This window comes from Hibiscus syriacus, unplaced genomic scaffold (genome assembly GCF_006381635.1).
Source record: "Hibiscus syriacus cultivar Baekdansim isolate YM2019G1 unplaced genomic scaffold, ASM638163v2 tig00110387_pilon, whole genome shotgun sequence".
Lineage (NCBI taxonomy): Eukaryota > Viridiplantae > Streptophyta > Magnoliopsida > Malvales > Malvaceae > Hibiscus > Hibiscus syriacus.
The window spans coordinates 4,422,915-4,492,260 of NW_024062717.1; the positions used below are offsets into that span (position 1 = coordinate 4,422,915).

The 69,346-nt window shown below is 33.3% G+C and overlaps 2 protein-coding genes, 1 long non-coding RNA gene and 1 pseudogene across 3 annotated transcripts; 2 read left to right on the forward strand and 2 right to left on the reverse strand.

Annotated features, from left to right (window-relative positions):
• Window positions 1-7,198: 7,198 nt before the first annotated feature.
• Window positions 7,199-19,069, reverse strand: LOC120122648. Its single transcript, XR_005516098.1, has 3 exons — window positions 18,857-19,069; window positions 9,954-9,965; window positions 7,199-7,209 (listed from the first exon to the last, which is right to left on the reverse strand). It is a non-coding gene; the product is annotated as an uncharacterized LOC120122648 (long non-coding RNA).
• Window positions 17,684-18,847, forward strand: LOC120122647 (annotated as a pseudogene).
• An 8,847-nt stretch (window positions 19,070-27,916) lies between the features above and the next one.
• LOC120122448 (homeobox-leucine zipper protein HAT22-like) lies at window positions 27,917-29,096 on the reverse strand. The gene is made up of 3 exons (XM_039141585.1): window positions 28,522-29,096; window positions 28,356-28,435; window positions 27,917-28,257 (listed from the first exon to the last, which is right to left on the reverse strand). The coding sequence occupies exons 1-3, from the start codon at window positions 29,014-29,016 to the stop codon at window positions 27,969-27,971; spliced, it is 864 nt and encodes a 287-aa protein (XP_038997516.1). The 5' UTR covers window positions 29,017-29,096; the 3' UTR covers window positions 27,917-27,968.
• Window positions 29,097-34,991: 5,895 nt separating this feature from the next.
• LOC120122447 (lysosomal Pro-X carboxypeptidase-like) lies at window positions 34,992-38,669 on the forward strand. The gene is made up of 10 exons (XM_039141584.1): window positions 34,992-35,413; window positions 35,507-35,693; window positions 35,838-35,971; window positions 36,094-36,206; window positions 36,318-36,441; window positions 37,227-37,376; window positions 37,489-37,644; window positions 37,778-37,857; window positions 37,939-37,988; window positions 38,378-38,669. The coding sequence occupies exons 1-10, from the start codon at window positions 35,018-35,020 to the stop codon at window positions 38,515-38,517; spliced, it is 1,530 nt and encodes a 509-aa protein (XP_038997515.1). The 5' UTR covers window positions 34,992-35,017; the 3' UTR covers window positions 38,518-38,669.
• Window positions 38,670-69,346: the final 30,677 nt, after the last annotated feature.

The following is a 69,346-nucleotide window of genomic DNA, read 5'->3' on the forward strand; positions in this document are numbered from 1 at the left end:
ACCCACAGACTGATGGTCAATCTGAGTGAGTGATTCAGGTTCTTGAGGATATGTTGTAGGGTTGTGTGGTTGATTTTCATGGTAGTTGGGAGGACTTTTGCACTTACCTAAGTTTGCATACAATAACAACTACTAGGCTAGCATTCTTATGGCACCATACGAAGCACTGTAAGGGCGTATATGTCGCACCCCGATTTGTTAGATGGAATTACGTAATAGAAAGACTTTGAGACCTAAGTCAGTGTGAGAGACAGAGGACACTGTCAAATTGATCTATGACTGCCTGAAAGAGGCATTTGATAGGAAGAAGTCTTATGCTGACCAAAGAATAAAAAACATCGAGTTTGAGGTTAAAGTTCATGTCTTTTTAAAGGTATCTCTATGGAAGAAAGTGTTGAGATTTGGCGTAAAGGTAAATTGAGTCTGAGATTTATTGGGTCATACCATATTCTGAAGAGAGTAGGACTGGTTGCATATCAACTCGAGTTGCCTCCCCAGCTCAGTCGTATTCATGATGTATTTCACGTTTCCATGTTGAGGCTCTATCGTCCAGATCCTAGCCACATCATTCAGTTATAGGATGTTGAGTTGATATGAGGATGAGCTTATCCAGATTTTGGATCGAGATGAGAGAGTGTTAAGGAGCAAGTGTATTCCAATGGTAAAGGCTCAGTGGAGTAACCATGGTCCTGCAGAAGCCACCTGGGAGACACAGGAATCAATGAAGACTCAGTTTCCGCATCTGTTTGCTTCAAGAAAATTTTGAGGACGAAATTTTTTTAGGGGAGAGAATTGTAACAACACTAAATAATAATAAAATAATAAATTAAAAATGTGAAAGAATTAATTTAATGAAATTAAGGACCAAATTATAAGTTTTCAAAACTTGTAGTCCATTTTAGAAAGCTACAGGAAGTTCAGGGACTTAGTCCCAAATTTTCCCATTTTATGTCGATAATGAAAAATAATAATAATAAAATAAAAGGTTGGTGAATATAAGAGTTCGAACCCCTATCCCCCAAGAAATTTTCTCATGCCCTAGCCATTTAGGCTAGCGTATTGTTGGTGATATTTTTATTAAATAAATATATTATACGTTTGAAACCAGGTCATATATACCCAAAAATCCCAAATCAATTCCCCAATTTGCCCCAAAATCCCAAACCTAGCCGCCCGTCGCCTCCCTGAATACGCCATCATCCGACCACCGTTCAGCTTGCTGTCGCCACCATTGTGTTCGCAGTCGACCGACGACCAAAACCCAAGCGTCATCGCACCGTGAATCATCGTCGATCAGCGCGAAAAAAGTTGGAGATGCTTCGCCGAAAAAATCCCAAATCGCGCTTGATTTTGCCTCGTTTATTGTCAATCAAGCCACCCCCACGTCTCACTGCCACCTCCGTTGGCTTCTCCGACATTGTGCATTTAAAACCCAACTAGTTGGTCTATGCCTTATCATCTTTTTTCGTCATTTGCTGCTAGGATAAGTTTCGAACGATTTTCGGTGAGTTTTGGCGAGTGTTGTTGTAAAATTAGGTTAATTGTGGTTAAATTTAAGTGTGTATTTGATCAAGGAGAGTTCGGCCATCCAAATCAACCCTCGTCGTCATCACACGAACTGCTATGCACCGACAGTATGCGTGGGATTTGTTCGCTGGTCCATGAGCCTTCTAGAACCAGTCCAGTCAAATCGAACCGGGTCGCGCTTAGTCAACTCGGACAGAGTCAACCCATTAACTTTAACTTTCCGTTTACCTGACCGATAAATTTGACCAGAGTTGACCATTGACTTTGTCCGTTAACTTTGACCAAAAAGTTAAATTTTCCAAAAAAATCATATTTCATGTTTTTCGACTTCGTGAGTCTAAATCTGAAGTTTGTTTTGCCAAATTTGAACCCGAAAGCCTCCAAATTGATCGTTAAACTTGAGCATGCATATGTACTTAAGTGTTTATTTATGAATAATTAAATTAAGGTTAGAGACTGATCATATATTATTATTTGAAGGTACACGAGACTCTCTCGATCGTTCAACAGCTCGACCCAGCTCCTCTCGATCAGTTCGACCTCGTGAGCCAATGGTTACTTGTATGACCCGTGAACCTTATGAATACCTAGATTAAAATATTGCTTCGATATTAACTCAATTTATGAATTAGGTTCGAGCACTGCTTTGGTGAATCATGTGTTCAGTAGTCTCCCTGACTGACCCCATTTTGCTAGGTGTGTTCCTTATGTGTCATACAATTGTTTTACTTGCTTTAAAATGTAATTTTTTGAAATTACTGATTTACTGGACTACTGTTTATGAACTATGAATGTTTGATATATGTTATATGGTTACTTGTTTACACTAGAAATACGATTATGTCGATTAGAAATTCATAGAAATTTTTGCTTACTATGTGAAATGTTTTATTGAGATATTGTTTTGGGTAGGATACTGAAGTATGGAGGTCCAACTCTGATAAAGCTGATAATACCTTACGGGCCTAAGGCGACCCTTGGGTAGGCTCTGAGGCCCCGAGAACTTTCTTGGGTAGGCTTTCAGGCCCCAAGGTACTCCCTTAGGATGACTCCTATGCCCAATGGGTAAAAGGTAGCCCTTATGGATGCAGTTCTGGGGGAACTGCATTTTGGTGTAGGGAGAAAGGTAACTATGAGTTTTAAATTCAGCTTATTGATAACCTTTACGAAACCTTACCAAAACACTTATTGATTGTTTTATCTATTATGTTTTACTTGTACCATTGGAACACACTAAGCCCCTTGCTCACCCTTCTCAAACTGTTCCCCCCCTTTCATATACTTTTGGATAGGCAACCCGAACCAGACACTTTGAGGATAGACACATTTTTACGTAACTTTTTGTTGTAATGTTTATATCTTTCGAACTATTTTATTTACGGTGACATGTGCCCTTATTTTGAAATACTTATGTTTATGATTTTCACTACGATACGAATTATGATGTGTTTTATTTTATTCAGTCACTGACGGATTGATATTTACTTGGTGAAATTTTTATCGTTTTTAACTACGTGTTATTTCTGTTAGATATTGTTTATAATAAGGTTTTAAATTATCGAAAATGTTTTTGGAAATTTTATTGTAATTCGCTAGATCTAGTCGTAATGCATAGGTTGGGTCTAGGTGTTTACGATCACGCTCAGAAGCTAACACATCGCTAGATTAGGAAATAAAACATAATATATATATATACACACACACATGAAATGACATTACATAGTGGCCAAAATAAAACATGTAGACATGATAACAAAGAATTAATACATATATAATATAAAAAATATTATATTAAAAATAATAATTATTTACCACTTTATGATTTCTACGAGACTCGATTCATTCCAAGTTCACCTCTTGTTTGAATAGTCGTATTAAATCGCCCAACTATGGTTTAGGGGGCTTTTTGTGACTATTCTATAATAGATGTTCTTGAATTTATACAAATAAAAACGCCATTGAATATATAAAAAACATAAGAAATAATATACATGTAAAACAAATGTATGTATTAATATATGTATATATGTATATATGTATATATGTATATATGTATAAACAGTAGAGTCGAAATATTATATATATATGTATAGTACCAACGTAAAAAAAATGTGTAAAGGCTCAAATATATTAAGTATAGATGTACATATATTATATGGTACACGCGTGAAATATGATAAACAATATATATATATATATATATATATGCATCAACAATGAAAACATAACTTATATATTTACTTACATAATATATATAATGTGTGAAAAATAGAACAGATATACTCACAAATTCAACAAGGTGATATATACGTAATATACACGTACCAATATATCATGGTGAGCAAACTTAAAAGGAGGAATTTTACAGTCATATCAGCAACTATGGGAAAGAACAAACACCAAAAGCAAGATAAGACCAAAAACATACATGATCAAAATGAAAGTGTTGAGAAATCAAAAGCTCCAAACAAACAGAAATAACTTCTATTTAATGATCAATAAGTAAACGTTACAAAACCTGAGACCATCCTCGCGTAATTAACCCCAACATTAAACTCATAGTTTTCTATCCCAAAACTACGTAGTTTCTGGTTAGATATATAAGCATGAACCAAGGTTAAAATAAGCCTAAGACTTCATTTTAAACTTAAATCCTCTTTTTATCCAAAGTGTAATCCTAAACTCTCCCTCCCTTCTCTCCTATAGGTTATAGAAAACCCAGTTGGTCGTCGTTTGTCGACGTCGACGACCGCCATTGGCTTTCAGGAAAAAGAGAAAAACGGACTCGAATGTTCCTCTCACACTCCCAAACACAAAACTCTCGCTATTTTTACTCAAAAACCCTAAATCTACCAAAGAAAAACAAAGAGTCTACCTCCCATCGCCGACAAACCCACCGTCTGATGGAGTCTTTGTTGAACTATATTGTTCCCCGCTTACCGATGAAGATTTTGACTGGAGAGACCTTTGTTTTGAGGTTTAAATCGAAAGTTAAGTTTTTTTTTTGTTTTTGTTTCGGTTTTTGGTTGTTAGATAGTTGAATTTCTGGTTGTTCTCTTTCTTCTCTCCAAAATATACTCCCCGAAAAAATCCCTCATCTGCAGGAGATGGCTTTCTATTTTATGGAGGTCACAGTTCATCTTATGGACCAGTCGGAAATGAGCACTCAGACGACGAGAACGAGGTGACAACGACAGAGGAGGTCGGCACTGCTTTGGTAGTTGGGGGCATTAAATGGCACAATTAATGCCCCAGATCTTCCGGGATAATGTTGGTTCAGCTTGAAAACAACGACGGCGATGGCCCGGCATCGACGGCAGTGAGGAGTTGATGCGATGGTTTTTCCCTAATTGTGTGATGAATCTGGACCATTAGACGCCTTCAGATCTAAGGGATGATGTTGAATGATGGCTTGTATGTTGGGTTACTTACTTGTAAATTGAGTTGGATCTCTTCTTTGTAACATGTGGACCTGAAAACAATACAAAAAAAATTAATTTTTTTTCTTTTTGTTAATTTTATCTATTTAATTATTATTAATTATTATAATAGCAATATATTATAAAATTTTAAAAATATTACCTAAACTAAGAAAACCGGAACCCACATGCATTTAACAATTAAAAATGCTTACTAATCAAATCTAAATCATATACTAACATAAAATTATTTATATTAAAACTACAAGTAAAATTAACAACATTTACTTAATCTAATATAATATCGAAAGAGAGAAAATATTTGAGTTAAATCTTGGACGAAATAAGTGTCTAAGATTAATAAATCCAAATTAATTATGTGAAAACAAAAAGGGGAAATTGAAGAGCCCATTGCCAGCCTCTGATTAAAGATGCATCTTATTATTGTTGTTGCTTTGTCAATTTCAGCATGCTCAATTACTTGAAAGAAACAAATACATTAAATATTTTGGTCTACCTATGCTTAGGTATATGTTTTAAATAATTTAGTAAAGATTAAATCGTAATACCATCAAATACCAAATAATATGTGCTAGATTCATTGCATTATCGAGGAAGAAGTGCCTTTGACATATTTTCCACTAGGTTGACCATAATTTTGAGTTTGACAGTTTAATTATATATAGGGATGAGCATAAGACCTGAATCTGACGAGTTTCGACTCGATTTTTTTAAAACAAATTAGTTCGGGTCGGGTCGGATTTAGGGTGAAAGTATGCATCATCTCGGGAGCCATTGCCCTTCTAATTTTTTATTATTAAAAATATATGGGTAAATATTAAATTAGGGCTCTAAATTCTATTTTATTTTGATTTTATTCCCCTCATTTTCTATGGTTAATTATATTTTGCCTCTTCATTTTCTATTATTAATTATACTTTATCTAAAATCTTGGCTCTATCCCTATGTTTCTCTACCAAAAAAGAGGCTAATCGCTAACAACCGACAAGACCAATTTATTCCCATCAATAAAGCTAAGTCCATGTACCTAATTAGACCACGCAAAAATTCATGTATCAAATTAAACATTGAAGTTAAGTTTAACTACCTAATTGAATAAAAAAATTAAATATCAAATTTAAGTACTAAAATATATAAATAATCTTTATAATTATAACATTTGTAATTATAATAAATGATTAAAAGGACTAAATTAAATAACTAACTCATAATTGTTTCGAAATGAGTTCAGTTATATTAAATCATTACAAACATTGTATTGGTTTTTGTGTGTCCAAAATTTATTTCTTATAATCTAAATATACGAATTAAGTGATCTCTGTAATAAAAAAATTATTGTTATTCGTTGAGGATCTAAGTTTGAGCACTACAGATGTCATAGATATAAGCATTCAACATCGAAAGGTTCAGAGTTATATTTAAACAAATATTATCTTGTATTTATCTCATATTAATAATAATAAATCATTTTGTTTTCTTTGGATTTGGAATTTTTCGTATTTAATAAATTGAGTATGTCTATCAGTGTCAAGGGGTACTATGCATTTTGATTGGTAGTGAGGTCACCACCACGTGGCACCCAATGTTTGGCTAATCCTTTCACTTTCTGTGGTTAAATCCTCGTATTTAATATGTGGTGGATGTATGTATACTTCAAAGATGTTGTGTAAATTAATTTTTATTAGTTGATAAATTTTTAGAAATTATTTATTGTAAATATAAAATAAATAAATAATATTATTTATTATAAAAATTTAATATTATTGTTTTAAAAATATTAGAATAATTTATTTAATATTATTTATGTCAATATTATTAAAATCTAAGATTTGACTATCAGATCTATTTAACATGTTGACCTACAAATGATCAATAATAGTCTTATGTCTGACACCACTAGACTAGAATCATTATAAACAACCATCAACACAATGAAGAGAGGGGATGGAACCTCATTGAGCCCTATACAAGCTTCTTCTTCTTCACCCTCATGATCATTTCTTTTTCATGGAGAAATATCGATCAACAAATGTCTTCTCATCGGTTGTTTCTCTTCAAGGACGAAATTATACTTCATCTCGGGAGCCACTATCCTCCTGATTTTTTATTATTAAAAAATATATGGGTAATATTAAATTATGGCTCTAAATTTTAATTTATTTTTATTTTGTTCCCCTCATTTTCTATGGTTAATTATACTTTCCCCTTCATTTTCTATTATTAATTATACTTTGTCTAGAATCTTGGCTTTGTCCCTAATTCTCTCTACCCAAATTAGAAGAGGTGAACCGTTAACGACCGACAAGACCAAATTATTCCATCAATAAAGCTAAGTCCATGTACCTAATTATACCACACAAAAATTCATGTATCAAATTAAACATTGAAGTTAAGTTTAACTACCTAATTGAATAAATAAAAAAATAAATATCAAATTTAAATACTAAAATGTATAAATCATCTTTATAATTATAACATTTGTAATTATAATAAATGATTACGAGGACTAAATTAAATAACTAACTCGATAATTGTTTCAACTCGAAATGAGTTTAGTTAAATTAAATCATTACAAACATTGAATTAGTTTTTTTGTGTCCAAAATTTATTTCTTATTAATTTCTTATTATTCAAATGTACGAATTTAGTAGTTTTCATGGTAAATAAATTGTTATTATTTTTTTGCTTCTGAGTTCTAGCACTACAAATGTTATAGGTGTTAGTGTTCAATATCGAAAAGTTAAAAGTTATATTTAAACAAATATTATTTTGTACTTATCTCATATTAATAAAAAAATCATTTTGTTTTCTTTGGATCAAGAATTTTTCGTATTTAATAAATTTAGTATGTATATCATTGACCATTGTCAAGGAGTACTAGGCACCTTGATTGGTAGTGAGGTCACCACCACGTGGCATCCAATGTTTGGCTAATTCTTTCACTTTCCCTGGTTAAACCCTCGTATTTAATGTGTATCATTGACCATTGTCAAGGAGTACTAGGCACTTTGATTGGTAGTGAGGTCACCACCACGTGGCACCCAATGTTTGGCTAATTCTTTCACTTTCCGTGGTTAAACCCTCGTATTTAATATGTGGCGGATGTATGTATACTTTGAAAGATGTTTTGTAAATTATTTTTCATAAATTTTTAGAAATTATTTATTGTAAATATAAAATATAATAAATAATATTATTTATTATAAAAACTTAATATTATTATTTTAAAAATATTAGAATAATTTATTTTATACTATTTATGTCAATATTATTATTAAAATATTATTTCTATAATTTTATAAATAAAAATATTAACTCTAGTATATTCTATTAAAATAAAAATATGATAAATTATATTGAATATCTATAAAAATAAAAATATTATATTATATTTAAAAATTATTAATAAATATATTTTAAGGAATTTTTATAATATTATTAAACTATATATTAATATTAAATACATAAATAAAAGCATTTACTATTAAAAATTCAATAATATTATTTTTAAGAAATTAATAAATAATATAACTTTTATTAATAATTTATTATATATTATTAAAATAAGAATATAATGGTATCAAATATTATTATAATATAATTGAGTATATTATTGTAATAATATTATTATTATATTATTAAAAATATTAATAAATATATATTAAATATGTTAATAATTAATATTTTTATTAAAATAATACTAAAATATCATATTAATATTAAATTTATAAAACAATATTATTTTGAGTATTTATACTTTGAAGTGAAAAGTTTAGAAAATGACTTACGAAAAATTAAACCGCAAGTCATTTTCCAGAAAATGCAAAGGAAATTATGTTGACCAGGAAAATGTTTTACATTGATCAATCTGTTTTCCTCCAACCAAACATTGAAAAGTGAGAAAAACGTTTTCCGGAAAATGTTTTACGTGAAACAAACGGACCCTGAGTATATATTTATTTTAAAATTTAAATTTTTATATTAATTGTTCATTTTATTGGTAGTGCATATACTAAAATTTTATTTATGTTTGTCTTATATAACAAATTGTTGGACAAAATCGTTAATCCAAGAATAATATAGAGAATAAAATAATAATAAATAATATTCAAATATCATTATAAGTAATTAATGATAACAAACGAATTTACTATGTTTTAGAATTGTTAAAAGTATAATAATTCGAGACCATAATCATACTCAAAAAGATAAACAAATCAGATTAAACTTCTTAAAAAAAGATAAAATAAATAGATAAAAAATTCTATTTTCTTGATTGATCTTTTAATCGGAATCAGTTGATGTTTGTCGCCACACAGTTTCCTTAAGAAAAATTTTCGGTCACTCCTTAGATGCTCGAGATCGTTGGTCATCTGTCTCCCAAGATATAACAACTAGATGACCAACTACAATAGCACAACAATAGAGATCACAAACGATACTTGCCCTCGACTATCACTGGAAAACTAGAGAGAAAAAATATTTTTCAAGAAAGTAAAATTTCTTGAATTTTGTGATGTAAAAAAAACCTCTAAAACTTTTCAAGTTGTGAATAACCTAGTAGCAGGTTAACTCATTATTTAGAGGAGATTTTCAAGAGAGATGTACTCAAACTAAATATCTTTTAATATTCAAATTTAAACAGATAATAATATCTTTAAATTTAAAATATTCAAAAGATAAAGTGACATTTTATTATTCGAACTTAAATATATATTATTTTAATTTGAAATATTGAAAATGATATAATTATCTTTAATATTCAAAGTTAAATAGGTAACAAATATCTTTTAATTTGACATTCAAAGAATAATTATTCTACTAATATTCAAATAAAAATATATTTTAATTTATAATATTCGAAAGGATCATTAATTTAATTTAAATATTAAATTCATAAGTGAAATCCACTCTTTTTTCCAACAAAAATTTCAGTATTAATACATATGTATATATCTTAAAAAATATTTTTAGATCCGTCACTACATTTGATATTAACTATAAATTTGTCTTTCAACTACAATATATTCTAGCTGCAATAACCGGTATTTAATTTTCCCCTCGATTTTAAAACTATGAGAAATGTACTCAATTTAATTATACTTTTTATTTACAAATAGAAACTTTTATAATTCTACAGATAATGTTAAGTCGGGTGGATTAACTAAGGTTACATAAATAAGTAGCTTCCTTTTCTACAGGTTAGGTTACATAAATAAGTAGCTGTTAACATGATAAAAAGTGCAGCCCCTACCCAGAGGGTATGTCATACCCCCAAGAATTTATTTAAAATTAATTAATTATTTTTTCAAGCTAAACTATAAATTTTTAAAATTTTGACCTAAATTCGAAAGGTTTTGGAAATTCATGGACTTAACCCCGAATTAAACCATTTTTTTATCAACTTAAAAAATTGAAAAATGAAGGAGTTGGTGGCTAAGGGGATTTGAACCCCTACCACCCGAGATGGACACCCATGCCCTAGCACCAGGCTAGGGAACTGTTTGGGTATAATTTTAAAAAACATATTTTTTAATATTTTTTTCGTTACCTTGTGTTACCCAAATTGAAACCCCACCCTCCCCGTGTTTTAACTCATTTTCCCCTAGGCAAATTAGCTCCTCGTCGTCCAAGCTCCGGCCAGCGGTGCAGATCACTGCCACCCCTATCCGACGCTCCTGGCCTCCGCGAAGCAACCCCGACCAACCCTATTCCAAAATCGGCCACCGATTGAAAAAAAAAAACGAGAATAAACCGCTCGTGCATACCGTTTGTTTTTTTCGTCGTTTTAAGACGCCGTGCTCGTCGGGTTGCCTCACCGCCACCACCTCTGCACTCCCCGTAATCGTCTGCTTCAAACCCAGCCTGTGGATCGCCGCATCGTTGTCGTTTCCTCCTCCAATCGTCTTTGGGTAAGTTCGGTTGTATTTCCGGTTGTTTGGTTTAGTTTATGGCATTTTTAGGTGAAATTGTTGGTTGCAATTGATGTTTGGCGTACTCATGAGAAATCGGTTGTCCAACCCCAACCCTGCCATCGTCTCTCGCACCGCCGCGTGTGCGTGGGGACAAGGCTTGTCCCCACTCTGGTTTCTTCTAGAAACCAGTCCAGCCGGTCTGGACCAGCCTAAACTGGCCCGACCCGAACCGTTGACCTGACCCAACCCAAACTGTTTGACTCGACCCGTTAACTTTGACTCGAAAAGTCATATTTTATGTTTTTCGACATCCTGAGTCCGAATCTGAAGTCCGTTTTGCCAATTTCAAACCCGAAAGTCTCCTAATTGACTTGTAAACTTGAAAATGCATATTTATTTAAGTGTTTTAATTTAGTTAATTGAACCAAATGGACAAGAACTAATTATTATTATCGTATGTTAAATGTACTTGGGAATCTCCTGACTATTTCACTGCTCGACCCAGTTCCTCCCGATCCGTTCGTCCTCGACAGGCTGTGAATACCCGTATAGTTTTGTAACCCTGTTAGTTATTTTGTTTAGAATATTATTCCGAATATGACCTTGTTCTGATATGACTTAGGTTCCTGTTCAATCGAAGAGCCTAGTGAAGTCGGTGTTAGATAAATCTCCCGGACTGACCCGTTTTGTGAGGTGTGTTCCTTGTTTGCAATATAATTATTTTAAATATATGTTTGAAATCTCATGTGCACATGATTATTTTCTCTGATTTGACTAATGTATAAATTACCTGTTTTGAAACCTTATTCCTTATTTACTGAAATGTAAAGCATGATTGCCTAAACTATGATTTTTGGTTACTGTTTTACTGAGCTAATGATCTGTCTGAACTCTGATTTATTGCTACTACTGTTTATTGTCTGAAAAATGTTTTATTCGGGGCACTCTGGTATCTGGTATGAAGAGTCTGGCAGGTTCAGTCACTGTTGGTAATTCCTTGGATAGGTTCAGCACCTACTGGCAATTTCGTATGGACTTAAGGCGACCCTTGGGTAGGCTCTACGGCCTCGAGATTGTTCTTGGGTAAGCCTCTGTGGCCCTGAGAACTGTCTTGGGTAGGCTCTCAGGCCCCAAGGTACTTCCTTAGGTTGTGCAGTTCTGGGAAACTGCATATGGCAATCGGTTGGAGGACGATTAAGAGTTTTTCAATTAAAAACTCTTATGATGTTTTAATGACTGTGATCTGTACTGATTTTAAAAAGCATAAATGTATTTTTTATTTCTGCACTGTTGGGACACACTGAGCTTCTAGCTCACTTTTCAAATTGTTTTACCCCCTTTAAGATATTCTCGGATAGGCACTCCGTATCAGGCACTTTGAGGATTAGCACATTTAGTACAGATCTTTTTGTTATAATGTTTCTATCTTCCGAATTGCTTTTAGTTTTGGTGAAATGTTTCTTATTTTTGAAGTACTTATCTTTTTATGATGGTTACTGCTTTTGCTACTGATATTTGATTTACTGTGCTCTGGATTTATTACATGTTTTATTTTACCTGGTCGTTTTTAGTTTTATAATTACGAGTTGGTTTTTATCGTTAATTATTATACTTTTATAAATGTCATTTGTAATATGATATTAAATTATCGAATAATGTTTTTGGAAAATGTCTTTAAGATTCTTTCGTGTAATCTGCTAGACTTAGTCGAAATACATAGGTTGAGTCTAGGGGTTACATTTAATTGGTATCAGAGCTTTTAGCTTTTAAACCTTGGACTGTGAATGGGTCTAAACTAAAAATACGGTTTTGAAATATTTTACAAAACAAGTCATTAAGGCCATGTCACAAAGTTTTTACTAGTTTAATTGAGTTCGGGACTCCAAGTGTCAATCTAACCTTAGGTTTTATCTTCTGTAGTAAACTTTAGATAGATCAATATGAATGTTAGACGTAGTCGTCGTCCTAATCGTGGGTAAGGTCGAGCGACTAGATTTATAGACCTGATGGAGGAGATACGTGTAGATCCTTTGCATCTGATAGATGATCATGCTACTACGATCCAGACGGATTTGCCTCCTGCCTCTGGTATTGGCTTGACTACTCCGATTAGAGGAGTGACCGTTATTAAGCCCGAGTCTATTAGAGTTGTATTAGATGAGAATCTTGGTAGACAGTTTCTTCAGTTAATTCAGGGAGCGGTCAGAGCTGTTAACGTTGTACCCGAGGTCCTCATCTATCAGACTCTGATTACTAATGGAGTGAGCACGTTTAGTGCCCTTATTGGTGGAGCCCCGACTAAGGCCAAAGATTGGCTCAGTAGTACTGAGCGACGCATGGATTAGCTAGGTTTAGATCTGTAATGACGTTTTTTAGGTGCAATTTCCATGTTGGACGAGAATGGCCACACTTGTGGGAGTCTGTGGTCAGCAGTGTTCCAGCCTATCGTTTGACATGGGATTTATTTAGGGAGTGCTTTAAGAGTCGTTTTATGTGAGAGTGTTATCTAGCTCAGAGACAACAACAGTTTTAGGACTTGGTTTAGGGAGATATGACCGTTTCTGAGTACGAGAGCGAGTTCTTGAAATTGTTGAAGTATGGATTCAGTCTGGTACCTACCTAGAGAGATAGGTGTCAGAAGTTTCCTCAAGGACTCTTATATGAATTGTGTCATCTGGTAGTTACTCATCAGGATGAGGTATTCGATATTGTAGTTGGAAGAACAAAAGACATGGAGGAAGTCGAGGCTTCTGCACCTGATAGTGATAGAGTAGATTAGGATCGATCTAGGAGGCCTTCTGGTCACTATACGCCTTCCGCACGCCCTATTAAAGGAATTGTACGGCTGCTCATTAACTGAGTTATTCTAGTTCGAGGCTTACGCCTCCTCCACCTACTGTAGCTAGTTGATATAATTCTGCATATTTCACTCTGGAATTGAGTTGAGAGTTCTGTGGAAATCGACATGGGGGAGAGTGTCGTAAGAAGATGGGTACTTATTTTCGTTGTGGATCTAGTAAGCATTTTCTGAGGAATTGTCTGCACCCCAGCTCCTGTCGAACAGATACCTTCTCAGACTCCTATGTGTTCTCAGGCCTCTGTTCAGACTCCAGCTAGGAGTCATAGTCAGGTTAAGACTTCCGACTCTGTTTCTAGAGTCGATAGTAGAGCTCGATCGCAGAGTAGAGGACCAACTACTTCTGAGGCTCGACAACCTGCTCTTGTTTATTCTGTCCGACGTTCTGGTGATTGAATTGAGCCCGAGACTTCTGCATGTATATTTATTTTTATTTCTGTTTCATGCCATGCATTTCTAACAACACCCTTTCTATACCTGAATTTCGTATCTTAAGATCCACAGACTTTTTATTAAGACATCGAGACCCTTGTTTCTGCTCTGAGTTTAGTAAAATTCTTCGTTATTGTAAATAGAGTAATTAGCTCTTGTCCAATAAAAGAGCATTTAGAGACCTAGTTTCACTTTTTATTCGACTCTGGTGAATTTCGAGGACGAAATTCTTTTAAAGGGAGGAGAATTGTCATACCCTAAGAATTTATTTAAAATTAATTAATTATTTTTTCGTAATAAAATGTAAATTTTTAAAATTTATGACCTAAATTTGAAAGGTTTTGGGAATTCAGGGACTTAACCCCAAATTAAACCATTTTTTCTGATCAACTTAAAAAATAAAAAATGATAGAGTTGGTGGCTGAGAGGATTTGAACCCCTGTAACTCGGGATGGGCACCCATGCCCTAGCCACCAGGCTAGGGCACTGTTTGGGTATAATTTTAATAAATATATGTTTTAATTTTTTTTCGTTACCACATGTTACCCAGACTGAAACCCCTCCCTCTCCATGTTTTAACTCATTTTCCCCTCGGAAAATTACCTCCTCGTCGTCCCAGCTACGGCCAACGGTGTAGATCATTGCCACCCCCATCCGGCGTGTAAGACCTCTACGAAGCAACCCCATTCTGAAATCAACCACTGGTTGAGTGAAATCGAGAGTAAACCGCTCGTGTCTACCGTTCTTTTTTTTCGTCGTTTCAAGCCGTCGTGCTCGTCGAGTTGCCTCACCATCACCACCTCCGCACTCCCCATCGTCGTCTGCTCTAAATCCAGCCTGTGGGTCGTCGTATCGTCGTTGTTTCCTCTTCCGATCATCGTTGGGTAAGTCCGGTTGTATTTCTAGTTATTTGGTTTGGTTTATGGCCTTTTTAGGTGAAATTGTAGGTTGCAATTGATGTTTGTGTACTCAGGAGAAATCGGCCATCAACCCCCGACCCTACTGCCGTCTCACGCACTCCCACGCGGTGTCGCATGCTCGTGGGGCTTATCCCTATGGTTTCTTCTAGAAACCGATCCAGCAGGTCTGGACTGGCCTGAACTGGCCCAACCCGACCCGAACCATTGACCCGACCCAAACTGTTTGACCCGACCCATTAAGTTCAACCAGAGTTGACTTTGACCCGAAAAGGCATATTTTTTAAAAAGTCATATTTTATGTTTTTCGGTGTCTTGAGCCCGAATACGAAGTCCGTTTTGCCAAATTCAAACCCGAAAGTCTCCGACTTGACCCATAAACCAGAAAAATGCATATTTATTTAAGTGTTTTAATTCAGTTAATTAAACCGAATGGACAAGGACTAATTATTGTTATGGTATGTTAAAGGTACTCGGGGATCTCTTGATTATTTCACTACTCGACCCGGTTCCTCCCGATCCGTTCGTCCTCGAGAGGTCGTGAATATCCATATAGTTCTGTAACCCTGCTAGTTATTCTGTTTAGAATATTATTCCAAATATGACCTTGTTCTAATATGGCTTAGGTTTCTGTTCAGTCGAAGAGCCAAATGAAGCCGGTGTTAGATAAATCTTCTGGAATGACCCATTTTGCAAGGTGTGTTCCTTGTCCGCAATATAACTGTTTTAAATACATGTTTGAAATCTCATGTGCACATGATTTTTTTCTCTGATTTGACTACTGTGTAAATTATCTGTTTTGAAACCTTATTCCTACTTTACTAAAATGTAAAGCATGATTGTTTGAACTATGATTTTTGGTTGTTGTTTTACTGAATTGATGATCTGTCTGAACTCTGATTTATTGCTATTACTGGTTACTGTCTGAAAAATGTTTTATTCGGGGCACTCTGGGATCTGGTATGAAGAGTCTGGGAGGTTCAGTCGTTGTTGGTAATTCCTTAGATAGGTTCAGCACCGACTGGTAATTCCTTATGGACCAAAGGCGACCCATGGGTAGGCTCTGCGGCCCCAAGATTGTTCTTGGGTAAGCCTCCATGGCCCCGAGAATTGTCTTGGGTAGGCTCTCATGCCCCAAGGTAATCCCTTAGGTTGTGCAGTTCTAGGGAACTGCATATCCTGTTCGGTTGGAGGACGATTCATAGTTTTTAAATTAAAAACTCTTATGATGTTTTAATGATTGTGATCTGTACTGATTTTAAAAAGCATAACTGTATGTTTTTATTTCTGCACTGTTGGGACTCACTAAGCCTCTAGCTCACTTTTCAAACTGTTTTACCCCTTTCAGATATTCTCTGATAGGCACTCTGTATCAGGCACTTGGAGGATTGGCACATTTAGTACATATTTTTTTTTGTAATGTTTTTATCTTCCGAACTGTTTTTAATTATGGTGACATGTGCCTTATTTTTGAAGTACTTATCTTTTTATGATTGTTCCTGCTTTTGCTACTGATGTTTGATTTACTGTGCTCCGGATTTTTTACATGTTTTATTTTACCTGGTTGCTTTTAATTTTATAATTACGAGTTGGGTTTTATCATTAATTATTATACTTTTATAAATGACATTTGTAATATGATATTAAATTATCGAATAACATTTTTGGAAAATGTCTTTAAGAATATTTTGTGTAATCCGCTAGACTTAGTCGAAATGTAAAGGCTGAGTTTAAGGGGTTACAGGGTAATATGTGACCCCAAAACCTTGGTGGTGGGGGCATGGACTCGACGGATCCGCCCAAACTGGCCGCTCCATATCAATCGCCATCTCTAATCTGTCCACATATAAGGCTGATTGAAGGAGTTTGCCAATAAAAATTGTTAGACAAATATTTCACAACTAGACCATCCCTAACCATATTATGATTAATATTTTAATATCAATGACTTTTATATCTATAATACCTTGTTTCATTTCCGGATTATGATTTTCTTTAGGAGGGAAATTATGCTAATTTGATTTTGAAAACAGTTGACGGGAATAAGATGATTATGTCAATCGTAAACGATTCACTCTCTTGATCTATAAGAAACCCTTTTCCCGTCATTAGGGTTTATATGCCGACCTTTTGTTGATATCAGATCACTCAGGGTCATCATTATCTAGACTTAAGCCAACAAAATATATAAATATAGCTTTTAATTAACAGATCTAACTCTGACAGATCTTTTAAGTTTATTGAAGATCTTATCAAGGATCTTGATAAGCAGGTGAGGGTGTTGTATATCTGAAAAAGCTATATCTCCGGCGGTATAACATGATTAAATCAAAAAGGGTGAGAGAGATGAAATAAAGTTAGAGTGGAAGCATTAAGTTACAATGTTGAAAAAGATCAGGTTCCCAAAGGGAGAATTAAGCTCACAGTTGGGGTAGGGCCTAGAGACGGCTTGCCATTAGTTGGATCCCAAACTAAGCTGATGACGGCTCTTTCAGTTTCAATGCAGCGGTTTACATCAACCTCACTCACCTCTCCCACCTATATATACACACACTTCAATTTCATCTTCTAATCAAACTGATAAACTTATTTTTTATCTTGCCTCAAACACCATGACAATGGCATCTCCAAGCAATGCTTCTGTTCTAATTTTCTCTTGTTTTCTTGCCATTTCGCTCTCGGTCTCTGGTCGACCAGCCACTTTCCTCGAAGATTTTAGAATCACTTGGTCCGATTCCCACATCAGGCAAATCGATGGAGGGAGGGCCATCCAACTTGTTCTAGACCAAAATTCAGGTTATACTTTTCCAAGGGGTCACTTTTTTTAAAGTAAAAATTTGTTATAAAATTAAACCACATAGGTTACCCTTAATAATCTGTGTTATTCATTCTTCTTCAGGCTGTGGATTTGCTTCCAAAAGGCAATATCTGTTTGGACGTGTCAGTATGAAGATCAAGCTCATCCCAGGTGACTCTGCCGGAACAGTCACTGCCTTTTACGTACGTAACAACTATCGACCTAATCTTCAACGAAATTTTGAAACAATGAAAATAATTGGTTTTTCATTATAATCTGGATTGTAGATGAATTCTGATACAGACACCGTAAGAGATGAGCTAGATTTCGAGTTCTTGGGAAACCGAACCGGGCAGCCTTATACTGTCCAAACCAACATCTATGCTCATGGAAAAGGTGATAGAGAACCTCTGGTTTGATCCTGATGCAGATTTCCATACTTACACAATCATGTGGAACCATCATCATATTGTGTAAATTTTGAAAAGACAATAATTAATAAGATACCAAGTGTTAATCGTGTTAGATTGATATTCGGGTGTGTGATTTTTCGTAGGTTTTATGTTGATGAAGTGCCAATCAGAGTGTACAAGAACAATGAAGCAAGAAACATCCCATACCCAAAAATGCAGCCTATGGGGGTGTATTCAACACTGTGGGAAGCCGATAATTGGGCAACAAGGGGAGGGCTAGAGAAAATTGATTGGAGCAAAGCTCCTTTCTTAGCTTACTACAAGGACTTTGACATTGAAGGATGTCCGGTTCCAGGGCCAGCAAACTGTGCCACCAACGCTGGGAACTGGTGGGAGGGCACTGCTTATCAAGCTCTAGATGCCATGGAAGCTAGGAGATTCAGGTGGGTTCGTATGAACCACATGATCTATGATTACTGCACCGACAAATCACGGTACCCGGTTACCCCACGAGAGTGCATGGCCGGCATCTGAAACACCATCTAAAGTATGATATACCATACGTTTTCATACGTATATGCCTCTCCCTATGTACCATAATAGTGTTATATATGTTATAAGAGGACCACGCAAAAATTCGGGTGATAAAAAGAGAAATAGATAGCTCTTGTGTGCAAATTATTTGTGGAACAGGATTGGGCAAAAGTCAATTCCTATTTGTAGAGAATTTATCTCTCTGTATTTGGTGCATATTATTTTTTTCCCAATAAAAAAAGCTAGTAAAGTGTATAATTGCTTAATTTAACTTTGGTATTCTTTTTCCATTATTATTATGGCATCCAATTCTCTAGTTAACATAACAGCAAATAATAATTTTATTACAATCTTTTTTAGAAAGTTTAGATCATTTATGACTTGTATTATAAGTAAGGATGACAGACGAGTATAATTTTTTGGATTTTGTATTGTATTTGTTTCAATTGGGGCGGATATGGATATAAACTTAGTGGGTAATGACTGGTGTATATGTAAAAAGTCATACCCAATGTGCGTAGAGGATGAGTTTGAGACCTTATCCGTCCTGCATCCGTCTACCTCACATCCATCAGCCCAGTAACTACCTATCATATAAATTTTAGATCATTATGAATTTAGGTATAATTTCAAAGACTATTATGTAAATCTTAAGGTTTTATAGGACATGACTTGTAATTTAACCAAATGTTAGGTTATAAACCTTTATTATTCTTCTTGATGGACTCGTTTGTTTTATGTTTTTTTACTTATATAATCTGTGAGGTTGTTGTCAGGCAGGAATAGGCGAGTGCAGGTGAGTATGAGATAGGTGGTGGGTATTCAGTTGATAATTGGTATGATGATGAATTTGAGAATGTGCACTCGTGGACAGGTGTAAATTTAAAATTTTTATCCGTCATGGGTTGTGTGTACTAAGTATGTGATGGATACGAAATATTAGGTGGGTATGAGGACGACAGAAGAGATATATGCACTCGCCATTCGGTTTGTCATCCCTAAGAAAAGAAAGATGTTGACGCTGATAAAGAGAGAGTTTTGCAGTAATGGCTCATGGGTCAAAAAGGGGGAAAAAGCCTCCAGCGTTCTTAGCTTAATGTGATAATTGAATGCTTTATAGATAGATTGTAAAGAAGATGAATCAGCGTGGGGTAATAGATTAAGACTTATGAGGTCTCTAATTCTTTGTGGCATTGATTTTCACTGCAATTCACTATGAACAGTACGGACAATTCCCAAACAGCACATTAAATGACCTGCAACACAAGTACTCACAACCATAAACCACGTTACTAAGGAGAAAATGAAAGTAAGCATTGTATGATATTGTGATGGAAAAGACCCCTAGAGCTAGTGTAGCCTTTCAAGGAAATTGAAGATCGGATTGTGTTTTCAAACTGTTCCTAAATAATCTACACATCAAAATGTGAAGATAAATTTGGAAGGGGAGAAACATATAATAACATAATATGCTCATCTTAATAGATAATCAGCTAATTAGAATGCGGAGTATGTACAAACAATCAAAGACCATTCAGTTTACCATGCATGAAAAGAGAGTTCCAACAATTAAGTCTAATGGATGAAAGCAGTTCCTACAATTATTGGACAACGTTTTGGATAATGTATTTATGATTCTAAAAGCTTGGTAAACACTACAGATGCATCTAAATCCCATAAGAAATCCAAATTACATGCAATCTACATTGCCCCTTCAACTTTTATCTAGGTCTCTTTTGATCGGACTAGAGAAGTAGTGGTCCAGTACCTAGCTAGTTGCAACTGAAGAATATGAGGCTAGTAACAATTGATCCCACCTCTATGCAAGTGCAGTAGTGTACCAGATCAATAAGACACAAAGAAGGACATAAACAGGAATTAATTGACCCACATTGTTTGCAGGTTTGACTCATTTGGGTGGACAGTTAGCCCAATGCCAGAAGCAGGAAACTATAGAAGCCATTAAATTTTGACTGATAACAACACATAGCGAATGGGAAATAAAATTATACTCCGATGTGAAGTAGATTAAATTATACAAGTACACTAGAATTCCACATACTGCCTTGTAGTTGTGATTGAACGCAACGAGTCACTAGGCACACACCATGGAAAGCCTTACTGCAACTGTTATTCTCACAATTATAATCAGTTGCACTTCGACTTCCAGACCTAGGTTCAGCAAGCGAATGTTCTGAGACATCTAAAGCATGTAAAGCAATACCAATGGGGAGATATTGAGCATAACAGATTCCACATTCATTTAGATGGTTGTTCTTCTCTTCATCAGCTGGCCTTGGCAATTGGGTGTTCAGAAGACACTCAAGATTTTCAAACAAGGCATTTTCTCTCACCCTAAACAATAAATCACACTATGTAAAAATAATAAATATAAAAGACAGAACAGAGGAAGTCTAAAAGACATCAAGGCCTACATTGGAAGAATTAGGACAAAAAAGATAGGAGACGAACCGATGAAACCATTGGAGAAACTTTAGGATTAGTGTTCTCTAATCCGTTTAGTATGAATGAAATACAATTTATTAGTGTAAAGCATTTTTTTGGAACTTATAAATATCATTTTTATATTTATATAAGAATATCATTATAAATAAATTCATAAGTTTGTTAATTGTCTGTTTTAATCAATAATTTTACAATAAACCATGGCAATAGGATCTATAGTTTACTGAATTGAATTGCTAGTATTCCCAAATTCGGGACTTCTGTACCAATTCGAAAACTATGTTCAGAGGAAAAACTTCAAATATTTAATAATTATCTTTTATTTAAATATTATATTATATAATTATTTTTTTTTAAAAATCACCCACAAGCGTTGGTGTTAAGAGTTCTGGTAAGTATTATCTATATGTATTCTAAAAAATATTAATTTGTTAGAAATCTTTGGTAAATGATACTAAAAAGATTTTTTCAACTTAATAATAATTGTTTTTTCCCTTTCTTTCTAAAAGCTATGTTTGATGTTTTTGACCAAGAATCATGCTAGAAATCTCCCAGAATCCAGTTCCTTTTAAACATACTTTTTCAATGGTATTATTATTATTATTTCTGCCTTTTAATATTGAAGGCAAAGTTTCCATCTTATATGTAAGTCAAAAGTTTGAAAATAAATGGAGTAAATTAATAAAAACCAGTCAATTCAGGCTTCCTACATAAATTATCAAGGTATATCAATATAATGATGAGAAAGTTGCATGCACTTAAAAGATGACGATGATGCCATTCTTGTTTTAAAAGTACTCATTTCATGCTGTAATTTGATGTTGTGAATGGTCTCACCTCAATTCATGCACTTACATGATGATGATGCACTTATAAGATTTATTTATGAAGTCTAAAATTCATTAGTTAATTATGAATGAATAATCTTAAAATAAAATTATTTATTTTTTAGTAAAATTTTTTTAAAAAAAAAAGTAAAATTATTTAAATTCATTGAATGACTATATTCTTAGTGCAATAAGATTTGGGTTAGGTTTGAATGACTGGAGTTTCTCTGGGTTGCTTCTTTTACAAGCTATATAGAACATGGGAAATTTCATTCATAATTGAAAATTGCCAAACAATAGAACAATAATTTGATAAATCAAGAAAGTCGCAATATGTTTGCTATCTTCTTGACAAGTTGCCACTAAATCCAAAGTTGTAAACAAGTACACTAAACTTTCTTAAATTATAATTTAAACTCCATTTTAATTGAGTCTTGAAATGTTAGTATCATACTAATTATATCATTATGTTAGTCTAATTGATAACTAATTAAATTAGAACTTTGTAGTAAATTAACCAATTAAGTATATATATCTGCCGACCACATTTAATATCAAGACAGTCGCATGGACCTTGATCCCTGGGTTCCCTTTTGACATTGTTGTGCACCATTAATTGGATTTTGAAAAAGTTTTGGCGCAACACATTTTAGCCTTCAATTATGTTTGCTACACCTACTAGTCTCCTACGTCGGCTATTCCCCCCACTTTTTAGTCATGGATAAGTCAGCCTCAGCTCTTTAATCATAATCATCTCTCCTCACCTAATCCTAACCAAAACCAACTACCAAATCCGTTTATGGTTAAAGTTTAGTATTTTTAATTTTAACTCAATATAAAAATAAGTGTTTAAATTATATTATTTTTTAAAGTGGTGTCAATTTTTCTTGGTCAATCTATGTACCTAACGTTACAAACGTTATCATTTTAGGTGTTTGGGTCATAACCGCCATTAAAAAACTTCATTAAGTAATATGTGTCACGTTTTGGTAAATTTGATTTTTTTTATAAAAATAAAAAATAAAAATATTATTTATTAAAAAACCCAAAACTTTCAGAAATATTAAGAAAAACCAAAAAATTTGAAAACCATAACTTTAGTCTGATACCTATGTCGACTGACGTTGCGGTCAATTGAGCCTACCCCCGAACATACCTCCACCCGACGATCATTTACCCCCGAACAATCACCCGAAAAACACACCCTGATGATGAAATCAACGGTAAACCCGACGAAACGATGAACTCGATTCAACTCTCGTCAGCTCCGGTTGTGGTGGCTCTTTGTTGGGAAAATTATCGTCGGGTGGAGGTTCGATCCATGGTAATGGCGGAGGCCAGAGTGAGTATAGGGATTAGATTTAGGATTTTTCAAAGTTTGGGTTTTTAAAAGATTTTCGCTTTTTTTATTTTTTAAATATAGTTTTGAGTTGTTTTTTTTTAATTCAAAATTATCAGAATGTGAGACGTGTCACTCAACAGTGAGATTTAATGTCTGTTACGAACCATGCACCTAAAGTGGTAATTTTTGTAACGTTAGGCACCTGGATTGATAAAAAAAAGTTTAACCTTCACTTTGTAAAAAACACTATAGTTTGAGTACTTATTTTTATATTAAGCCTTTAGTTTTTTACTTCAATTAATTATCTTTTACAAAAGCTAGAAATTTCATCCTTTGGCTCGGCAGTTGCCACCCGATTCATTTACAAGCACGCACATATATCAAACAAACCAAATGCTATAAATAATTTGATATTGACAAGGTTTTTTTTTTTTACTTTTCTTCTTTATTTATTTGAAAATGAAAGATGAGTGGTTTGGTTGATTATGGTGAAGAAGAGCAAAAGAGTTGCACTCAAGGTATCCATAATTGGAGGGCGACAGTGCAGCATATTTAATATTCAAAACAACACGTAAATGCTTTGTTGTTTTGTTTTTAACCGGTTCTTGTTGTTGTATTAAAAAAACACTCAGATTATTTGCTACATATCAAACCTTAATTTACTAAAAGAATAAATACAAAACAAATAATGCAATCAATCCAAAATATATATATGCTTCATGGACCGACAAATTAACCAACTCAAGACACGTGTTTTGCTATTCCTTTCTCTTGCAAGCTTCAAATGAATGATTATATTATATGTTTGAAGTTCAAAGGAGGGTTGAAGGTTCATGTCTGCCATATAATTACGATGATGAAGAGGAAGAAAAGATTAGAGAAAGTTTCCCGGAAAGTAACCCTAATTTTCCAGGAAAGAGTATAGTAGTAGAATTTGATAAGGAAAAGTTTGTAATCATTCATGTTACTATCGACAGAAATTGTGATAGCGTGCATGTAATGAATACATGCATTTAACTTGCGAATAAGGAACACTCATGACTGAAAGAGTAGTACTAGTCACCCTCCACTTGAAAGTGATGAAGCCTAAGATGCATTGAGAGATAATTGGATTCCTTTTATGGAAAAAGTGGAATATGTAGCTTTTGGGGATGAGATTTTGGAATTTCTAATTAAGAGTGGGGTGGGGAGGATGGATCGATGGGGTGTAGGAACAGTCCTAATTTATGAAAATTTTAAATTTTTTATTATTTATAAAATTTTATAATTTCGTATTCTTAAATTTTTAATATATTCATTTAAAGATTTACATTTCTAACAATAAATTTTATGTTCATTCCTTTTGTCGAAATAGAATCAGATTGTGTATTGACCCTCTATATGAGTAGAGCTATTCATTATGGGTAGAGATATTCATTTATTCAGTTTTAATCGAATTAATTAGTCAACTAAAAATATTAAATATTAAATTAGTTTGATTAACAGTTAAAAATATTTAATTAATTTAATTTTTAAGTACTTAAATTTAATCGATGATGGAATTTAATGTTTGAACACATCAAATTATGGGAGCGTGATAAAAGGGGTTGGGGTTGAGCTCAGCCATTGCGCATTGGGACATCACGTGGATAATGCATGACCCATCAGTTTCCCTTTTCCTTTTCTTTATTTACTTTCGGGATTTTCAATTTCTTTTTCTACACGCTTCTCGGCTTCTCGCCCTTTTTTTTTTTTAAAAAAAATATTGTTTTCTCTTGATCTGCCTTTTACGATTTTCTAAAATTTTCCGAGATATATAAAATTTATCAATTTTTTGTTTTAATACCTCTATTATACTCAAGTTTAATTTTTACTCTTTGTGTTTTAATTTAACATGATTTGCTTCCTTTAATAGAAATATTAATGGTAAATTGTACAAGTAGTACATAATATATTAGTTTTATTTTATTTTAGTACCTAAATTTTCATTTATTTCAAAATCATACTTAATATTTACTTTTTGTTTCATTTTAGGATCCCGTCATTAAAAATTTAAAGGAATTGATGCATGTTACGTTTTTTATGGGTAAATTATATCATTCATTGCTTAATTATCTTCTCATTCATATTTTGGTCACTAAAGTTTAAAATTTTCAATTTAACTACTCAACTTTCAAATTGCTCATGTTTTTTTCACTCTAATTTATTTTATTAATAATTTTATGGCATGGATTTTTTTATTATTTTATTAATATATAATTAAAATAAAAAAATATTTGAAAGTTAGAGTGATTAAATTAGGAGTAATTTGAAAGTTAAGTAATTAAATTAAAAAAATAAACTTTAGTGACCAAAATAGGAGTGAGAATATAGTTAAGTGATGAATGATATAATTTAACCATAAAAAAGTGTCATATTGTAATAGTTCCACTAAGTTTTTAACGACGAGTTTCTAAAACGAATCAAAAAGTAAACGTTAGGTATAATTTTAAAACAAATGAAAGCTTATGTACTAAAATGAAAAAAAATTAATAGTTTAGATACTAAATGTGTAGTTTACCCAAATATTAACTAACAACATTGTAAAAGTAAATGATCAAATTATATTAATTTAAAGGGACCAAAACTCAAATTTGAGAATAATAAAGGGACCAAACCAAGATTATACCTATAAATTTTAAAGCGCTTATATAACATTTTGATTATATCATTTGTATAATAATAAAAAAAGGTAAACTAAATATTTAGTCACCCAACTATCACTTTGATTCAGTTTTGGTTACCCAATTATTTTTTTAAAAGCATCACTAAAATTATGTTTTTATTTTATTTTATTTTGGTCACCCATCATTAAAAAAAATTAAAACTTTTGACATGATATATTTTATATTTTTTCAATGATAACATAGAATTACTTTATGATGACATATCAACATCATCATTAATTTTAGGTAAAGTACATAAATGGTCATCGACTATATGGTATTATTTTGTTGAGTCTCTCAATTATTAGAAGTTACAAAATGATCCTCTAATTATAGGGTACTGCTTTGTTGAGTCTCTCAACTATTAAAATTTATAAAATGATCACCCGACTATTCATATGTTTCGAACTTATCCTTTTCTATTAAAAGATTGACGGTAGTCTGAGCTGGACGTTAAACTGATGACTGAGATATGATAACATTTTATCCTAGAATCTCAAACAATTATACAATTCAAATGATTTTGGGATTATATTTATCATATTCCAATTAACAAGTTAACGTCTAACTCCATCAATTTCTTAATGAAAAAGACGAGTTTAGAATATATGAATAGTCGAGTGACTATTTTGTCACTCTTAATAGTCGATGGACTCAACAAAGCTCCGCTTATAGGCAAGGAACCAATTTGTAACTTTTAATAGTCGAGTGACTCAACAAAATAATGTCATATAGTTAAGGGACTATTTGTAAACTTTACCCCTAGTTTTTTAATAACATATGGCCAAAATAAAACCTAAACATAATGTTAGTGATAATTTTAAAAAAAATAATGGGATGACTAAACGAAGCCACATGAATAATTGGATGAATAAATACATAGTTTACTCTAATAAAAATGATGAATTCTACTTTCGTGCGTGTAAAACAATTGAAATTAGAGACAAATACATGTGAGCTAACCTCCCTCCCCACACCCTTTTCCTTTCTCACTTAGTCAGTTTCTTCTTCATTTGAGTCACCTAAAAAGTTGGACACCATCAAAATGGGATGAACCTTTGTACCACTCCTCTAATATAATATATTTTAATAGTGTGAGGTGATTATAAAGTAATATTTGTTTATAATTTTTTTCTATTCATTAACAACGCACATACTCTATAAATGTAACTGTTCGAATTCGAAACTTTAAAAAAAATAACAATCTCTTCAACTCTTGAAAATACTTTATAATTTCAAATTTCAACATAATACTTTATATTGATATTTTATGTCAACAAAGATTATATATATTATTAAATTCTTATACTATGATCTCCTTTTGACAAGTGTGAAAGAAGAAGCTTCAAAGCAAGTGTATATGTACAAAAGAAAGTCCTAAATTTTCTGATAGTGAATGTGAACATCATTATTTTTCTTTTATATAAGTGCAACTTCATAAATATAGAAATAAAAAAGAAAAATCAAAGCGATGTTATCATCATCAAACAATTTTTTTAAATCCATTGTCTCATCCATGGCCATGTAATTAACTGAAGCTAAGAAAAAAAAATTTAAAGGGGGAAATTTTATAAATATACCATTACACACGAAACAAAACAATCAATATTAAATACAAAAAACAGTAACCCTTTCACAGATTTCTATATACCTTTCCCAATGAACATTTACAAGGGTTCTACAAATTAATTAATTGAATAATTAAACTAGTTTTAATTCATTAGAAGCCCTCAACCAAAAAATAAAGGGGTTGTTGGCTTGTTGGGATCTATTTTCTTTCTTTCCTTTAACAATAATTTTCTAACAAAAAAACATAATCAACATGCTGCAGAAGGATTGCTTAAGGGATTGTTGTTATAGAAATGATGAGGCTTGGAAGCCATCAAATATGGGTTGTTGCCATTGGCATCGGCGACGCCGGTAGTTGTTTGACAAGACGGGCACACGGTGAGGGTGGCCGTTTGCATGTGCATGTGAAAGGGTTGAGCCAGTTTGAGTGCCTTGAGTTCTTGAATCTCTTTCTGCAGCCTCCTGTTTTCATCCGTCAGTGTCTCGCAACACTTTTTCAATAACTCACAGTCCGCCTCAGTTTGCTTCAGCTTTGTCCTGTGCCCCCCAAAAACAGAAAATAAATAAGGTTTCAATGGATTTGGCAGATATAAGTTTAGTGGGTGTTTTGTAAATATGTTGCTGTTTTGATTTACCTGGCTCTCCTGTTTTGAAACCATACTTCAACTTGTCTAGGCTTCATGTTTAATTCCCATGCTAAAACTTGCTTTTGTTTCTGTTACCATAAAATATAGTAACAAAAGATTAATAAATTCATTTAGAAACATCCATATATATATATATATATAGGATAAAGCTTACGGGATTGAGAGTGCTATGTTGTTTGAAGCTTTCCTCGAGAAGAGCAGATTGTTGTTTGGAGAGCCGAAGTTTCTTTCTTCCATTAACACCTTCTTCATCTTCATCACTGAGTCTAGAGGAATTCTTCTTCTTCTCTACCTCCCTTAATTCCTCGCTGCTAAGCTCTCTCTCCCTCTTGACTTTACCGGTTGAAAACGAAGAAACAGCACTAAGAGACGAAGCTTGGTGATACAAATCACCGCCGACGGTAGATTTCACATCAACCTTTTGTGTAGCAGCCGCCGTAACTTGATAACTCTCACCACCCCCGCCACCAGAAAGCCCCAATGTGAGCGAAGGTTCATCATTAAAACTCGTTGATTCAAGCTTAAGAAACGGTGGAATTTTGTTGGGAGTTTGGATGTGGTCCGGCTTGCAGGGCGACTCCACGGTCAATGAGAGGCCTAAACCGAGAACGAGGCCACTCTTACAAGCATCTTCACCATCAATACCCATTCAAAGCTGAGAATTTTTGTTCCGGAAATGGTTTCGGAAAGCGTGTTTGATAGAGGGGGAAATAAACGAGAGTGGGGACTATGATTACTAGTACTTAAAGGAATGAATAGAGTAGAGAAATGAATTTAGCCTATCCTTCTCCTTGTTCTCTCCCTTTATATACACACACAAAGGTTGACCATTTCGAAGCTTACAATTATTATCTTATTAAATGATTTGAATGGTAAAAGATAACAATATTCTCTTTAAAATTTTTAAGCTAAAATAATTATATGCGAGTTGACTAAGAAAGATTTTAAACCGATATTATTTTTTAATCATTGACACCATTCTAAAAAAAACCCTCAATTATATCTTCTCAAATAATATTAAAATAACAAAAATAACTATAAATTCAATCTAGATTAATCAAGATTAGATATAAATAGTTAATTCAAAAAATAACAAAAACAAAGCAGTTTTCCTATTAAAACCATTAGCAATACATCAAGAGAATGATTTTCCTTTTTGTTGTACTTTCGGTTTTCAAGGGTTCGATTTGGTTAATTTAGATCGATTCGAGTTGTATATTTGACTTTGATAGGTGAGTCTTCCAACGAGGATTTTATGTATTCACATAGATTTAAACTCGAGGTCTTATTTAAACGATATTAAACTGCTTACCACTTGAACTAACCCGTAGAATGATTCTTTAATTACCACAGCTGCCTATAGTACATCAACTGCAGTGAAACCAATAAATTTGATGTGCATGGATTTACAAAGTCAAAAGCATCATTTGGTGCATCTTGATAGCGTACTTTGATGCCGCCAATGTTATATTAATTCTAGCTGATTCCAATCACAAAATGACACTCAATTGAATACTAACCCTAAGCAAAAATTTATATACAACTAAAATACAAAAATGATGTGGCAATTTGTTTTATTATCAGAAAAAGGTGTGGTGCCATTGTTTCCACGAAATATGATGGGCTTGTATCATCTATAGTTTTCTTTTCTATTTGATTGTCGATCAAGTTTGAAAGTGGGACTAATAATATTTATATGATTTAATAATACTAAGCTTTTTCTTCGGTGATTAGGATTCTGTTGAATTTAGTTGGCGCGTGTGTACGGCCGGTGACTACACTTTTAATTTTTAGAAAAAGTTGGAATTTGCCAAAAGACAATAGCCAATGGAATTTTTAATCTTCACCTCCAAGCCACTGAGTGGGGAATAAGTCAACTTTAAACCTCATCAATTTTGCTTTACTATTTCTCATTCATTTTCCATAAATTATTGATTTTTTTTAGGATTATGGGTAAGTTTTGTCGTTTCAGTAGATCTAATTTACTATTTTCGTCTTTATGGTATTTTTGTATTAATTTAGTCTTCAAAATTATTCAATTGCATCGATGTTTAAAATATTTATTATTATTTAGGGTTTGAGGTTTATTGGTTAGGGGGAGATAGTTTAAGGTTTGTGATTTATGGTTTTAAGTTAAGGCTAGGGTATAAAATTGTGCAATTTAGATAACTCTGAGGGCTAACTTGATGCGAAAATATTATAGGGACGAAAATGATAAATTGAGTCTACTACGGGAGCAAAAGTGATCCTTAAATTTTTTTCTTTTATTAATCCACACTTAAATCAGTTCAACCAAAAACAAAGAATATATCATCGAATCAATGTTCTCAATGTTAAAAGAGAATATTATTTTTTTTCCTAAAATTTTATATTTGAATAGTTATACCTATAAACTACTCGTTATTAATTGATTAATTTTTCAAAATAAATATTACCTTATAATTATCTTAAACAAATAATATATTTTGTTAGAATATTGTATCTGAATAATCTCAAACTTTTTCATACGTAAGAAAAAGGAATATTATTTTGGTTATAGAAAAAGAACGATTAAACGATGCATTTTCTTATTCGGTGAATGGAAAATAATAAATAAAATAAAAAAAGACTTAAAAAAAGGCAGCATTATTTGTTACTTTTTAAAAATTTTCTGGTTATGTCACTTGATAGAATTTACCACGGATAAATGCCCACTTTAATGTTCAATCACAACAGAATTTATATTTCATTATGAGATTAAAATAACGAACAAGGAATGGAAACAAAACCTGAGCCAGCTGGTGGCAATCAGCTATTAATTTTGGACCTAATTAGATAGACATTGACTTTGAGTGGTTGATAATACAAATAAACATTTATTTATTTTTATCATACTTTATTAATCAATGGGTTTTATTTATGTACGCCTATGATAAAACAAAATATTCTGCAAGAGGACAAGGTACTTCTGAGTATTCTTTTCTAAAGCAAGCGTGTCATTTATTTATTAAAAAAATCGATAGTATGACCATATAAAAAGTAATTTTTATGGAATAATTATACATTGGCCCCTCACTCTAACAAATATTATACTTTGCTCCCCAAACTAGGATCCTGATTCCGTCCTTGCACAAATCACTATTTGGCTCTATTTATACTCTGATGATATATTTATTTATTTGGTTGCCCTTTCGATTTTAAGATTTCATCATAATTAATTCGGATTGAATCGTGTCATACACTTGATTTTAGTGAAGAAGTCTCCCAATGAGTATTTTTTTACATGTACAAAACCTCGAACTTAAAATATATTTAGACAATATAAAACTACTTATCACTTGAATTAAGGATTTTCTAGTGATATATTTAATAATAATCCATAAGTTCAAAGGTAGGAACGGGTTGTTTTAAAAAAGGGTTAAGAAATAGTTTTTTATTTGATAATTTTATTTAACTTTTTTTAAAAATATATTTTGAATGGCTAATAATTGTGGGTTTTAAATTTGATTAATAGAATAAATATTAAAATGCGGAAATGTAGGCTATAAGAGACAGGTAGGGGCCACCAATGATTTGGTATGATCTAATCTGATTCCGTGATGGGTTTCATAAATGATAATACCAAACGTCAATTAAAGAAACACGAAACAATATGAAAACAGAACGCGTACGGTTGCACATCAACATACATTCGAACAAACGAAAACTTAACACAATATAAATTATTATTTTATAAAAAATTATATACACATTTATATTTCATATTTTAATATTAAAAATTATACATAAACATAAAATTATATAATGTATATAAACACCATACTGATGATGGAGACAAGTGTTAAATTATTCTTCTAATAATCCGGAATTTACAAATAATAAGTAGAGGCTTCACCATCAATCATCGATACAATGAATAAGTTTCATATATTAGACTTCAAGATAAAAACACTGATTCTACTCAACCTAGTTACTGACCTACAATATACATATATTCATTTTTGAGATTTTAGTGGTTTTGGACGAACATAAAAATTAAACTTCTAATAATAAATAAAAAAATATTATAAAAACAATTAAAACTAAATAAATTTGCTTGTAAATTGCTTTTTTTTGTTATGTTTAATAAATTATTTAATAAACACGTCAAATTTTAAATAGAGAACATCAAGAAATTTTATTAAACACTCAACTACTCATATAAAACAAGCATAATCCTCTTTTAAGAGGATACCTTCTCTATATTGACAAAAAAAATTATAAAAATAATGAAATAAAAAGTAAAATAATTTTAAAATGTCACGTCAACATCGTCGTTAATTTTTTATGATGGGTAAAAAAATAAAATGTAACAATAAGTATGATTTTGAAAAATAATACTTGGATTATCAAAACATAAATATAATAGGTGGGTAACTAAATAGATAATTTTTATTTTTTAATTATACGTGAATTTATAATTTTTATCTCTAGACAAGAGAGAACCTTGGGTAAGTCTCCCTTTTACCTAGGTTCAGGAATAGACGCAATTTTTTTTTTAAAAAAACTAATTTCATCAGACGACGGTAGGATATTAGAGCATTAAAACACCAACAAGATTAAAGTATTGAAAGGTCACACTTATTTTCTCTAGGGTGCCATGTTCAGTTGAAATAATGTTGTCTATATGGATTAATGGAAATAAAAGATATCATTTCAGCCTGGTTGGGGAATATTCTTTTCCATTATTAGGTTTAGGGAGAATTTTAATAAGGTTAACAACATAAGTTTAGGGTTGTATGACTTAATTTTTAATAAACTTGATTTGCTTGGAAAAAATAAGTGTTTAGATGTATTTTTATCAATTTTAAGTGGGTTTCATAAAATATCCAATTTGAAAAAAGAGAGAGTGAAATACGAACATTGATAACAATTTTATAACGAATGATAACCAATGACAGATGATTGTTGGCCGACAACAACTATTGAAGGAGTATATCACCTTAATGATTTAACGGTTTAATATTCTACGTGAAACAAAAACTAAAATTCAATATTATAATTAAAACACTTTAAAATTTAATGTCAAAATCAATACATTTGGCGACTAATGATGTAGTTCACACTAAGTTTTATTACCAGGCCGGATCCATCCCGACTTCAAGTTACTATTAAAATCTGACCTGGATTCATCGTGCTGCATGTGTAACCCGGCCTTTGTAGTGGTTGTTTACCTCCGATACCGAGATTCTCAACGACCACACTAAGCAGTTGAGAGCGTTAAATGAATGGTAATCTGTTGATGCGATGTGAAGAATAATGAATGAACCTGTGTTTATATGACGGGTATCCTAGGAATTTTTAATTGTTGCAGAAATGGAAAACCATGCAATACATTGTAAGATGTAACTGCTGCTGTGAGTTAGAGATTTTTATAAGTAAATAAAACATGGGAAAGCTTTCATGATTATTAAATTGGGTGTCCAAGTAGACAAATATATCATTCAAACATCAATGATATTGTATTATATATATGATTCAAGTTTGTTTGTTTTTGGATTTCATTCTCACTCAAGTGATGGTGAGAGCAATAATCAACAAGTTTTTGGAATTTATGAAAAAAATTCACAAATTGAAGCATCATTACTTACGTTTACAAGTATTGAAGTTGCACGAACCCAGTGATCTCGGAGGTTTCAAGTTTGAGCACAAAGAATGACAGGGGTACGAGCATTTAATGTCATATGATTGAAAGTTATCTTTGAATATATACTACATTGTACTTACCCCAAATTATCAACAGAAAAAAAATATATTGAAGTTGTGAAAAAAATGAAATGTTCAAAAGTTTGATGATTAATTTAAAATGATAGTCATAGTTTAGATATTACCTATATCGTTTCAATAAGAAATTCGGACGTTAACATGTACTTTTTGTTCTCTCCAAAATTCTAAATAGTTTTAGATGTTACCTAACTTATAAAAGTATATAAATAATTATTTAATTAATTTAATTTTAAAATAAAATTATTTTTCAATTTAATATTTAATTTAATAATTAAATTAAATATTTAATGAAACATAAATAAAATTTTATCCTAAATCAGTACTTAAACGCCTAATCATTTTTTGTGAAAAGTCGTCGAATAACCTATTTAATTAAAAGTATCATTTAATAAAAAAACTAAAAGTATAATTAATTATTGACTTAGATTATTGCCGATAAAAGGAAAAAGTACAGTAAAAACTGGAAAAAGTTAATAAAAATATCACATTAATATTACTGTTAACTTTTCAATGAAAGATGAATAAATTAAATATAAAATAAAATAAAATTTTAAAATGATGATTGAATAATGAAAATAAAAATACATGAATAAATGGATGATTAATTTACCTTAAAATATAAAAGCGGAACCAGGCCCGTAGCTAAGCCCATATGCGCATTGGCTGTACACATTTTTCCATGCTCTCGCATCCACTCGAATATACTTGGACTAGATCAGAGATATTTTTATTATTAGGCCGGGTCCATCTTGATTTAAAGATCCTATTAAAATCCAACCCGAATCGAATCAGATTCACCGTGGTGCACGTGTAACCCGACCTTTGAAATGGTTTTCCTCCGAGTCCGGTATTCCTAACGACCGCACTAAACAGTTGACTAGTTGAGATCATCAGCACCCCAAAAAATGGCAAGTCCCACTGTTTCTTTCCTCCTCCTCATGACCACCGTCCTTTTATCATCCTCTTCATCATCCCCCACTTCACAGCCATCCGACATCTTCCCTTCCAACAAACCCCCGCGCTTTCTCGGCAAACATTCACACCCGATTAAACCTAACCTCCAACAATATCGTTACGAAACCCGGTTTTTTCCCCAACCGCTGGACCACTTCAGCTTCTTGGATCTCCCCACGTTCCGACAGCGTTACCTTATCAACACCGAACATTGGGTTGGCCCATCCCGTTCCGGTCCAATCTTTCTCTATTGTGGAAACGAAGGTGACATCGAATGGTTCGCCGTCAACACCGGTTTTGTCTGGGACATCGCACCACGCTTCGGTGCCATGATTCTATTTCCAGAGGTACGTTAGTATCTCAAAATTTTTAGCCACTTTTTTTTTTGAAGGCCGTGTTTGGTTGAAACTAAGTAAATGTAATGTTAATGGAATGAGCAGCATCGGTATTATGGGGAGTCAATGCCGTTTGGAAGTAGAGATGAGGCTTATAGAAATGCCACTACTCTTTCTTATCTCACAACAGAGCAAGCGCTTGCTGATTTCGCAGTTCTCATTACTGATTTGAAGAAGAATTTGTCCGCCGAAGGGTGTCCAGTTGTTTTATTTGGCGGTTCCTATGGAGGAAGTAAGCCCATAATTTATTAATTCTTTGTTTGTTTTCAATGAAACAATTAATTTGTTCTAGGGTGGCTATGAAATGGTAGAGTTTGATTGGTGGAATGGGTTCCGTTATGTATTTGGTTTTTGATTCACGTCATTATTGAAACAGTGTTAGCGGCATGGATGAGGCTCAAGTATCCTCATATTGCTGTTGGGGCGCTTGCTTCATCAGCTCCTATTCTTCAGTTTGAAGATATTGTGCCACCGGAAACATTTTATAATATCGTTTCCAATTCATTCAAGGTTTTATTACATAGATGTTCTAAATTAGTTTGGTCTTTGTTACTTTTTTTTGTTTGTTTATAGCGAAGCATAATTTAAAGCTGTTAACTTTTTCTTTATTTTGTTATTATTCCAATAAATAGCGGGAAAGTAGTAGCTGCTTTGACACTATTAAAAGGTCATGGAATGCACTGTCATCTGAGGGTCAGAAGGAGGATGGCCTTCAGAAATTGTCCAAAACTTTTCATCTGTGTCGGTAAGGACAATGGCAGAAATTTGTATATCTGCACGATGCTGTAATAGATTATGGTATTCAAAACTGGATATAGGATTTTTTTTTAGTGATATAATTTGAAACTCTTGGCAGGGAACTAACGAGCGTCCAAGCCCTAACAGACTGGTTGGATTCTGCTTATAGTAATTTGGCAATGGTTAACTACCCATATCCTTCAAATTTTTTAATGCCTTTGCCAGGACATCCTATAAAAGAGGTTAGTTGAGATTGTTATGACTTGAAACTTATATCATGGCTTTCACATACAATTTATACCTAACTATATGCAAGATGGATTTAAGCATGTAGGGTAACAAAGCTACTTTCAGAACTACTCTTCCATCCTCTTTCTGTGATGTTATATTGTTGTTGTTCTATGATATTGTATCAATCAGAGCATTAATTTTAGGCGGTCTTTAGTGAAATAGAAAAATAGGGAAGAAATCGGTCAAGGGTGAGTTATAATTGTTACGTTGCATATGCACTATTTTTTTTCTTGAATAAAATAGAAAGTGTACGTTAGTGTTACAGTGGTTCACATCACTTGTAACTGTATTTTACTGCAATTTTATGATTCTTGAATATGTGCTATTTGTAATGAAAGCTCTACATATGTTTTAAACTCCTTACTGTTGTGGGTTACTTTGAACTGTATATAAATTAATTGAAGGTGATAAGAAAAAGTTATAGAGATAATGATTAGTAGATAATTTTGTTTCATCAACCTTGAATTAAGGTTTCACTGCTGTTAATATTTAATAATTTTAATATGGATTGTTTTATATTAGAAATGTTTGTGTTTTTATGCGGGAATGCCACTTTCTTTTTAGGATTTCACAAATAATGGAACTCTTAGAAATTCAAGCTTTATGTACTCTTGTTGCAATATTTTCCTTCATTTTTGTTATGAAACTTGTTGCATAATGTTGCTGTTATATTTGGAATTTGGTTTTCTTGTGTGATCTAGCTGTTGTCTAACATCTTGTTTTAATCATATTGTAGTTATGCAGAAAGATTGATGGTTCTCCTGACTGTTCTAGTATTCTGGAGCGTATATTTAATGGAGCAAGTGTGTATTACAATTATACTGGCGAGGTTGAATGTTTTCAACTTGATGATGATCCTCATGGCATGGATGGGTGGAACTGGCAGGTCTTGGAATCATATTAATTTTTACTTCTAAATCAGTTCTATAAATCTCCACAACATTATACAATTATGCACTATTACTGATTGTTTTTGTCATTTCTGGCTCTTGGTTTAGGCGTGCACTGAGATGGTTATGCCAATGTCTAGTGATCGAAATACTAGCATGTTTCCAGCATATGATTGGGATTACTCTGCTTTCAGAGAAGGGTGCAGGATGGATTTCCAGGTGATACCAAGGCCTAGATGGATAACTACTGAATTTGGTGGACATGTAAGAGAATACTATGTTACTATACGTTGGCTAGTTCCTTCTGTTTGCATCCTTTTTTAGTCTGCACTACCTTGAATGAACGATATTATGTTGATGTGAAGAATGATGAACAAGCCTTTGTGTTTATATGAAGGATATCGGGCATGTATTGAAATTCTTTGGAAGCAACATCATATTCTCAAATGGTCTATTGGATCCTTGGAGTGGTGGCAGGTGAGCTCCGCATATTGATTATTATTGAAGTTTTAATAATCTAGTTTCTGATGAATTGAATGCTCATATTATTGTTTGCAGTGTTTTGAAGAATATATCTGAAACAATCGTTGCTCTTGTTACAGAAGAAGGTAATTCTTTCTGAAGTGATCTTTTACTTCATTTTTTAATGATCATAGTAAATTTAGAGCGAGTAATGAGTACGGAATGCCAATTTTCCCAAGTTTTTCTATATATATGAAAGATCATACCTTTGTCAGAATATATGCAGGAGATGAGTGTTGGTGTATCTTAGGGAAAGTGAAGAATCTGGGAAACATAGATTATCTGCAAATTGATGAACTATTATTAGTTATTAACACTTAGTAATGCTGTTAAAGTGTTAATAACTCATTAGAAGCACGGTACATTCATGTAGAATTCAGTTAACAAGATAAACTGATGAAGTTTGCAACTGATTAACTTCAGTAAAACCAGTATGATTCGAGTATTGTAACAGTTTTTACTCGGAATGTTTCAGGCGCCCATCACATCGACTTGCGGTCCTCCACTAAGGAGGACCCTGATTGGTTGGTTGAACTGAGGGAAACTGAGATCAAGGTGATCCAAGGTTGGCTCGATGAGTATCATAAGAAAATGAAAGCAATCTCCTCCATGTAGATAAACGTTGTGTAAACATAGATTCTAGGTTGTTGTGCACTTGTGATTGCCATCTTTTGGCCTTTGGCATTGCCAAAATAAGCTATTTAGAGTTAGCTTTGTTCTTCTTTGCTTCATCCCCCACACGGCAACGCTCATGAAATGGACGCACTCACTTTTACTATGTTTAATATTATCTTTAATTACTATGTTTTCTTTATTTTGTTTAAGGGAGTGGTGTTCTCGATCTTTAATTACTATGTCGGCGTTCATAGTACTTATCATTCACTGTCGGTTATGGTGTTTATTTATATCTTCTATTTTTCGAAAGTTATTTGGTTGATTTTTTTTAAAACTCTTTATCTTACCTGATCCTATTTTCATTATTGTATTTACTTTAATTTTATAGATTCTTTTATATTACGATTTTACTATATTTTCTGACCTATTCAATAAAATTAGTTGCTCTTATTACTTTAATTCCTTTTATAAATTTATATTTTATATTATTTAAGATTGATTTATCAATTTTTTTAATTTAAGAAAAACATGTAAGTTAAATTATTTATTTTTATATAAAAATATTAAAATAAATACTTTTGATTTAATATAATTAAATTTACTTAAAATTAAAAAAATATAAAATCCTGAGAAAACAGTGGAAATTTCTAATTATATAAAAGTGAGATATATATTAGAATCACATAAAATTTCATTAAATATGTAATATAATACATGAACTTTCATTAAATGCACACTATTATACGTAAGTTTTAGTTTTGTATTTTTATCAAAATAAAATTTGATTTTGTTCAATTACATATATAAATTTTTATTTTTATTTAATTTTATATACAAAATTTGATCAAGAGCATGAGAAATTAAAAATAAAATTTAAAATTGAGCAAATCAAACATAATTCAAAGATAATTAGGGGGTTGGATGAGAGAATGTGAGATTCCCATGGGAATGGAATCCACATTCCCCGTTTGGTTAGCCTGAGAATCCCATTCCCGGAAATGTAAGATTACCAATAGTAGATTTTTTTGGGTATATTACCGAGACTGTCATTACCTCCCTTTCCTTAGGTATTGTTAGATTACCGGCGTTTCGGACTAAAATGTCCTTATTTTTTTTTCTTTAAAAAATATCATTCTTCTGTCATTGAATAATAAAAATTCTATGAAGGTTAAATTATAAATTTATCCTTAAACTATTTTAGATTTACAAAAAAATCTATAATTAAAATTTTATATGAAGTTCAGGGGTTAAAAGAAAATTTTACCCTTTCATTAAACCTTTTAATATTTTCAATTTTGTAAAAAAAATTATATAAATTTTATGAATTTAAATTTTTTAAAGAAAATATATAAATATTTTCCAACTTGTTAAAAAAACAAATATATAATAAGGATAATTTGGTCAAATACACATTCCAATAATCTTTTATTCCTTTAACCAAACACGATAATCTTACATTCCTGCTAAGTCAACCAAACACAAAATACAACATTCTCAGTAATCTTATTCCCTGATATTCTTACATTCTCATTGATAATCTTACATTCCGTAAACCAAACCCACTCTTAAAGATTTGATTGTAACAGCCCGGAAATCCCATCTATTAATTAACTTTTAAAAATAAAAAAATAATTTCACATAGCTGACGTGGAACGTTGACTGCACACAATGGCGGCCTAAATTTGTCAATACGACACCGCTTCCACGGCAGTTGGTCATTGTTTTGAGATTTCCGCTCTGAAGAACAAAACCCGACTCAGTGGTCACCCGGTAGCTCACTAGTCACTGCTACTTTGATTCTTTGATACTGTTATCTTTTTTCAGCAGAGAAAACGAAAAAAAAAGTGAAAATTCTAATGGGAACCAGCTGAAGTCATACGGAAATCTAGGGTTTTAATAACGTGATCGGGCTTGGAAGATGGCGAGTCCGTTCACGCAAGGTACAAGTACGGCGTTGTCGATTACCCCGGGATCTACGGTTTTAAGGAGTCCTCTTGGTGACGAAACGATCTGGAAGCGGCTCAAGGAAGCTGGATTCGATGAAGAATCCAACAGGAGGAGAGATAAAGCTGCTCTAATTGCTTATATTGCAAAGCTTCAAGCAGAGGTTTGCTTCAAATCTTTAAACTGATAAACTCAAATTATTTTCACGATTGTGTTCCTTCTTAGGGATTTGTTTGGTTTTTGATGCAATAGGTAAAAGTAAAATTTTGAATGTTTAAATTGTGAACTGTAAAGGTAGATGCCAGAAAAACAACAACGTGTAGGGATTCAGTTTGAGTTCTAATCTTTAAATGAAAATGATGCATGTAAGTTAAAATAAAAAAGATATATAGTGTATGTAGTGGATCTGATCTTTAACAGATTTCGTCCGACCTTATTATATAATATTATTATATTTATATATTAATTTATGCTATATAATATAAACGTATTATATGACTATATATTTATTATAGTATATATATATATATTGTTTATATATAATATATACATTATGCCGTTATATGTCCACGTATATTACATAGCACACACACATATATATATTATATCATTATATATACACATTATATATTATTACATATTATTTTATTATACATATACATATTTATCATTTTTTTATTTTACTTTCAGATCCAACCCAACATAACAAGCCCTACCCGGCCCAGCAGTTCAAGTCCAGCATACGAAAAGCCCACACGTGCAGATCTCAACAAAATTAAGGTTTTGTAACTTCCCCTTAACGCTGCACGACCATTATTTGAGGGAAAAACCGTCATTCAAACTGAGGACTCTTGGAGAGTCCTCACGCCAGCATCAATAAACCCACCACTCTGAGATATCCGGTGCACAACGAAATCAAGCCAAAACAGAAAACAAATAAGAAGCATTTCAGTCAAATAAAAACTCTAGGATATACCGAAAATAGTGGGTTCTCTAAGGCTATAAATACATGCATTGTTATTCTAAAAAATAAGTTAGATTTGGGAGCAAACCACACTTGTAATATGAAAAAAAGTCAATATGCAAGGTATTTTTTTTTAAATTTTTTTACATTTTTCGATTCAGTTCTTGCATGGTTGCATGTTCGTGAGTTTGGCTTCTTCCTTTTTTTCTTTTTCGATTCATAAAACCGCTATTGGAGAAGGGTCGATGATCAAAGGGGGAGGGCATTCGAAAGTTATTTTTTAGATCAAGCCATCCCCGAGGCTTGTTTGTGAAAACAAAATGAATTTTCAAAGAAAGGAAATAAAAAACTTTCGAAAAATGTTTTTTTTGTCTCACCGCCGATGAACGGCGGCCGGTTGGAAATTGGGTTTGGGGTTGAGTATTCTTCATGTGTTGAAGAACATGAAGAACACGAGAGAGAAAAATAAAGGAAACGTTTTGATCGATTTTGAGGGAGAAAAGGAAAATGATCTGTGTTTGTAAATATTGGGCTTTATACTCGACCCACCTACCCGCTTGCTGACCCGATGACCCGACTAGATCCCCTAGGGGATCCAGGTGTTTTCACATGGGTAGGGGTTAATTACAAAGCTAGCCCTTGGTTATTTTAAAACCCTTTTTCGTGCTTTTAATTTAAATTTAATTTCGTATTCCTTTTAATTCTACCATTCGTTTTATTTCTTTTTTAATTTGGTCCTTTTCCATTTAATTCATGTTTATTTCATTATATGTTTAAGATCAATGTATTTTTAATCAAACATTCTTTTTTACTATGTTTTTTGTTTTTGTTTATTTTATCTTTTTTTATTATTTCTTTTATTTTTCTTATTTTATTTATTTTATTTTTAAATTTAGCTAACTTTTTGGGTTTTATTTTATTTTGTTTATTTTCCTTTTTAATTTAGCTATTTTTAGGGTTTTTGTATTTTTTATATTTCTTTTTATCTTAGTAATCGTTTGTCTTTAATTTCGTAATTGGTATTTCTTTCTGTTCTTTATGCCATAGATGTTTTCCTAGCATTTTTTTTTATCATTTTGCGTTTTCAATATGTGAGATCAGTGGTTGTTTTATTTATTGTTTTTTCTCAATCTGTTAACTTTATTTCCATTTACTTCCAGCATGTATGTATGTATGTTTTTCTTTTCTGTTTAGAGTATCATAATTTAACCTTCATCTTTTCATTTTGATCGATTCAATATTTTTATTTTACAAATCTTGAGCTGTGCAAATCTAACATCATTTTGGCCTCTTAGGGGTACTTTATAATCGATCGGAGGTAAGTAATTTGGATCGAACTTTTATTTTCTATTTAACTTTCAATTTTCTTAATTAAGACAATTGGAAATTAAATTAATACTGAAAGGGCAATTTAAGGGTGCTAATCCTTACTTGACTGTAACCGACTCCCGAATTTGACATATTTATGGTAAAATACATATCAGGTAAGATGATGTCTGATCAACCTAATTTTTTTAAATGTCAATGGCGGCTCTAACGTGTTTTATTTAGTCGAAACCCAATTCTGGACCACCCGAAAGATGGTTGCGATAGCTTGGCAACTCTGCTGGGGACTAGTAAGTGAGTCAGGCTAAGGCTAATTTCCAGTTGTATTCTTAAGTGAAAATTGTAAGTTTAAATTTTAAGTTAATTTTTCGATCTTTATTACTTACCTTTGATTATTTTTCAAGTAAATAGTTGTACTGATCTTTTTTCAATGATTTCAGATTTTTAAAAAAATGATTTTTCATCTCTGGCTCTATACTCGAGCTCCGAACCCTTTTTAAGTGGAGGTGAAAGTGACACCTTTGTGGGAATTTATTCTCCGTATAGGTCTAGCAAGTAACCTTCGGCATTCATATACATTTTGTCTTTATGTGAATTTATTCTCTATATAGACATAAGAGAACTTAGTCCACATAAGCTTGTAATGGACTTAGGACTGAGGGTCTGGCAAGCCCAAGGGGCACCGACAAAGAGAACTCGGGCACCTTCTTTAGAACCTAAACCAAGAGACTATAGGGAATTAGAGCCCACCGTGAAACTCCATTTCAAAACCTAGGATGTTTTACTTCCAGTTTAAAGCATGCAGTTTGTCAATTTTCATTTTTATCATTATTATTTCTATCTTACTAACTGTTTTTTCTTTCATGTTTGTTTTTTTTATCATTTGCATCATAAAAAAAGGTAATTGATCCATAAAAGTGTTCGTTACACACAAATAATTTGCATTAATGGACAAAGGGGTTGTAATGCAAGAGCTGAAAAATGTCGATGTGCGACTATGGTTCGAAAAGACTTAGAAAGAAAAGATAGACAGTCTGCAATAAAGTTATGTGTCAGATTGGTTAGCTATGCTTATGTCAGCCTAAAGAAGAATGATGTTCAAGAACTACGGAGCATTTGGGACAACTGGCAAAGTGACAAGAAGTGGAGGTTTAACCAGCTGTATGGTGATATCGCACTTCTACTCCATGTCAAGATAGATGAACCCCTAATCAGAGCCCTGGTATAATTTGGAATTCGGGGTATAACTGTTTCACCTTTAACCATGAAGACATGGTACCCACAATCGAAGAGTATACCACATTGCTGCATTACGAGGGAATCAGAATGGATCGGGTCTACATCAAGCACATCAAAAGTCAACCTTTCAAGAATGGGTTGGCAAAAGTTACGGGGGTAGATAAGAAATAGGTAACTGACCGGATTCAGCACAAAGGTAGCGGGGAAGGAATTGCTTGGACCCATATCGATCAACTAATAAAGAATCACCCCAATGAATGGAAGGCAATGAACCTTTTCGCGTTGGGCCTTTATGGTTTGGTTATCTTCCCGAAGACTTTGGGGGTACATTAAGGCAGTTGTGGTGGAACTGTTTGAACAACTCCCGAGATGAGTAAATCCGATACCATCAATTTTAGCTAAAAATTTTTGCTCCCTCAACCATTGCAGAAAGACTGACGAAGGAAGATTTATAGGGTGTGCACTGATTCTCCAAGTTTGGATCCATAGTCACTTCTGGAAGACTAATGAGATTTCTTACCACTGATTCAACATCATTTATTCTCTTTTGAGGGAATTTCTTACCTTCAAATGGCAAGAAGATGTCCTAAAAGAAAAATTGATTAAAGTATTCACACACCTTCAAGATAGGGATATTGTCTAGAGAGCCCATGGTTAACCCACGATGACATTCTTTTCCGATGTAGAGATTCAGAAACTATAACGTTACTTGGATTATTGGGATGAGTCGGATATTCTCCACTTTTGGAACTTCGACAGTATGGGGCACGCCAATTTGTCCCAATAACACATAATTTTTGGATCAAAATTTGCATACCATGGGGACAACTAAAAGAAAAAGGTCAAAGAGGTGGCTAAGTCATGGAATAAAGTGTTTCGAATGGATTTCGTGGCCGCTAAAGACATGCTTACTCCAGACTATTTGGAATAACGGAGGTTAAGGAAAAATGACACCATCCCCGTACTAGATTATGAAGATACTCGAACCATGGAAGAACATCTTAAGCCTGTTCCCTCTGAGCTAGAGATAGCAAGGAAATAATTTGAAGTTGTAAAGAAAGAGCTTAAACAAAGGCTAAGGGAACTCAAGGCTGAAAGGTTCCAATGAAAATTATATGTCGATACTCAGAAAGATCGGGTTGACAAGTTAGAGAAGGAACATAAGAAAATATGCTTTGAGCTCGAAGACTTGAGAAAGGGATATCAAGAACAAGTTCAAAGCAATTCCAATCTGAAAAGGTCTTCTGAGTACTGGAAAAGTAAAGCTAGCAGCCTGAAAATGAAGTCTGAAGGGAAGGATGAAAGAGAGACCTTGAAAGAATAACTAAAGACTTCTCAGAGACGTTTGTTAGACAACCAACATCAGAACAAGCATTTGAGGATCCAGGTAACTGATTTAGAGAAAAATCTTAGAATTAGCAAGAACAGGATGACAAAACCATAGCTGAGTTGGAGGCCATTGTGGATGGGTTCAAGAAACAATAAGTGAACTTCAGATAGTTCTCTTTGATAGAGGGTTTCAGTGGCGTTTTTGTTGGGAACAGACTCAACAAAGAGTAAAAGCTAGAGATGCAATCATCCGAGATTTCTTGGAGCAAGTACAAAAGGTATCTCATTATTTACATGGTTTAGCAAGAGAAGCCGGAGTAGTCCGACAGGGTATTCAACCAGTGATAGATAAAGGAAGAAGACTTGTCAACATGTTAGAAGTTATTTGGGGTTTAGAGGATTTAGTCAGAATGCACATTTAAAGATATTTTTTGTCTCTTAAAAAATAAAATACTTTTGTCTCAATAAAAATTATTTATAATAACAAACACGTTTATGGACCATTGCCTCAAATTCTCATGCATCATGCATTGCTTTTCATACTTTGCATTTTATTTTCCATGTTTTTACATTCACATTAACTAACAGAAAATTTCTCATCAGAAGAGGGAATAAACACCGAGTTTACCTCCACAAGCTTTGGATACGCATCATCCTCACAACACCTGCATAAAGAAAAGACAAATGGAAGGCAAAATCACTCAACTCAAAGAGCCAAGATGTTGAGGTTAAGAGGGAGTTAGAAGAAAAGATAAACCAAAATAATCAAAGTACTTTGGATACGATCACTAAGAGCCAAGAGTCCTTGGTTGATCAGATTGTTGCCAATTTATCTGGCTTACATCAAGCAAGTGTGTCTGGGGCAGGTTCGTCTGATGGGGTAGCTATGTCACCTACCCCGCATGTGGTTATCTCACTTGGAATCGTACCAGGACTACAAGGGGACTCATCCGCTGTAAAAACGAAAGCCTTGTCTGCTGTAAAGGTACAAACTTCTGTATCTAACCTTGAAAATAATCCGGATGATTATCATATAAAATTTTGATAAAGAAGAAAATGCAAAGAAGATAGAAAAAAATCAAGCTACTGGAAGACCAAATGAAGGTGGTCAAAGGGGACCATGATTATTATGGGTTCGATGCCTTAGAACTAAGGTTGGTCCCGAATTTGGTTCTTCTACGAAAATTCAAAGTCCCCGAGTTCGAGAAGTTCGATGGAAATAGTTGCCCTTCATCTCACATCACCATGTTCTGTCGGAAGATGACATGATATATAAGAAATGACCATGGTGGTGTATCGGGGCATACTATTGAAAATTGCCACGCATTCAAGAGGATCGTACAAAGAATGCGCAACAAGAATTAGATCCAATTTAACTAGAAAACACCAAATGTTACACAAAATCCTTAACGCAGTCACTACAGAGAAAGACATGAAAGATAAAACTGGTGTTTCTAAAATAAAGTCTCTTTTGGCTTGGGTATGGAGCCAGATGGTGAAAGCAGTGATTATTGCACCACATTTAGATACAACCAAGAGTAGAGATGGTAGCAACTGTTGTTACCACAATGAAGAAGGGCATGAGGTGCAAGATTGCCCAGAGTTTAAAGATTTGATCCAGCTCATGATGGATAAGAAGGAGCAGGAATTCTATGAAGAAGTCTGAGACTCTCTGAAAGAGGATGTTTGTGCTATCGGAGAATCATCCAAAGGTGGATATGGTAGGGGTCGTCCTTTGGTAATTACCCCTAAAATGAAGATAACAGAGAAAACACAAGAAAATGTGGTGATCACAGTACCCCGACCTTTTTCCTACAAGGACATCAGGAAAGTGCCTTGGAAGTATGAATGCCAAGTGAGCACTTTGAAGGAGGATGACAACCAAGTGGGGCATGCTTTGGGGAAACACTACTCCCAAGAGGATAAGTTCTCCTAAAGACCACTTGAACCCGTTGAAAATATTTTGATATTTCGATATAACAAATTAAGATAAATGAATTTTAAGATTTTTCCAAAAAGATTTTCTAAGTATATTCGATATAATTATTCGAATATCAAAATATTACTCCAAATCTTTAAAAAGTCATTTTTAATCCTTACTCAAGTGTAAAATTAACTTTTAATCTTAAAATTATTTCAAAATAATTTTACAAAGTATTTCGAACCATTTCAAAGCCAAAAATTCCAGAATGTCCAGAGGGAATCGATTCCTCCCCCCAAGGGGTACCGATTCCCCCTGAATGGTTTGGCTCCGAGAAAAATAGAATGCTTGGAGGGAACCGATTCCCCCTGTTTAACGGTCGAAATATTTTAATTTTACACTTAGGGAACCGATTCCCCAAGAGGGGGTATCGATTCCCCCCACACTCCAAGCTGTTTTATTAATTGATTTCACACTAAAACAGCTCTATTGACTCCACTAATCATCCCCAACGTTCAGATTATTTGAAGGTGTATTTAAACAAGCTTAGAAGCCATTGATCAACAACAAGAAACAAGTATCAACAAGAATAAAGAGAGAATCAAAGAGAAAGCATCAAACCTCAAGTTTGAGCATTTTCAAGCCTATTTCATTCAATATTCATTTTTGCTTTCAAGAACACTTATTGTGCTCAATTGTATTATTCTTGAGTGTTCTTTCTTTGTTCTAGAATTGTGCAAACATCTTGCCTTGTGAGGATTTTCTTATAAGTTTGCAAAATTTGTATTGTTCTCTTTGGGAGAGAGTGATCTCAAGAATTTGGGGTATAATTCTTGAGGGATTTGTAAGGTTACTCTTTGTTCTCAAAAGAAAGACAAATTAGTGAATTTGTGGGAAAATCCTTAGTATGGATAGCTAAGGTAGTAGACGTAGACTTTGGTTGAGAAAGTCGAACCACTCTAAATCGTTGCGTAATTAATTTCAATTTTCTGCACAAGCTTCCACCAGAATTTTTATTTGCCAATTCACCCCCTCTTGGCCATATTCATAGATCGATTAACTTAACAATTGGCATCAAAGCTTGACTCATTTGAAGGTTTAACCACCTCTTGAGTAGATCCGGAAAGAGTTATATCCATAATCAAAGTCATTAATGGCATCCACTTCAAACGTTGACTCCGGTCTCGATTTGATGCCCGTCAACAAGCCTCATTTCTTCAATGGATCTAACTATGCCTATTGGAAGAATAGGATGATGTATTTCATTCAAGCCAGTGACATGGGAGCATGGAATGTTGTAGAAGACGGATATATCAAACCTCTCACTCATCCAAGATTATGGAGTGAAGGAGAGACAAGAATGTTCCAGCTCAACTCCAAATCTATCCATATCATATTTTGTGCTCTTGGACCAGATGAATATGGAAGAGTTTCATCTTGTACAACTGTCAAAGAAATATGGGATAAACTACAAGTCACTCATGAAGGCACCGATGAGGTAAAAGAATCAAAAATTAGTCTTCTAACACATAGCTATGAAAATTTCAGTATAAAACCAAATGAAGATATCAAAGCTATGACGGATAGATTCTCAACTATTGTCAATGGTCTCAAATCATATGGAGAGATCATTCATAACGAAAAGCTTGTGAGGAAGTTAGTTTACTCACTTCCAAAATCATGGCAATCCAAGAAGACGACAATCATCGAGGCTAAGAACCTAAAGTCCTTAACTCTTGAAGAGCTAATCGGTTCTCTCCTTACTTATGTGAAATGATGCTTGAAGATGAGGTGGACCTCGATAAGATTAAAGAGACACCAAAGGAGAAGGAGAAGAAGAAAAACATTGGAGTTGCTCTCAAATCCATAAAAGATGAGAGTGATTTGGATGTAGATGAAGATGACGAGGAAATGGCATTGTTTACCAAACGGTTCAGAAAAATGATGAGATCTTACCGAGGAAGAAAATTCAAACGAAATGAAGGCCTAAAAATGAACCAAAAGAGAAGGACCCGATCATTTGCTATGAATGCAAAAAACCGGGGCATGTCAAATATGATTGCCCACAATTGAAGAGAAAGGGTCAATCAAAGAATAAGCACAAGGCTCATGTGGCTATATGGAGCGATGAAGAAGGTTCTGATGAAGAGGAACAAGAAGTAGCAAACTTGTTCTTGATGGCATTCGGGGAAGATTCTAAGGTAACCTCTAACTCATCTGATTTTGATGATTTATCTTATAATGAGCTATTAGAGGAATATAATGGGTTGGCTTCGGATTATGAGAAATTTTTTTTAAAATATAAAAATGATGTTTCAAAATTGAAAAATGAAAATAAACTCATATCCAAAACCAACAACGATCTTGAAAGTAAAATCAAATATTTGCAAATCAAACTAGAAGAGTTTGAAAAGAAAATTTTGGATTTGAAAAATTTACTTTCAAAGGTCAATGATGACCATCAAAAGAAAATTGATGATCTTAAAACCTCTTTTGATAAAGTTGGAACAAAACGTTTTGAAAATGGAGAAAATTCAAAATCCAACTTTGTTAGAAAAAGTTTTAAAAACTACAATCATAGAGGTACCCGAAGAACCTCTAATGAAAAAATCGTTATAAGTATATGGGTTCCTAAAGAGCTCATTACTACTAAAGATAAGGATATCCTACATAAATGGATACCTAAGGGGACTAGGATTTTGGAAACTAATGAATATAGACCCAAAAGAATTTGGGTACAAAAATTAGAAATTAATCTATGTTTGTAGGAAAAGGAGCATTGTTACAAGGCACGGGAAACAAATTCAAATTCATGGTACCTTGATAGTGGATGCTCGAGACATATGACCGGAGACAAAAGCCGGTTCATAGAGCTTAACGCCAAAAATAGAAGAGAAGTGACTTTTGGTGATAATTCAAAAGGTTACATCGAAGGTATAGGTACAATAGGTAATACCTCTTCCATACAAATTAGAAATGTTTTATATGTGAATGGATTAAAGCATAATCTTTTGAGCATTAGTCAATTTTGTGATAAGGGATTCAATGTCATGTTTGAAACTAATGGTTGTAAAGTCATTGACATTGCATCTAATCGGATTATGCTTGTTGGTCATAGAATAGGAAACATTTACATGGTGCATTTAGACTCTATAGATATGACTAATTTATGCCTAGTTCTAAGGATGAGCATGATAGTTGGTTATGGCATAGGAGACTAGGTCATGCTAGTATGATTGTTTTGCAACGGTTAATTCAAGGAGATTTGGTTCGAGGACTGCCTAAACTAAAATTTGATAATGATAAAATCTGTGATGCTTGTGCTAAAGGAAAACAAAAGCGAGTTTCTTTTAAATCCATTAATGATGTATCAACTAGTAGAGTATTGTAATTGATCTATTTAGATCTTTTTGGGCCATCTAGAACTACAAGCTTGGGTGGAAAACAATATGCATTTGTCTTGGTAGATGACTATTCTAGATATACTTGGGTTCTATTCTTAAGTACTAAAGATGAAGCATTAGAAAAATTCATCACGTTTTCAAAATTAATCTAAAACGAAAAGGTTACTCTATAACTAGTATTAGGAGTGATCATGGAACTGAATTTGAAAATCTTGGATTTACTGAATTTTGTAATTCTAATGGTATTAGTCATAATTTTTCAGCACCTAGAACCCCTCAACAAAATGGAGTTGTTGAAAGGAAAAATGAACTTTAGAAGAAATGGCTAGAACCATGTTTTGTGAAAACAATTTGCCAAAATATTTTTGGGCGGAAGTCACAAATACTGCTTGTTATGTTATTAATCGAGTAATGATTAGGCCTATTTTGAAGAAAACTCCATATGAACTTTTTAAAAATAAAAAGCCTAACATTAGTTATTTTCATCCTTTTGGATGTAAATGTTTTGTTTTAAACAACGTTAAAGACAATCTTGGCAAATTTGATGCTAAAAGTGATGAAGGAATTTTTTTGGGTTATTCCTTAAGTTATAAAGCTTATCGAGTATTTAATAAAAGAATTTTAGTTGTAGAAGAGTCTATACATGTTGTTTTCGATGATAATCTCCTTCCGAGGAAGGATTCTTGCTTGAATGATGATGTAGGTATTATAAATACAAATGACGTTAGACATGACGTTAGAGAACCATCATCAAAGGAAGAAACGAAAGATGAGGAAACTCATGATCCTCTCGAGAATCCAACCATTGAAGAAAAAGAAGTATCTTACCCAAGAGAGTACAACTATAACAAGGATGGAGAAATCATAGGTGATCCATCCAAAGGGGTAACAACTCGATCTTCTCTTAGAAATATTTGTAATTATGTTGCATTTATCTCATGCATAGAGCCTAAGAATATTAAAGAAGCATTAAATGATGAACATTGGATTATGGCTATGCAAAAAGAGTTAAATCAATTTGAGAGAAGTAAAGTACGAACATTAGTTGAAAGGCCTAGTAATAAATCTATTGTAGGTACTAGATGGGTATTTAGGAATAAGCTTGATGAGAGTGATAATATAGTGAGAAACAAGGCTAGACTTGTTGCTCAAGGGTATACTCAAGAAGAGGGCATAACTATGATGAAACATACGCTCCGTAGCTAGGATGTAAGCAATTAGAATGTTATTAGCATTTGCATGTTTCATGAATTTAAATTATATCAAATGGATGTTAAAAGTGCATTTTTAAATGGTTTTATTAAAGAAGAAGTGTATGTGGAACAACCTCCAGGTTTTGAAGATTCAAAATTTCGGATCATGTTCTTAAATTGACAAAAGCATTTTATGGTTTAAAACAAGCTCCTAGAGCTTGGTATGAAAGATTGTCAAACCTTTTAATTGAAAAAGGTTTTTCAAAAGGGAAGGTTGACACTACATTGTGTTTAAAGCATAAAGGTAAAGATTTATTAGTAGTTCAAATTTATGTTGATGATATAATATTTGGTTCTACTAATGATGTTCTTTGCCAAGATTTTTCTAAGCTAATGCAAAGCGAATTCGAAATGAGCATGATGGGGGAGCTCTCATTTTTCTTGGGACTCTAAATCAAGCAAAGAAAATATGGCATCTTCATCAATCAAGCTAAGTACGTCAAAGATATGCTCAAGAAGTTTGGGCTGGAAAATGGGAAACCTTATGACACTCCAATGAGCTCATCAACAAAGCTTGACTTAGATGAAGGAGGTAAATGTGTGGATATTAAATCATATAGGTCAATGATTGGATCTTTACTTTATCTAACTGTAAGTAGACCAGACATTATGTTTATTGTTTGCTTATGTGCTAGATTTCAATCATGCCCTAAGGAATCACATTTACTAGCTGTTAAGATAATCTTTAGATACCTTAAGAACACTCCTAGTTTAGGACTTTGGTATCCTAGAGACTTTAGCTTTAGCTTGCATGCATTTTCTGATGCGGATTATGGAGGATGCAAAATAGATAGGAAAACACCTCCGGTACTTGCCAATTCCTTGGAAATATGTTGATTTCTTGGTTTTCAAAGAAACAAAATTGTGTTGCATTATCTACCACTGAAGCCGAATACATTTCAGCTGGTAGTGTTTGTGCACAAGTTTTATGGATGAAACAATAACTTTTTGATTATAGAATTGAAGTAGGTACCATTCCTATCAAGTGTGACAATACTAGTGCTATTTGTCTCACTAAAAATCCCATCCAACACTCTAGAACTAAGCACATTGAAATAAGACATCACTTCATTAGAGACCATGTCACTAAGGAAGATGTAATTCTAGAATTTGTTGATACTTTGCATCAATTAGCAGATATCTTTACAAAACCTTTAGACAAGGAATGTTTTTGGACACTTAGGAGAGAATTAGGTTTAACTAACATATCTTCACTTAGTGTTTAAAATAATTTTAGCACTTTTAAGAATAAATGAAAAATGCATATAATAGTATTTTTTATCGCATTCATTACTTTTAGCTAGGGGGAGTTTATGATTCTTGGTGAAAATTAACTTTATGTTCAAATAAATTTTAATGATAAATTTGATTGATTGAACATGATTAATTTTCAATATATGAGTTGCCAATACCACTAGAGAAAATTAATTTAGCATTTTGAGTGTTTAAAATCAGATTTTATCAGTTTTGGTGCAGAGGGAATCGATACCCCCCTTGAAGGGGAACCGATTCCCCCTTTGAAGGGGAACCGATTCCGTCTGTAGGGGAATCGATACCCCCTGGGGTTCTATTTTTTTAACACGGGCAGAACACCCCCAAACTCTCAATCCCTCTCTTCTCTCTTGCCACCGTTCTACTCTATACTCTCTCTACCTCCATATTTCATCAAAACAATGTTTTTAATCAGAATTCTCTTCAAATATCATCTCCTAAACCTGTTGGAATCATCAAAAGCGTGCAAACTTCATCTAATCTCACTCAAATCCGAAAATCTTCAAGGTATTTTTCTAAAACTTCTTTTTCATCAATTTTTAATTTTAGAACTAGTTTTAATTAGTTATAGGTTGAACTTTAGACCGGGCATTGATTGTTTAGTGATTAGAAACTAGATTTTACAACTAATTTCATCAAAAACACAAGAATTTTCCAAAGTTCTTTGAAATTTTCGAAATTAAAAAAAACTGTTTTTCAAATTATTGTGTTTTGATTGAATTATGTTGTTGTTATGAAAACTATACATATATTGACTCTCAAAACATTATTTTTCAATAGTTTTCAAAAACTTTGCCCATTAGGATTGGTATAAAGAACCTTGAAATATTGAGGACTCAATTGAGTTTTGGGATTGATTATTTTGCATACATATGTTTTTAAAATTGCAGGTTATCTTTTCATTTTGATTATCTTAAATCATATCTCATAAACGTTCTAGGGCCTCCTCTAGTTGTTCTAGCCAACCTCCAAACTCACCTCCAAATCCTCCACCTATCCCACAATTCCTATTCCTAATCCCGATGATCCAAACATGACCATTCACAATTCTTGTTTCAATGAACCCGGTCGTAAACAAAATCTCTACTTTAGGTTTTTTCAATACTTTGAGTCCTACAAAATCCGGGAAGAACGTATCCCATCTCTTCAAGCCATGTTAGACATCAATTTTCGTCATCTTCCTACTCTTCATGATTGGAAATTTGACAAACTCTTCGAGCTTGAACCAATTGTCTACCATCAACTTGTTCGTATCTTCTACTCTAATGTCGTTTGCATTAAAAACCGAGAGAAAACCTTAACCATAGGAATCCGATCCTATCTTCTAGGACGATTCTTTCATCTTGACTCGGACTCCATTGCCAAAGCATTAAGATTAGATAATGAAGGGTTAGACAATGAAAAACTTACGGTAGGATCTCAGTATAAGCGAAGGGATAGTGCAAGTGTTCTAGACCTTCATGATCGTTTTCTTCACCTAATGATCTCTTGGTGATTTCGACCATCCGGAGGCCGGTACTCTACTCTTCGAGCCTTAGATCTATTTTAGCTTCATTGTGTCCAAAATAATCTCAAAATTAACATTCCACAGATTATTTTTGCTGAACTTGTCGAAACCATAAATCTTGTTCCCAATAAGAAATTATATTCTTCTTTAGTTTACGGTTGTATTCTTAGTAATCTGTTAAGAAGACTGGCTTAGAGTTGGTCTTGATGCTTCCTTTCCCCTCAAAACCAAATCAATTTATTTTCTTTAACTAAATCGGGATGGAAGATCAATGAAGAAACTGTCTTTGGGTTCGTACCGGTGAGCAACCTCCGGAAGAAAACGACTCGACAATGAGCCAGAGCAGCACGAGGAACAAGCACCTCCAGAGGAACAACCTCGTCCAGAGTATCAAATGCCTCCATACTTCCGATCTTTTATGGAGAACATTGATTTGAGGCTTGCATCTATCGATTCAAATCTGACTGCTACCATCGAAACGATGAATCGTCGTTTCGATTCGTTAAACGAAAGGGTCGATGCACTTTCACGTGATGTGACCAATATTTGGTCACATTTATCTCCTCCTGATGCACCGATGGACGATTAGACCTGTTCTTGGTTATCTTTAATGGATCAAAACTTCAAACTTATTGTTTTAACATTTTGGATATTTTGGAATGTTTAAATTTGTGGATTGTTTGACTTTGAATTTGTTTGAATTTATGGATGTTTGAACTTATATTTCTATATATTTGGTTTGGTTAAATTTATTCATTATTGCATTATTTACATCAATTAAATATCTGACCAATTTTGCCATGTCACATTGTTTATGAATATTGATTATGAAACTAATGGCTAACGTTTCTCTTGATTTTGATCTTAGCAGCTTAAGCTATATATATATATATATATATTCAATTAGTTAAATGATTTCAAAACCTTGTTTAAAATATTTTAAAAGTCTTTTTGATTTAACAAAAAAAGGGAGAAATGTTAAAGTGTTTAAAGGGGAGAAGTGTTAGAGTAAGGGGAGTAATTTCAAAACTTGATTTCAAAATCTTAAAATTACTAAAATGTTTTGTTATATCAAAAAGGGGGAGATTGTTGAAAACATTTTGATATTTCGATATAACAAATTAAGATAAATGAATTTTAAGATTTTCCCAAAAATATTTTCTAAGTATATTCGATATAATTATTCGAATATCAAAATATTACTCCAAATCTTTCAAAAGTCATTTTTAATCCTTACTCAAGTGTAAAATTAAGTTTTAATATTAAAATTATTTCAAAATAATTTTACAAAATATTTCGAACCATTTCAAAGCCAAAAATTCCAGAATGTCCAGAGGGAATCAATTCCCCCCCAAGGGGGTACCGATTCCCCCTGAATGGTTTGGCTCCGAGAAAAACAGAATGCTCGGAGGGAACCGATTCCCCCTCAAGGGGGTACCGATTCCCCCTGTTTAACGGTCGAAATATTTAAATTTTACACTTAGGGAGCCGATTCCCCAAGAGGGGGTACGATTCCCCCACGCTCTAAGTTGTTTTATTAATTGATTTTACACTAAAACGACTCTATTGACTCCACTAATCATCCCCAACGTTCAGAATCATTTGAAGTGTATTTAAACAAGCTTAGAAGCCATTGATCAACAACAAGAAACAAGTATCAACAAGAATCAAGAGAGAATCAAAGAGAAAGCATCAAACCTCAAGTTTGAGCATTTTCAAGCCTATTTCATTCAATATTCATTTTTGCTTTCAAGAACACTTATTGTGCTCAATTGTACTATTCTTGAGTGTTCTTTCTTTGTTCTAGAATTGTGCAAACATCTTGCCTTGTGAGGATTTTCTTGTAAGTTTGCAAAATTTGTATTGTTCTCTTTAGGGGAGAGTGTTCTCAAGAATTTGGGGTATAATTTTGAGGGATTTGTAAGGTTACTCTTTGTCCTCAAAAGAAAGACAAATTAGTGAATTTGTGGAAAATCCTTAGTGTGGATAGCTAAGGTAGTGGACGTAGACTTTGGTTGAGAAAGTCAAACCACTCTAAATCGATGCGCAATTACTTTCAATTTTCTGCACAAGCTTCCACCGGAATTTTTATTTGCCAATTCACCCCCCTCTTGGCAATATTCATAGATCGATTAACTCAACAGAACCCTTCAAAGGGGACGTACTGACAATAAACGAGCCAATAATGGAGGAAGAAGCCATATAGTTTTGAAATTTTAAAGCACAATGAGTACAACATCGTGGAAGAGTTACATAGCCTGTCGACACGTATTTCAATGTTAGCACTGCTGTTAAGTTCAGAGGCATACATGGGAGCACTCTTGAAGTCCTAAATCAGACATATATACCACAAGACATACCATTCAACAAGATATTGACTGGTAAACAACATTCAAGTTGATAATCTCATCTAATTTTTTTATGATGAGATTCTGTATGGAAGAAGAGGTCTAGCTAAGGCATTACACATCACCACTCATTGTAAGGGACATACCTTACCGAGTATATTAATTGAGTTAAACCCTTAATGTGATGCCTTTAATAACGTTAAAAATGCTACCAATGGATACCTCCACATAAGAACATGCCATAGCGTGGTTCGAGCATTTGACAAGAACAAAAGGGATGTATTCGGCAATATTGAGGTGCCTTTAACCATCAGACCTGTCACTTATAACATTGAATTTTTGGTAATGGATATCATGCCTTCATACAACTGCCTTTTGGGAAGGCCTTGGATTCATCAAGATATTACAATACCATCCACGCTGCACCAGAAAGTCAAGTTTGTCATTGATATGGCTCTGGTAATTATTAATGTGAAGAAGATATCGTGGTAAGTGTGACCACTGATGCTCCATACATAGAAGTAGATGAAGAAGCGGTAGAATGTTCGTTCTACTCCTTAGAGTTTGTGGATGCCACATTTGTGACTGAAAGAGGAAAGATTTCCAAACCCCGGCTTTTCGAGTGCACTAAAATAGAGATCAATCAAACCTTGGGAAGAGGTGCCAAGGTAGGAAAAGGATTTGGGAATCTGTTGTAGGGAATGATCAACCCCGTCCTCCCTATAGTAGAGTTAGACCAGTTCGGGCTTGGTTTTCAGCCCATTCAACAACAGAGAGGAAGGAAATTCAAAAGAACCGAGAAAGAAGATTGGTCAGATTAAGTGGAAATGAATTTCAATGGGAACCCATGATATTCCCACCTCTTTGCAACACATTTAAATCAGGTGGTTATGTGTTTGAGACCACCTCACCAGATTGAGAAGTTGCTTTAAAAGACTTGAGTATCAACATCGTAATCACATAGAATGCTTAAGATGCAGATAGGTCTAGAATCCGCCCACTACCACCCGGGTTTGTGCTTAGCAACTGATCGACAGAAGAACTACCTTGATTTTTAAATTTCTTTTAGAGTAATATTCAAACTATCTTTATTCGCCTATATCGGAGTAATAGGATCTTTTGTAAGGGTGAATAAATAGTTTTTTTTTTAATTCAATAAAAGATGCAGTTCCTTTCATGACAAACATTTTTCCTAATTCATTTTATCTTCTTTTGAATTTAATTTCCTTCATTTAATAATTTGTTTCAATCTCTTTTGAATTTAATTTTCGGTCATTTCGTGTGGGATATTTTCCTTTCACACATACACATTTCCTTTCTCCTTCAGGTCTCAAGATAACGATAATGCAGGCACTGATGATCCTGACCTGGAGGTGAATTTTGAATCGTCCAATTGTCTCGGGAAATTGATGAATGTGACAATGAAGAAGAGTGCAACTTACCTACCGAATTCTTGAGGATGATAGAAAGAGAAGACAAACAAATATTGCCACATGAAGAGAAAATCGAAGTCTTGAATCTGGGTACTGAAGAGGAGAGAAAGGAGGTCAAAATTGGCACAACTCTTTCGGTTGAAGCAACACAAAACTTGATAGTCTTACTTCAAGAATATAGAGATGTGTTTGCATGGTCGTATCAAGACATGTCGGGGCTAGACACATATATGATAGTCCACAAACTGCCTATCAAACCACAATGCAAACCCGTGCAACAAAAACTAAGGAGAATGATACATGAAATGCTCTTTAAGATCAAAGAAGAAGTTAAGAAACAATTCGATGTTGGCTTCCTTCAAGTGGTCAGGTATCAGAATGGGTGGCCAACATAGTGTCGGTTCCAAAAAAAGACGGGAAAGTACGCATGTGTGTTGATTACCGAGACCTTAACAAGACAAATCCCAAAATAACTTCCTCTGCTGCACATAGACACTTTGGTGGATAATACAGGTGAGAACGCTTTCTTTTCATTCATGGACGAATTTTCAGGATATAACCAAATTAAGATGCATCTTGAAGACATGGAAAAGACCACATTCACCACAACATGGGGAAATTCTACTACAAGCTGATGCCATTTGGATTAAAGAATGCTAGGGCAACATATCAAAGATCTATGGTGACCTTGTTTCATGACATGATGATCAAAGAAATGGAGGTTTATATCGATGACATGTTTGTTAAGGCACAAACCGAAGATGAACATGTCGAGAATATGAGAAATCTTATTCAAAGATTAAAAAAGTTCCAGTTAAGACTGAACCCCAGCAAGTGTACATTCGGAGTAACATCTGGAATGTTGTTAGGCTTCGTGGTTAGTAAGAAATGAATCAAAGTCGATCTTGATAAATTCAAAGCCATCCAGAATTTACCTCCCCCATAAACACAAAAAGAAGTTCGAGGTTTTCTGGGCAGATTGAATTACATAGCACGATTCATATCTCAGCTAACCGATAAGTGCGACCCAATCTTTCACCTTATTCGAAAGAACAACTCTGGATCATGGGATGAGGATTGCCAGATTGCATTCGAGAAAATAAAGGAGTATTTATCTCACACTCATATCCTGATGTCCCACATTCTGAGAAAACCTCTATTCTTATATTTGTCCATATTCGAGAATTCAATGGGGTGTGTCCTGGGTCAATATGATGAATCTTGAAGGAAGGAAATGGTTATTTACTACCTAGCAAGAAGTTCACTAATTGCGAGGTCAGATATCCTCCCATCGAAAAGGTTTGCTTTGCTTTAGTATGGGCTACACGACGACTCAGACAATACATGTTGTACCACACCACTTGGTTGATTTCCAAGTTAGATCCACTAAAGTATATGATGGGTGTGCTTGCTCTCTCTGGAAGATTAGCCCAATGGCAGATGTTGTTATATGAATTTGACATCGAGTACGTGAGCCAAAAAACTATTAAGGGAAGTACCATATCAGATTTCTTGGCAAGCAGAACCGTTAAAAATTACGAGCCGCTGGATTTTGACTCCCCAACGAAGACTTAATGACCATATCCTTAGAAGAAACAAGTACTTCCACATGTGACTCCTGGAAAATGCATTTTGATGGTGCATCAAATGCATTAAAACAAGGTATTGGCCAATATTGGTTTCCCCTGAAGGAAATCATTATCCATTCACTAACAGATTGAATTTTGATTGCACCAACAACATGACAGAGTATGAAGCTTGTATTTTGGGAATTCAAGTTGCTATTGGACAAAATATAATGGCCCTGAGGGTATATGGAGATTCGACCTTAGTGATCTATCAGCTCTGTGGAGAATGGAAAACCAAGGATGTAAAGATGGTGGAGTACCGAAAGCTAATATTGGATCTACTCGAAGAATTTGATGAAGTCACCTTCGATTATGTGCCTAGAGAAGAAAATCAAATTACTGATGCTTTAGCTACCTTGGCAGCCGAATTCAAGGCTGACAGGGAGTCTGATATGATGTCAATTGATATACAGTCATATGAGTACCCGACTCATTGTTACCAAATCGAGGAAGTGAAAGACACTAAGCGTTGGTACATGATATTTTGCAATACATCAAGAACCGAAGTTATCCAGAGGAAGCCAACAAAACTGATAAAAGAGCTATTAGAAGGATGACAGCTGGATATATCCTTGATGGGGAGGTTTTATACCAGAAAAGCCATGATCAAGTCCTGTTAAGATGTGTAGATGCAGAAGAGGCAAAGATGATAATGAAAGAAGTATATGACAAAGTATGTCGAACGCATGCGAATGGACATATGATGTCGAGGAAAATAATGAGATGCGAATATTTTTGGTCCACATTGGAAAGCGACTGCATTAATTATGCTAGAAGATGTCACAAATGTCAAATCTATGGGGATAAAATAAATGTTCCACCTCAACATCTTCATGTGATGACAACACCATATCATTTCTCTATGTGGGGCATGAATGTTAACGGGCAAATCCATCCGAATGCTTCACATGGTCATCGATTCATTCTTGTGGCAATCGACTATTTCACAAAATGGGTAGAGGTTGCATCATATGCTAGTGTCATTCAGTCCACTATTTGTAAGTTCTTGAAGAAAGAGATCATATGTCGGTATGATTTACCCGAAAGAATCTGTAACACCCTAACCTGTACCCGACCCGAATATAAGTCTGAGATGTCATATTGACTTTTTAAAATAATATTCATATAAAATTACAGAACATTTGAACTTATATTAATAAAATATGATCATATATTGTTGAATTATGTTCGTTAAAACCAATTTAAAAAAATACATTTTATGAGCAGTAAAATACGATATGAACAGTACCATATGAATAGTAATGCACAGTACTATGAATAGTACCAAATTCTAAAAATTTTCCAAATTGCTTAAGGGGTATCGATTCCCCTGCAATAAGGAACTGATATCCTGCTACAGTACCTCGGTAAAACATGTATAAAACTCATAAAATACTAAGCTTTCATTCATATAAAACTTCCATGTACAAATACACATTTAAATCATTACAAAACTCAATCATATGATTTTTTGAACCAATAAAACATATCGAATTCAAATCTTTATTACATGCCAACCACTATCATTATTACAAAATACATACTATTTAATTCTTTTATGATATGATCTTTGGAAATGAGGAACTGACCTGTCTTACATAACTTTTATCAATCTTCCTCTTCTCAAAACCTACTCGTGAAACAATCACACACTAAGTCGTTAACTTAGTAAGGCATATAAAACATATAGTAGAAATCATAGAACATTTCACATAACAGAATGCATACCTGTACATATACCATCATTAACATATTTATCAATACTCATATTACTATCACTACTTCCTTTTTATCATGTAAGCATATATTAAATCTTTCTATACTCACCATTGGGCATCCATGCCATTTCACAACATAGCACACATATTATAATATCAGGTTATTTATTATCTTTAAAGATTATGTATTAGCCCATGTATACTTCTGAGAACTTAAGGTATGTGAGTACATTGAGGTTGTGTACTATTATACTGTCACCACAGCTCATATAATTATCCCAAAGGACCTATCCAGAGGTCATAAAGAACCTCGACAACTGTCCATGGGTCCCGAAGAACCTAGGTAAACTGTCCATATGTTCCTTAGAACATAGGTATATTGTCCATATGTCTCAAAAGACATAGGTAATTCTGTCTATATGTCCCGAAAGACATAGGTAATTATGTCCATATGTTTCGTAGAACATAGGTAAACCCTCGACTCTTGGTATGCCAACTATACCACTAGCTCTCATATTACATAACATGGACATTATCATTTATAACACTTCATATCACTTGTTCTTTCTCTTCTATCACATACCACATGTATGTGTAAGCATATATTTTGTATTACATGTAATCACTTAGATCATTTCATATGGCTTATATCATTTCTCATTTGTTCATGTACGTATGTCATTTCTTGTTCACATATGTTCATATATACATCACATAGCTCATCACATAGGCACGTATTCTCATATTTTATTCTCATATATTCATATATCTTGGATCAAATATACATATAGTCACATAAATCACTTTTGCATAGCTTATATCAACTTTTCATGTCATTTCACACTTCTTCTTACATTGCTTATATCTTACTCTTATGTCTTCTCATATACATATATTCACATAAATCACAAGTAGAAATGCACTTACTCTAGAGACATATAAATGTATTCATTTTATTTATCTTATAATAACATATAATAACATATACATATTTTCATGTACTCGTGCACATATAAGAATTCCATTAATTATATAACATTTTAGGAATCACTTTTTGCCATAGTAACTCCGTCAATGGCTTATCGCAAGCCAATATTTGTTCAATAACCTAAGTACAAATTAAATTGCACTCACCTTAGCCTTGCTTTGATTCGATCCTAATTCTTTGATTGTTCCGGAACTTGTTCACATTCAATGTCTACATAACCATACATTTTAAGGTAATTATTAGATATCTACACCTCTTAATTTGATATTAATAGCCTAAACGAATTTAAGAGACCCATATTCACTTTTTTCCTTTAGGGGGTATCGATTCCCCCCATAGGGTATCGGTACCCTCTGCATAATCTGTAAATTTTACCCAGAAATTACTGTTCATGGACGAAAATTTGCTATTTCAACTTCAATTCTTCATGTTTTATTCCCTTTCATATTCCTAACTCACATATGCATACTTAAACCAATTTCTACTCATTTATCACATCTCAAACCTCAAAATCCTATTCTCCATATAAAAATCAATAATCATACCAAATTTTCAATATACTCTAAATTCAATTTTATCACTTCATATCTCTTAATTAAATTGATGACAAGTCAAATTTAACTTCAAATTCAACTTATCAACTTTATTTCAAGATTTCACTCAAGAACCCCAAATCTTTAATCTTCTCTAACTCCTTTATCTTTTGATTTTAAGATAACTTAAGCTTTCCTTAAGCTTAGTTATCATCTAATGATCAAAACCCAACCTTTAAATCAACAAATAATCAACAAAATAGAAAACTCACATTTGTCTAGCTTCTACGTTGGAGAAGAGAAGAAGATGAAGAAGATAAGTCTGGAAACGTATCTCTTCAAACATGCATCACATGGGTATTATAATACCCACTAATTATTATTTAATTATTTTACTTGTTCAATGACCTATTTACCCTTTGATTATTTCAATAATTACCAATAACCCTTCATATATTATTTTTAAATAAGTCATTGAACTATTCAACTTTTCCACTTTAATCACCAAATTCTGAAATTTTACAATTTAGTCGCTAACCCGTATTTTGGGATGTTACAGAATCATTACCGATAATGCTACAAACTTGAACAATAAGATGATGGATGCTCTTGTGAACAATTCAATATAAAGCATCACAACTCTTCTACTTATATACTGAAGATGAACGGAGCAATAGAAGCAGCAAACAAAAAATCAAGAAGATAGAGGAGAAAACAACTAAGACATACAAGGATTGGAACGAGAAGTCGTCTTTCATTTTATTTGCTTACCAAACTTCGGTACAAACTTCGATCGAGGCAACCCCATTCTCATTAGCATATGAGATAGAGGCAGTACTACCCATTGAGGTAGAAATTCCGTTACTCCGGGTTTTTTCAGAAGTTAAACTAGATGACACATAATGAGTACAACTTGATATGATTAGTTAAACCTAATAGAGGAAAAGAGGTTGGAAATCATTCATCATGGTCAACTCTACCAGAAACGAATGATTCGAGTACATAATAAGAAGGTGCGTCCAAGAGTATTTCGTGAAGGAGATCTTTTGCTAAATAGGATTTGACCAATTCAAAAAGACTTCAGAGGAATATTGATGCCCAATTGGGAGGGACCTTATATCGTGAAAAAGGCCTTCTCCGGAGGGGCACTTGTCCTGACTGAAATGGACGGGTCGGAACTATCTAATCCCTATAATTCAGATGCAATCAAAAAATATTTCGCTTAGGGTGAAAACCCGAAAGGGCACCATAAGTTGAAAAAATGTTTAAGGTGAAAACCCGAAAGGGTACCTTAAATTGAAACAAATTTAAAAAAAAAGAAAAGAAAAAGAAAAATAAAATAAGGTGGGTCCAAGATGAAAACTAGCAAAGGGCGTCTTGAAACCAAGGATGAGTCCAAGTTGAAAACCCGAAAGGGTAATTTGGATAATAATTCAAGAAAGGTCCCATATCAAGACAATAAAGCATCACGACATCCAAAACTTCTGCAGACTTAACGATTCGGAAAAATGTTGCACTCTTCCGAACATTATCGCATTTTCAAAGTTCCCTTGACAAAGGTTGTATTCAGAAGTCGCCTAACGACATGTCAGTTCAAAAGCCCCGTATTATTGATATTTAAGGCATCTACTATACTTCTTTTATGTATTGACTTTCCAGAATATTTGTCATATACTCTTTGTTCTTTTTTTCCTTATAAATAAATAGGGTCATTTCTCTAAGTCAATTCCTTTTAAGCATCTTGGGTTGAATTTAAACCTAATGATTTATTCACTTTTGAAAAGATAATTGCGTATTATTGTACAAATATTTTTTGAAAAGTACAGATACTCGGAAGCCGATCAAGGCCTAGGCACCATACTTGAGATAACTGAAAGACATTTCCCAAACAAAGACTAGAAATAACGTTCTGTACATCGGATTTAAGCATGTTGAAGAATCCAAGATCAAGAATCAGAAATTCAAGATTCTAAAATCAAGAGTCATCAAGACTTACAACCAGAGATTGAGATTTCTCTCCAAATCCTAAAGTAATATATTTCACATATGCATTTTAGGCACACCTAAGAACATTGCATTCATAACATCGCATATATGCATAATTTTGCATATTCTTGTCAGATTCAATTTTAACTTCACATCAAAAGATATTGAACTCGAAAGCGATGAAATTTATAAGAGTGGATTTCAACTTCACAACGAAGGACGTCCAATTCAAAGCTCAACTTCACAACGAATGAGCTATCCACGATTTCAACTTCACGACGAAGGATGTCGTAACTAAAAGATTGACCCAACTTCATGATGAATGAGTCATCTGTGACACAACAATGAAAAACCAGTTTAATTCAGAGTCAATTTCAACTTCACAGCGAAAGATATTGAACTCGAAAGCGATGCAATTTTGGATTTCAACTTCACAACGAAGGACATCCAATTCAAAGCTCAACTTCACAGTGAAGGAGCCATCCACGATTTCAACTTCATGGTGAAGAATATCGTGCTCAGGATTTTCCAATTCAACTCAACTTCACAGCGAAGAAGTCAACCACAATTTCAACATTATGACAACGGATATCGTGCAAGCAGTCATTTCAAGATTGACTCAACCTCACAGTGAGGAAGTCATCTGTAATTCAGTTCAAATTAACAAATCAATCATGACATCGGATTTCAACTCCACGACAGAGGATATTCGATAAGTTGTGAATCGATTTCCATAACAAAGATGTTAAATGATACATTCATGGTGGACAAAATTTGTGTCTTTTAATCTTTGCCCTATTCCCGTTGCATGACTATGGGCAAAGAGGGGCAGCTGTAAACACATTTTCGTCCGACCTTATTATATAGTATTATTATATTTATATATTAATTTATGCTATATAGTATAAACATATTATATGACTATATATTTATTTATAGTGTATATATATATATATTGTTTATATTATATATAATATATATATATTATGTTGTATACTATAATTATATAGTGTATATATACATTATGACGTTATATGTCCCCATATATTACATAACATATATATATATATATATATTATCATTATATATACATATTATTTTATTATACATATATATATTTATCATTTTTTTATTTTACTTTCAGATCCAACCCAATCTAACAAGCCCTACCCGACTCAGCAGTCCAAGTCCACATACGGAAAGCCCACACGTGTAGATCTCAACAAGATTAGGGTTTGTAGCTTCCCCCTTAGTATTGCACAATCATCATTCGAAGGGAAAATCGTCGGTCAAACTGAGGACTCTTGGAGAGTCCTCACGCCAGCATCAACAAACCCACCACTCCAAGATATTCGACGCACAATGAAATCAAGCCAAAACATAAAACAAATAAGAATCATTTCAGTCAAATGAAAACTCTAGGATGAACCGAAAATAGTGGGTTCTCTAAGGCTATAAATAGGGGTGTGCATTATCGGATATCAAATAGTATCCGATCTGAATTTTCGGATATCTAAAAATTTCGGATACCTAAAGTAATAATCCGTATTCGATCCGAAAAATTCGGATATCCGAAATTTTGGATCGGATATCCGGATCCGGATCCGAATCCGATTTTGTTTTTGCAAAAGATTCAAAAAAATCAACATAATAAAAGCATTAATCTGATTTTTTTATGCAAATTCTTTTGAAATTTGATTATTGTTTACCATGTGCATTGATTATTGTTTCTCAAACAGTACATGTAATACAAATTTGACGAAACTAGAAACATTCATTTCATATGAATCAGCTAACCATAAAGACATATTGACAGTAAAATCATTATTCTCACTAATCAGAATCCATTAAACAATGAACTCTGGAAATATAAAAGATTTCAAACACAATTAGTTAAACCAAAACCAAATTAAGATTTGTTGCAGCCTCCACCTAAAGTATATTAGCACATGTGCAGTTTGAAAACAATGTAGCATGAAAAATTAAAAATTATGTGATGTGGCGTCCCCTCAAAAAGTAAGTTTTTTCCTTTATTAATTTCAATTAAAAATAAAAATACAAGAAAATAAAACTTATTTCCTTATTATTTTCGTTGTCCTATTTTTTATTATCTTAAAGGCGTTCGAATTAAATAACCCCAATAATTTAATAATTAAAAAATGAAACATATTTTCTTTTTCCATTTAGAAAAATATATCTTTTTTGTAATAATAAATACAGAATAAGAGTTTATTTTTTGGCAAGACAATCTGTAAAAAAAATTCTAAAAAAACTCAAGTGAGTTGAATGCCCTTGAGGCACAAGTGAGTTTTGGATTTTCTTTCTCCTCTCAGCAGCAGCTTGCCAGTTTCCAGATTAATATTATGCTTTACAGGTTACCGAGTTGAAGAGGAAGCAAGATGCCCAAGCTCAACTTTTGAGGCAGAAACAAAAAAATGATGAAGTAGCAAGGAGACTTCAAGATGAGATTCACAGAATCAAATCTCAGAAGGTGAATCTCAATCTTAAGCTCTCATATTTTCATCTTAAATACTGAAATTGCTTCTGCTTAGGATTCTTGCAACCAATACCAATGCAAACATCCATTTTTTAGGTTCAACTACAACATAAGATCAAGCAAGAATCCGAGCAGTTTAGGTTACTTGCAAGCACTAAACTTTTCAAGAAAATAAAATTACAGTATTTAAGATTAGACAAATCTGAGATTAGACAAATCTCAAAGGAAATTTCGGCGAAAAGTAAAAAAAGGAAAAGGCAGAACAAGGTTTGAAACCTATTAATGTCTAATATAGCCCAAACAGCTCTGGGCTAATAATATAGTCCAAATTGTTTTGGGTTTTCGGATAACCGAAATTGGATTTTGATCAATCCATATCCGATCCGAAAATCCAAAAAAAAAATTTGGATACTGATCCGAACTAACCAAAAATTGAAAAACAAATCGGATCAACGAATCAGATCGAGTTTTTTTGCACACCCTTAACTATAATTACATGCAATGTTAATCTAAAAACTAAGTTAGATTTGGGAGCAAACCACACTTGTAATCTGAAAAAAGGTCAATATACAATGTATTTTTTATTATTTTCTTTTTACCTTTTTTGATTCGGTTCTTGCATGGTTGCATGTTCGTGAGTTTGGCTTCTTCCTTTTTTTCTTTTTCGATTCATAAAACCCACTGTTGGAGAAGGGCAGATGATCGGGGAGGGCATTCGAAAGTTCATTTTTAGATCTAGCCCTCCCCGAGGCTTGTTTGTGAAAAAAAAATGGATTTTCAAAGAAAGGAAATAAAAAGCTTTCGAAAAATGTTTTTTTTGTCTCACCGTCGATGAACGACGGTCAATCGAAAACTGGGTTTAGGGTTGAGTGTTCTTCATGTGTTGAAGAACATGAAGAACACGAGAGAGAAAAATAAAGGAAACATTTTGATCAATTTTGAGGGAGAAAGGGAAAATGATTTGTGTTTGTAAATATTAGGCTTTATACTCGACCTGCCGACCCACTTGCTGACCCGACCGGATCGGGTAGGGGTTAATTACAAAGCTAGCCCCATAGTTATTTTTAAACCCTTTTTCATGCTTTTATTTTAAATTTAATTTCGTTTTCCTTTTAAATGCCATTCGTTTTATTTCTTTTTTAAATTTGGTCATTTTCCATTTAATTCATGTTTATTTCATTATATGTTTAAGATCATTGTATTTTTAATCCGACATTCTTTTTACTATGTTTTTTGTTTTTCTTATTTTTATCTTTATTTTTATTGTTTCTTTTATTTTTCTTATTTTATTTATTTTCTTTTTTAAATTTAGTTGACTTTTTGGGTTTTTTATTTTATTTATTTTCTTTTTTAATTTAACTATTTTTAGGATTTTTTTTATTTTTTATTTCTTTTTATCTTAGTAATCGTTTGTCTTTAATTTCGCAATTGGCATTTTTTTATGCCATAGACTTTTCTTTACATTTTTTTATCAATTTGTTTTTTAATATGTGGGATTTGTGGTTGTTTTATTTATTGCAATTTCTCAGTCTGTTAACT

Bases quoted from the DNA above. Each gene is read 5' to 3' on its own strand.
- LOC120122448 (XM_039141585.1), bottom strand. From the start codon at position 29,016: ATGGGTATTGATGGTGAAGATGCTTGTAAGAGTGGCCTCGTTCTCGGT. The intron at 28,436-28,521 runs GTAAGCTTTATC...TTATGGTAACAG, and splicing joins AACATAGCACTCTCAATCCC to AAACAAAAGCAAGTTTTAGC. The intron at 28,258-28,355 runs GTAAATCAAAAC...TGGGGGGCACAG, and splicing joins TTTCAAAACAGGAGAGCCAG to GACAAAGCTGAAGCAAACTG.
- LOC120122447 (XM_039141584.1), top strand. From the start codon at position 35,018: ATGGCAAGTCCCACTGTTTCTTTCCTCCTCCTCATGACCACCGTCCTT. The intron at 35,414-35,506 runs GTACGTTAGTAT...TGGAATGAGCAG, and splicing joins CCATGATTCTATTTCCAGAG to CATCGGTATTATGGGGAGTC. The intron at 35,694-35,837 runs GTAAGCCCATAA...TTATTGAAACAG, and splicing joins TGGCGGTTCCTATGGAGGAA to TGTTAGCGGCATGGATGAGG.